Source organism: Arachis ipaensis, chromosome B7, assembly GCF_059453495.1.
Source record: "Arachis ipaensis isolate K30076 ecotype BB chromosome B7, ASM5945349v1, whole genome shotgun sequence".
Lineage (NCBI taxonomy): Eukaryota > Viridiplantae > Streptophyta > Magnoliopsida > Fabales > Fabaceae > Arachis > Arachis ipaensis.
The window spans coordinates 13,590,122-13,662,210 of NC_142442.1; the positions used below are offsets into that span (position 1 = coordinate 13,590,122).

Below are 72,089 nucleotides of genomic sequence, written 5' to 3' on the forward strand. Positions count from 1 at the left end.
TGACTCCGCAAGACTTTTTGAAAATTATATATTAAGGAAGACCTTTTAGCCTCAATCAATGATAAAATTAATTAAGCAGCACAAACTTTTACCGTACAGTACACCTTTAATTAGGATCCTTTTTTGCTTCTAGAAAATTTCGAATTTTTCTTAATAACTGGTTTGAAGGAAGATAGCTTGTTCTAATTCAAATATCTTAATTTCTGTTGCTCCATCTGTTTCATATTATTTGTTATTTACGAGATTAGTATATCTGTAAATTAATATACATAATTTAGATACATTAATTAATAAATGTATCTAAATAATACAATTATATATAAATGCATCAAATTTTACAATGAAATATTATTTTGATATCAAACATTTAAAAAGTGATATATATTATATAAAAAAAATCTGACAATCTTATTGAGAAAACCCATAGAAACTGCCTTTAAAAAAAAAAAAAAAAAGAGTTTTGCTATCACAAACACATGAAATTTTTTTAGAATTTCAAAATTTCTATTTAAAACTTACATATTTCTTTAAGAAAATACTAATAACAAGTGTTTTTCTAATACTCATACATAAAGATACATCAACAGATGCAAAATAAATCTTTTACTTTAACTTAATACCAACTAAAAACTCCGTAGAAAATTGCATCCCCTCCTTAAAAAATCTGGATTACTAACCGTTTTTTAGCTAACATATAGCTAATAATCTTATGTTGACTCTTCTTCATTCCATCACAAAATAAAAAAATGAAAATATATTTGGTTAGTTGATTTTTTTTCTTTATTTATTAAGTTAACTATATATAAATTAGGTCTTGGTAATGTGCATGACTCTTATATATATTATGACTTCTTGAAAAGGACTAGTTAACAACATATATAGAAAGCTTCTATAAAGATTATAATAATGATTCCGTTATCATAATCTTTTAGTGGTATAGTAGTTCATTTTGTTCCAAAACATATATTTTAAGCATACGTAATTAATATGTTAGGTATACACACTACAACAATATAGATTATTTTTGAGGGTTATAATGTGTAAAAGAAAATTAAAATTTGTCAAAAAAATAAATTTTGACACTATTTTAACTATAAAAATATGTTAATAAAAGTTTTGTCAAAAATAGTATTTTTAACATATAAGTGATTGTGAAAAAAATTTAAATCTTATTTTAATAAATATTGACTGTCAAAAATAATTTGTTAGGAAAATTTTGAGAACATATTTTCTGTGATACTTATTAATTGTCAAAAATACTATTTATTTTGACACTTATTGACTATAAAATATTCTCAACAAAAAATTTTAACAGAGAATGAGATGAGATCTTGAAACTAAAGAATAACTTGAGATTTTGAAGATAAAGAATAAGTAGTATAATCCTAAACTGAGAGCATTGTGATGTCAAAATTAACAGAGCCAGAGAAGAAAAAAAATAATGGAGTAAATTGAAAACAAATGAGTGTCAAAATTGATGAGTAATTTTCTACGGTCAAATTATTCATCAAGAAAACATAAAAAATTTAACATTTATGATATTTGTCAAAAATATATATTAATTTTGACATTTAATTATAGTGTTAAAAAATAAAATGTTAAAATAACTCTATTTTCTTGTAGTGACACTAAAATCAGTTATTAATATAAAATATATATTAAAATATAAATATATATTAAAAATAAATTAAATTACATATATATTTATACTAACATATCTAGATATCGCTTATGGCAAAATCTTGTACTTATAACTTCTTTGGTTATCTCTCGTGCAATAAAAGATGCAATGACTTAGAAATCAAACTTCCATTTTTCCATCCACATTTTTTAACACATGGTACAATAATGCAGGATATGTCCCCATGCATAGAGCAAATTAAATAAGCTACTTGCAATCAATTAGATCGAATAATTTTCATTTTATTTTTTAAAAAAATTAAGTTTTTATAGTGCAAACGGCAATATCCAAATCTTAAGGAATAATGATTTTGTTATCTCTTTGTCATGAGAACAGTAAAGAATGCTTTTTGAGACATTCTAATATTCTATACTTTGAGATCATATCCGGTATATTTTTTGTCGGTGTCAAACTGAATTACCTACCTAACCATCGTATGATAGATTGTCATAAGTATATAATAATGTCTCGCTTGGCGCGTATATATATGAGCAATGCTAAGGGGCCAGCAATTTTGATATTTTGTAACCATCAATTGGCTATCAAATAGTATTTTTAATAGTGTGAGATTATATCCAATAGTAAAAAATCACTCATTTTTTTTTAATGGTTAAGTGCTGGCCAAAAAACACAAAAATTGCTGTCCTATATATATATATATATATATTCCACGCACTCCATATTAACTTAAACCAGTTTAGTTTATTCCTCAATGTGTATTTGAATACTTAATTAATTAATAAAACAACTGATGAACTCTTAAAGCTCTTATCCATGATATAGACCGGTCCAAAAACCTACCCTGAACCCGATTAGTTTGAGTTAAATTTGGCTTAGTTTTAATATAATTCAAGTTAGATCCGAAATCTAAAAAATTGGTCTAGTTAAATTATTCAATCGGATTAGAACCAAGGTTTAATTTGAATCATTCAACCTGGTCTAGTTGAACAATGTTCATTCACTAGCCTATAATTTAGCTAGATCTAAAATGAATAAAGCCTAACCTACATATATCATTTCAATTTATCCGTATCCGACCTCATTATAGAGGTCGGACACAGCAACATGAATTCAGTCTCACTTATCTAAATATATAACTGACTCTTAAAATATCTCTTATTTATCTAGAAGAAAGATCTCAATAAACTATACAAAAGTAAAATTACTCCAAAAGGTGATTATCTATTCTACCATAAATACATTGACAACTGTTAGGTATATTTAGATTCTAATCTACTAAAAACTTGTTTAAAGTCCTTGCTAACTCAAGTATCGGAGTCCCCACCTCCACACGAGAAACTCGGACAGCAGCACCTCGACACAAGAACAAGTCAGACGTTGCCTCATCAGGAGTATGGACCTCGCGTTCAAACCCAAATCACCGTTTCAGATAACCCTTAAAATAAACTCAAAATTAAAAATATATATTATGATGTCTTTATTTTTTTATTAATCAATTCATATAATAATCTTTCATATATGAAAAAAAGGACTATTTTTTATATGTTTTGCAAATGGAACTAACATGTCAACACTACAAAAAGTAAGTTCACAACCTTGACACCAAGCCATAAATCAATTGATGAATGATAGCTACACTTCTATGAGATTTAGCATTAATTGTAGCTATTTGTGACTTTAATATTTTGTTATTATTAGTTAGTCCGAGACTCGAACTTATTAATAAGTTAATGTTATGTTGGCTATTAGTTTTGTTTTAATAGTCTTTTAAATTATTAGTATGTAATTGACTTATTCTAAAATTAGTGGTGATTATATTTTAATCATATCTTTTGATTATTACTGACTTAATATTTTCTATATAAATACTGTCATTTTGGTACAAGTTTCATCTAGATTCGTATTTTATTCGATGTTATTATTGTATCCCAAAAATAATGAAGTTTTATTGAGTTTGTAGATCTAAAACAAAACAAATATGATTTTATCCGATCCATATATATACACTTCTACTTGATAGATATGCAAATCAATAATATATATAATAAAGTTTAGCTAACATGTGTCCTACATATTATAAGATTATCACTAGTAAAAAGTTTTAAATATTTTTATGTAATAAATATAAAATAAATACATTAAAAACTTAAATTTTTTATATTTTTAATAAAAAAATTTTATTTTACAATTTTAATATATATGCTCTTAAGACACATGATAGATAAACCCACTATATATAAAAACAAGGCATTGTATTAATTATTCTCCTCATGTGTCTTGACGTGTTCACAAATTAAGAGAATATCGGTTAGAATGGTGATGTTTAAGAGATTATATCATCTATCATTCATTGTGAATTTGTTGAAAAAGATAAGGATTATTGTTAGAGAATATTAATATCAAGAAGAAGAAAGAGCTCAAGAAAGTATGTAATTTTTAATATAATATCGGAGTCTATATCAGGTTAAAATTAAACAACCATACTATGTAGTTCTAATGCATAGGCTCTCAAATAAACCAAACGCCTTAATTAATTAGAGACTTAGTGCACTTCTTATTAATATTTAAAAAAAAAAACATGGACTTGGTCCCAAACGAGACCTAATAATTACATGTGTTTCCGTAAAAAATAAGTTCACTATTTCACCCCCAGCTAACTCCACACGTTTTGCAGGGATCCTCGACTATGAAGAAATGAAAAAAAAAATCAAATAAAAAAGTACATAATACATTGATAATATACGGCATATAAGTAGTATCTTGTTTAAAATAATAAATTAATTAAAATTCAACATCATCAAGTAAAATTTAAAACGAAAAAAGAACATCATATTTCTAACACAAGTTGAAAAGCAAATTTTGAATAAAATATTTAAAATATTTATTTAAAAAAATCCCAAGTACACAAGGTTAACATCCCAAGTTGGGAAGTCAGTCAATGTGATGGAGATGCATTATGTTATCATTATGACAAACTACTTTCATTATTTATTATTTATTGACAAACATTATTTTGGTATTTTGGTATGAAATAGACCAGTATCAAGCTAAGCATGCATTTATTTAACTTGTTCTTTTCTTTTTCTTCGTTTTCCACGTCCATAACTTGAGGCAAGAAACATGGCTCTACTATCCCATCATAAGAAAAAAATATATAGATTAAGTTGTGCTAAGTAATACTATAATGTTTATTATTATTTAATTTTGAAATACAAAACCTTATCAATTGAACCAATCAAGTGTATATATTGATAAATTATTATTAGAAGGTCTTGTACTCTTAAGAAAATGAAAAGCTACTAAGAATTTAGATTAGAAGTCAAATATTAGATGCTGTTTGGAGTGCTTGCACGCACGTTATTATTAATATTATTAGTATATATATTTAATTTGGCGTATAGTCTTAAGTCTTTCATTTTATCGGATAAAAGGAAAGTCGAGTCACTTGAGAATATAATGGTTGGTGGTGTGTATGAATGTAAATTTAGATGTTGGAACTATACGGCTTAATTATATATATTGACTACGTGGAAGATATCGTTGATTTGTTTGATAATATTATGATTGGACAATTTAACAAAATAATGTTGCAAACTCTAAAAAAGACGGTGGCTCAGGAGTCGGTAGTTACAAGTGGGAGATCCATTTCAACAATAATATTTTTATATACAAAACTTTAATTTAAATATATTAAAATTTTATTGATAAAATGTTGATCAAATTTAAATATGAATGAATAATAATTTAATTAAAAAAGATCAGACGAAAAAAATATTTTTATAGTCAAATTTAATTAATGTTTTTCTTTTTTTATATTTCTTTTCTTTTTTCTTTTTTTTTCATTAAAATTTTTTATTATTAATTTTTAAATTATTAGATTAATTTAATTATCAAAATAATTTGTTCACGTAGTATTATAGAATTTAGTTAATATATATTTCTTGTTGGTTGGTTTGAATCTTCGCTTAATAATAATTAATAATAACTTCAGAACATGTTTTAAGACATTGCATTGTATACACCAACAAATAGGTTTGTTTATTCTAAGCTTTTGACTTTATTTTATTTACTATAATATTGAATAAAACCATACGGCACTGCCTTCTTCTTTAGGTTTGTAACGTCCAAAATATTTAATTTCAGCGTTTAAAAAGAAAAACAACTTAGATCAATGGAGTAATTAATTTATTTGTTGGTTTAAACAAGTGCCAAAATTCAATGTATATAATAATTTATTAGGTAACAGTTAATTAGTCTTTGTTTTATTAGCAGAGGTAGAGTTACATACAGAAAAAAAAAGGACAATGACCTCTCCTAATCTTAATTTTTTACATATAAATTATACGTAAATTTCAGTTTAACTTATTTTAAAATTTTATTTTTGTCTTATTATATTATATAAATATTTTTGGCCCTTTTAATATTTCATTTAGCTCCACCCTGTTTATTAGACTAATATATATCATAATAAAGAACTAATTAAAATATAAAACCTCATTATGACTCCTAACAATTTTTCTAAGCCCCTACGTGCCCTCTAATGAAAGCATAATGCCATTGCGAGTTTGCGACTCCTATCTATTGCTTTCATTAAACATTCTGACCCTTTTATTAAATTCTTCGACAATAGAAAACGAAGACAATCCTACATGCTCGTAAACAAATTTTTTGAGATAGATAACTTCCTACACAACCTTGACGTTTTGTTTGATTCTAGAACGCTGCGTTTCATTATTATCGCATCATTTTATGAGCAAAAATTTTTCATTCATCTCTCTTATTCACACCAACAATTATAGAAGAATCCTAATGACATCCCATTTGGTGCCAGAAATTCGCTAGAAATCCTCTTCTCTAACTTCATTGCTTGCATTTCTATGAGAGTGAGTTGTTTTCTGTTTAGGACAATGATGATTTTCTGATTCGGGGCTTAAAAATTAAGAAATTAAAATAATTTGGAAGTTTTGATTACTCTTAAAAATAAATTGATAGGAGTTTAAGAGTTTCTTCTTCAAATCTTTAGGAGTTTAGTTGTCTACTTAATAAGTCGATAAGAGTTAATAATGTCTTTTCTCCATGCAAACAATTTTAAAATTAAAAGTGTCTCCCACTATCAATGCTCCAGGACCAAATGGTGCTAATCCACATGTGGTAAATAGTGCAACAACTACAAGTGAAGCAATTGATCCTGTTGTAAGGGCTACATCTATATAATTCTGTATTTACACCATGATAAATATGTTTGGCCTAAACTTTAGCTTTAGTTGTGCATAGAAACTAAAGCTAAAAAAATAGAAAAAGAAACAACCAAAAAAAAAAAATTCTAATGTCACCACATCAAAGACAAAATGAGATTCTGCTTTTTCTATTTAGGGAAAGTATGAGGAGTTAACGGAATATTTGTACAATATGTACAATGGAGGTTTAGGGAGTATTAGAGATATAACTATTAGTGTTACATTTTCTCATCAGCGTAAACTTATTAAAGCTCTAGATTCGAAAGGTCCAGAGTTCGATCTTTGGTGAACCCCAAAATCAGCTTAAACTTTTAGGATGAGTGATTTTATGACATGAGATGTTTATTATCCCTAGTACCCGAATAGTTATTCTGAATATTATGAGTGATGTTCATTTTGTAACTCATATAGCCCATTATACACATTGTACAAATAAACCATTAGCTCTCTAGCAGGACTCTTTAATCTACAGCACAACATTCTAATACAGAGGCAAGGTCATGGAGAGCAAAATAGTCCATTGTAAGACCATATGTGCCCAATTTCAATAATTCCCTTGTGACATTAGTTGCTAATTCAAATATAACTCTAAAAACATCCAACCCAACACCTCCTAAACCAAGTAACATCGTTGGAGCTTTTGCAAAGACATTGGCAACCAGAAGCTGCTTTACAACAAGACTTTTTCAGTTTATTGCCGAAGACTTTTACATAAGAGCCAGAACGTTCGCCGGTGACTAGGGATAGCAATGAGTATCAATGGGGCGAGGATCCTCCCTCCATCTCTCGTTACGGATTCTTATTTAATTTTTTCTGCAAGAGAGGCGGTTACCTAAGAATATCTGTGGATATTAAATTTTAAAAGATAAAAAAAATATAATGATGATAAAATTTTATATAATTCAATTAAAATGTATTAAATTAAACACAATTCAAACACATTCAATAAAATAACATAAACATTAAATTAACAAACAAATTAAAATAAAACGAAATAGAAAAAAAATTCTAACTTAATAACATAACAAATGTTGGTCAATAATCATAGTCTAATGATAGTATTCCTTTTCACACACATATACGCACGCACATATAAAGGATATTCAAATAATTTTACTCTAATAGATTAACATGAAAGAGATATCTAAATTTCTGTCATACACACAGAGAAACGCATATATAAAATACATTTAAATAATTTTATTTTAATAGCTTTATATAAGACAGATATCTTCTCAGTCTCCATCTCTGTCCCTATTTATTCATTCATGAGAACGGATCCTTATATTTATAGAGATTTTGCGAGCTTTTATTGACACACGTATAAAAAATATTCAAATAATTTTACCCTAGCAAATTTACATGGAATAAATATCTGTCTCCGTGTCTATCCTTATTTATTTATGGAACAGGTCCTCATGTATGTCCATAAGGACTTTGCATGTCTCTATTTTGTTTCCATTGCAAATAATCTTTATAGATATTTGCGGGTTTGGGTTTATTGTCATTCTGACCAGAGACAACAAATAAGAATTGCAATGGCATTATGTTTTTATTAGGGTCGGGGTGAATAGAGATTTTGTGAAATTGTCAAGAGTCGGAATAAGATTTTATCAACGAAAAAAAAAAATTCATAGGTGAGACTGACGTTAGAAGGAAGCAAGAAAGGTACGGCGAATGCACGGCGTAATACGTGGAGCGATAAATGCGCCATGTCTTCCCATTCCTTCCACGTGGGTCCCATTCCCTCTCATTCCTTCTTTTCCCTTTTTCTATTTTGACGGTTAACACACATATACATGCATATGAGTTATGACTTTCCACACTAAATAAAAATATGTAAATAATTATAAATCTTATATGCTCCACATTTTTTATTTACTTTTGCATCAACAAAAGTTTAGGTCAATTGAAAATTATTGTATTCATTTCATTCCGTTAATTGATCTATAAACATATTTCTAAACAACGTAAGACATACATTAAGCTTATCAATAACTGGAAATGATAATAGATCATTAAGAGATCTTACTAATCGAAGGCTCCAAGCTAAGCTAAAATGATCTATACCTATATGATCAACCAAGACATTATTCAACTCTATTATGAGTATATATTGATTGTGTTTAATAATTTTATAATTTTACGATAATATATTCCTATGTAGAGTTATGTATCTTCCGTTACAAAAATGTAATATATATTATTCAATTATCTACCGCTAATCTATCTATCTATTATATAAAAGAAATATGAAAGTAGTTTTATGTTTAAATAATAAAATGTCATTCATTATGTATAATTTACAAAATAAAATATTTTGTTGTTTATCATCTAACTAATTTCAAATTTATTATTATTCTATTTATATATTAAAAAAGGTGGATTAATAGACACCAAATGTATCTATTGATACACCAATGCAATTATTATAAAAGCTAGTAAATTTGATCACAAATGATAGATTTTAGGGCATTTTTTTGTCTAATAATAAAAAAAGACTAAAGTATTATATGTATATATACAACATTTTTTACAATAACATTTTATAAATGATAATGACTTTCTCAATATGTTTAGGAGCACGACATTTATATAGCTCTCTTATAATTCTATTTTCGCGGTTTAGACTGTTCTCATTTTTTCGTTCGCTTTTATTATAAGAATATGATTATTGGTTTCTTTTTCTTTGGCTAGTAAGACATTTTCATTGGCCCCTAGACTGTCTTATGTAATAACAAGTCAAAATATGACATGTATGGTATCATCCAATTTTAGGTTGTACTTTGAAAAATCAATCAAAGATTCCAAAAATAGAAATGGTTGAAATGGGATTGGTTGATAGCACAACTTGCAAGTGAAGCAAAGGTTAATTTAATGAACATTGTATGGTGGCCCTGCACTGATGCTCCCTTAAACAGTTAAACCCTTTTGTCTCCTACACTACTCATCCCACTACTACTTCTCATACTACCCTTCTTCTTATTCTTCAAATGTGAAGTATGTATGATTAAGTTGGGTAGAAATTTTCCTTACAATATGTATGCATACAGTAGCGATGGAGGGTAGTGTAGTACTTGAAAGCTAAGGGGTCATCTCCCTAAAATTTATGAGTATTTTTATTTTTGTATCTATATTTTCTAAATTATTTTGATTATAATTAAGGTTTAATTAATTATACTGGTTCTCATACTTTCATCAAGTTTTCAGTTAGATCTTTATAATTTAAAAGTTTGTTATTGATCAATCTCTATAATTATATTAGATAAAAAAATTTAATTAAGTCATTTCTAATTTTTTCTTTAAAAATTTACATTTTTCTAAAAAAATTATTTTTATATTTGATAGAATGAATTATGAAATATTTTCAAAGCAAATATTTTATGATTAATGTGTTTATTTTTTTAAATAACAACTTATAAGGATGTAATTACAATTTTTTTTATCTAATATAAATTGAGACCCAATTTTAAGTTTTTAAACTATAAAGATCTAATTAAAAAAATTTTAAAAATTAATAAAGTAATAATTAAACCTATAATTAGTATGTATATTAAATTATTAATTTGAGGTATAACTTTAACTTTATTTTATCATATTTAATTTTGACAATTAAGAGAATAATGTGTGTGCTCATAATAATTTTTTGTGTATATTTAACATTAGTCATTATTTTACGTGATTAGTTTAAAAATGTATATTTAGGAAAACTTTCCTTTCTGTATAACAAATAATATATCGTACATAATCCATATATTTTTAAAATTTATATTTATTTAGTTTTATACATTATATGTTATATTTTAATCTGGTCACACTTCAACCAAAATATTGATAAATTATTTGTTCAGAATAAGATGCTTAATAAACTATATATAGTATTTTAATATTAAACTTCGTTATTGTTAATAGGTACTGCTTAAAAAAATAGTATATGCTAATTATTAATTTATTAGTAAATTAATATTTTATGAATTAACATATCAATATATACACTAATTATTGAAACACTATGATATCAGTTTACAATTAAACTATTAATAATTTATAACTAAAAACAATATTTTTTTTCTCTTAAAATTGATTCAAATGTTGGCCCTTAAGTATTTTTTCTGGTTCCACCCGTGTGTATAATGTTAGCTTTTTGTTACATGATAAAATATTTTGAAAATTAAGACTGCTTTAAGAATGTTATTTAAAATGGTACGTGTAAATTTAAAATAATGATTTATTTACTTACTAAAAATTAAACTACGCATAAGAATATATAATTAATCAACGACCACCAATTTAGTGTAGCTTTTAGACAATGTGGTACATTACATTTTTTAACGTAAATGGAGTTGCATATTTCGGAAAGAGAAAGTTTAAGGAGCCAACACTTTTATTAAATTTTGGCTAGCATTTAGTCAACAAAAGAAAAATGAGTAGTTCTTTATCATTAAATGAAATCTCACACCATTAAAAATACTATTGATGATTAATTGATGACTATAAATTATAAAATCTGCTGATCTCTTAGTATTCCTCTTTTGCAAAAAGAAAAATATTGGTAACGTTCAACTCGTAAATGAGAAATAAAATTAAAGAAAAAACGAGTTGTTATATATACAATATAAATATAGTATAAAAATATTCTTTCTTTTCAATGGCGTAAATTTTCATGTTATTTCTACAATTTTTTTAGCTAAATTAGAATGATAGAACTAAAAATATTTTAGCAAACTGATAGATTTTATTATCTTGATTCTTGCACTGAATACAAGATTCTTACATTATATTATTATTTAATAATCACTCATTTGTTTGTTTTATTAGAATAATACTATACATGCAAATAATTTTGTTAACTATTTCCAATTAAATTGGTCTAACATCAACAAAAATCAGTTATAGATAACATTATTCTAAGTTTTGTTATATGTTGTTTTTTTTTTCTTTCTTTTATCTATTTTATTGTGATAAATTAAGAAGAATTATATTTCTTTTTTTCTTTCTTTTATAAATCTTATATGCTCCACAATTTTTACTTACTTTTGCATCAACAAAAGTTTAGGTCAATTGAAAATTATTGTATTCATTCCATTCCGTTAGTTGATCTATATAAACATGTTTCTAAACAACGTAAGACATACATTAAGCTTATCAATTACTGGAAATGATAATAGATCATTAAGAGATCTTACTAATCGAAGGCTCCAAACTGAGCTAAATGATCTATGCCTATATATATATGATCAACGAAGACATTATTCAACTCTATTATGAGTATGTATTGATTATGTTTAATCATTTTATAATTTTAGAATAATATATTCCCTGTGATAGAGTTATGTATGTTCCATTACAAAAATGTATATATACTATTCAATTAGGCTAATCTATCTATTATATAAAAGAAATATGAAATATGAAAGTAGTTTGATGTCCAAATAATAAATGTCATTCATTATATATAATTTACAAAATAAAACATTTTGTTGTTTATAAAAACTAGTGAATTTGATCACAAATGATGGATTCAAGGGTATTTTTTGTCTAATAATAAAAAAGACTAAAATGTTATATGTATATATACAATATTTTTCACAATAACATTTTATGAATGACAGTAATTTTTTTAATATGTCTAGCGTCTAGCAGCACGATACTTGTATAGTTCTCTCATAATTTTATTTTCACTATTTAGACTACTCTCATTTTGCTCGCTTCGCTACTATTACGAGAATTACTTTTGTCTTTTTTTTTTTGGGTTTTAGAAGACTTTCAAGTTTCAACAGGCTAGTACTCTTAAATAATAAGTAAGTCAAAATATAATATGTATGGTATCATCTAATTTTAGATTCTACCTTGAAAAATCAATCAAAGATTCCAAAATGAGAAATGGTTGGAATGGGATTGGTTGATAGCACAACTTGCAAGTGAAGCAAAGGTTAATTTATATGAGCATTGTATTGTGGCCCTGATGATCCCTTAAACCCTTTTGTCTCCTACACTACTCATCCCCACTACTGCTTAGCTTCTCACACACCCCCCCCCCTCTCTTCCCCTTTCTTATTCTTCAACTGCGAAGTATGTATGATTAATTTGGGTGAAATTCATTCGCATGGAGAGTAGAAATTAAAGTGAATTCCTTACAATATGTGTGCATACAGTAGTGGTGAAGGGTAGTGTAGTACTTCAAAGGGGGAGATGATCTCCCTAAAATTTATGAGTATTTTTATTGATAAATTATTTGTTCAAAATAAAATGCTTAATAAATTAACTATAATATTTTAATATTCAACTTCATTATTGCTAATAAGTATTGCTTAAAAAATATAGTATACTAATTAATTTATTAGTAAATTAATATTTTATGAATTAACTTATCAATACACTAATATTGAAACGCTACGATATCAGTTTACAATTAAACTATTAATATTTTATAACTTAAAACAATATATTTTTTTTTTCCTTAAAATTGACTCAAATGTTGGCTCCTAAGTTTTTTCCTGGCTCCACTCGTGTGTGTATAATGTTAGCTTTTTGTTACATGATAAAATATTTTGGAGATTAAGATTGCTTTAAGAATATTATTTAAAATGGTATACGTGTAAATTTAAAATAATGATTTATTTATTTACTAAAAACTACGCATAAGAATATATAATTAATCAACGACCACCAATTTAGTGTAGCTTTTAGACAATGTGATACATCACATTTTTAACGTAAATGGAGTTGCATATTTTGCAAAAGAAAAATATTGGTAATGTTCAACTCGTAAATGAGAAATCAAATTAAAGAAAAAAAAAAAAGAGTTGTTAACTTGTTATGAAATATAAATATAAGTATATAAACATATTTTTTTCTTTTCAATGACGTAACTTTTCATATTATTTCTATAATTTTTATACTAAGAAGTGTAAATCTAGATAAACTAGAATGATAGAACTAAAAAATGTTGTAGTAAACTGAGATTTTATTATCTTGAGTCTTGCATTGAATACAAGATTCTTACATTATATTATTATTTAATAATCACTTATTTGTTTGTTTTATTATATCTTTTTTTTCTTTCGTTTACCTATTTTATTGTGATAAATTAAGAAGAATTAGATTTCGTGTATCAAAGAATGATCCTAATAATAAAACATTTCAATAAAAAATATATATGAAAGTTGAAGTTGAAATCTCATTATTGTTAATATAATCAACAAGAGAATTATCGGTGCTAACTGCTAAGAATTAAATAATTTAATTCCTAATGCAAACAAATAAAGCAAGTAAAAATTAATGAATAATAGCCACTCAGATGAAGATATATAATCATATCAAAATAATAGTTAAAAATTATTAAATAATTTAATATATTTTACTAATTTATTTAACATTTTTATATAAGTAATTACCTTAAAATTACCAAAATTTGAGGATTTGATTTTTTGAAAAATAATTTTTATATGGAGAAAAAGATCTCCTGGAAAGTAAAATTTGAACAATTGGAAGAGAGAAGTACAATGGTATCAAACGATTTTATGGGGATCAAACCAGACCAAATAATTTATGTGATATAAAATTTATTGAATCAATTTAAGTATATATAATCAAATAATTTGTGTGATATAAAATTTGTTGAGAATCAATTTAAGTATATATATATTGGAAAAATATTTTTTTAAAATAAAAATATTAGTAAAATAGTAAATTAAGATTTAATCAATTTTAAATTTGTAACATTTATTGGTTGCTTATGACATCTTTAATTTTTCCAGCTCGACGCGACTAATTCTACTTAAGGTTTGTCGTTGCCTAATTAATTATTGTATACAAAAGTTAAGATTCAAATATCTAATTTAAAAATAATTAAAATATTTTATTATTGAGATTCTCAAAAAAGCTTGATTCATATATTTATTGACTAATTTTATGGTATCTATTATTTAGTATTTAATTTTTTTCTAATTTACTTTTTATATTAAATTTTAAATATTTAAAAATGATTTATTTTTATATTTTTAAATTAAAAATTAATTTTTAATTATTTTTAACAAGTTAAACACCACTTTTCGGTTTTCAGTTTTCACTTTTGATGCCCTAAAGTCCTAAACCTCAACAATGACCCATTTCTCTCTCTTGCTCTCCCTCCATATATACCAACACTCTCCACGCTCTTCCCTCCTCACACAAACACAACCCTTTGGCCTTCTCTTTCTCTGTCTCCAAAACACTAAAACTCGCATACAGAGAGAAGAAACCATGGCCACCAAAATCATCAGCATTGCAACACTACTCTTACTAGCTCTCTTCACAACAACACAAGCCAGAATCCCCGGTGTCTACACTGGCTCCGCATGGGAGACTGCTCACGCCACATTCTACGGTGGCAGCGACGCCTCCGGAACAATGGGTATCCACCATCACTTCAAAGTTTCTTCCTTTCTAACCCTTCAACTCAAAAACCTTCACTTTTCTTATATTTTACTATGTTTCCTCTGTTTTCCTCTGTTTTCAACTAAACCCATCTATCACCAAACCTTCAAAGTCCAAACCCACACATATAATGTTCTCTCATTTTCCACCTTCAAAAAATTTTAGCTTCCAAAATGGAAAATCGATTTTTTTTAATTAATAATTAGCGGCAAATGTTAATAATGTTCCATAGAAGAGAAGAGAAAGGAAAGCTGAAAATTAACTTGCTATTATGATTACTACGCAGGAGGGGCATGTGGTTATGGAAACTTGTACAGCCAAGGGTACGGTGTGAACACGGCGGCGTTGAGCACTGCACTGTTCAACAATGGCTTCAGCTGCGGAGCGTGTTTCGAGATCAAATGCGCCAACGACCCCAACTGGTGCCATGCGGGTTCGCCATCGATATTCGTGACGGCAACTAACTTCTGCCCTCCCAACTACGCTCTCCCAAGTGACAATGGGGGTTGGTGCAACCCTCCAAGGCCACACTTCGATCTCGCCATGCCCGTGTTCCTCAAGATCGCTCAGTACCGCGCTGGTATTGTTCCCGTCTCTTACCGCAGGTAACTAACTCTTCTTTGACTTTTTGAGATTGTGTCTTTTCAACTTATCAAAGAAAAAAAAAAGAGAGAAAACGGTGTCGTTTGGGGAGACAAAGTGAGCTAAGATTCTGCTACGGTGGAGACAAGACAGTAATAGTGGGAATGGTATGCAATATTTGACGATGTAGTCTCAACTCCCAACTATGAATACAAATGAGAGGAGGGTACCATTTTCTACGTGGACCCCAGTAGCCGAAAACGGACAATCTGGACCGTTCATCTCAACGGGATTCGGGATTCTGAAACATTTGGCCGCGTAACTGCACGATTCCCCAAACATAGAATCTTCTTTTTTCATCTTTCCACTCCATGCATCATGATTCCCTCCCACACTGTTTAACTATACAGAAAAGGAAAATTAAAAAAGATATTAAAAATTTGAAGTACTCTCAATTTTGCAGTGAATATTATGAGACTAATTTACTTTTTTTCACAAAACTAAAATATTGTTAAAGCTATATTTGTCTAAAGGTTACAAAAACTAACTCATAATTGGTGGATTTTTTTTTCTCTTAAAAAATGATAAAACCCTGTAACAATGTTTTATTACGATTGTGCCCCTGTTGTGTAGGGTTCCATGCCGCAAGCAAGGTGGGATGAGATTCACGATCAACGGTTTCCGTTACTTCAACTTGGTTTTGATCACGAACGTGGCAGGTGCAGGGGATATCATGAGGGCGAGTGTGAAGGGTTCCAATACAGGGTGGATGACCATGAGCCGTAACTGGGGTCAAAACTGGCAATCAAACTCTGTTTTGGTTGGTCAGTCACTCTCCTTCAGGGTCACAGCCAGTGACCGTCGCACTTCCACTTCTTGGAACATTGCACCCTCTAATTGGCAATTTGGCCAAACCTTCACCGGCAAAAACTTTAGGGTCTAGAAATATACATACAACATGTTATTATCGTATATATTTTATTTGTGAAATATTTGTATCCATTTGCGTATTATTCATCATTAAACGAGGTATAGACTCAATTTAATTGGAGTTTATATTTTATCTAATGATAAATAATATTTGAATTGGTACAATATTTCACATCTTATATATATGTTCAATGAACATCATTAAAATAGAAAATTAAAAAGCGGTGGTATGTATTAGTGATACTTTTTGACATTTTCTTTGTCTTGTTTTGAGGTAGTGGGGAATCAATCAAATATATGTCTTCGGTATATGGGTTTAGGTTTTTCTTCAAGTTTTTTATATAGATATCTCCATTTTGAGTAAAAGATGGTGGAGAATATGACGATGTAATGAACTTTTTGAAAGGAGCTGAAGTGGCTTGCAAGTTTATATGCCCGCAGCTATGCTTACTATATATATTATCATATTATATATTTTAATATAACATGATCATCAAGTCTGGTTAAATATTTTCTTTGTTAATTATAATTATAGTTTCTCATTGATATTGCTGAGATGAGTTTGATGTGAGTTTATGCTTTGCTATCTCGAGCCTTGGATATGGTTCATTTTATTAGTACTAATGATAAGCTACTACTAATTGAAATTCGAAAAGTGTGGTTAGTTGATGCATGCATCTTTCATAATTAAGCATGCTTTATTTACCAGCGCCGAAAAGTTAAAGGAGAAAAAAAATATTCAAATCAACGTTGATTAATAAGAGTATTTGTCTCTTCTTTGATATATTGGTATTAAAAGTAGATTCTATGCCTTCCGTGATGGTTTTCCTAACTTCTCTGATGCTATCTTATGTATTAATTATGTTAGTAATGTCGAGGTTATCTTTAATTTATTTGTGAAATTGCAAAAAGGTCTGATTTAGGCATAATGCAAGTCGAATTATATTAAAAGAAAGTAGGTTTATATATATATATATATTAGGATTTTCTAAGAAGTGTGCCTTAGAACATCTTCGACAGAAGAATTTATTTTTGTTCTTATTTTTGCTTCATCTATTCTTAAAGTTAAAGAGCAAGATAGTCGCATCGCAATCCACAATTACATCATACAAAGTAACAAAACTACACCAGTCCTTCTTTACTCGTCACTTTAAGAAAAGAAGTGGCATAATTATAATATATTTTATTATGTGTCATTATCACATATCAATTAAAAAAATTTATTTAGTTTTAAATTTTATCACACGATTACAATTCTAAGAATAATATTGACACAAACAATGAAACATAATGTAACAACAGAATAAATTAATCAGATGATAAAAACTAAGTGAAGACATTTCTACAAGCATATTTGATAATTAAAGCACATTGCTATAGTGAAGGACAAAATGATTTGAAACATTAATATAAAATTTCCCATGCAATAAATCTAGAAGTATTTTGAGAGAAAAGATGTAAATTTAAGCACTTAGTCCTTGTCTAAATAATTTTCTTTCTAGCTATTCACATCCAAGCATTTACATAATTTCCCTCTAACGTTTATGAAGTTTCCATTGCTCCAATAGAAAATTTACCCCTTCTTGCAAAGTGGCTTTTCTTCCATCTTTGTAGTTCCATAATTCCGAGGTTATGTACCGTCCACTTGGATTGTATTCATTTATCTCTCTTAAAGCTTCCACCACAGCGTTGTACACTTCTTCCCCCATCTCGTTTTTTAGTCCTTTCAACTTTTCATCGTTATCATCTACCATTTCCTGAAATGAAACAAATGAGCAAAGCCAGATAAGAAAAACATAATATCATAAAAATAATGCAACAAAGTTTTAGACATGAATAGAAGTTGTAAATGACTAAATGCAGTATTCCTGTTTGGAATAACAACAAATAGACCAAAACAATGGTCCACAACATTCCTATGTTCAACTGATATCCATATTTAGTTATTTACTTTCCATTGAAAGCAAATATGTTTAATCAAAAGTGTAATGCCAATGAGCCGTGGCTCAGACGGCATATGTCCCCCCTCCTCGCTAAGAGGTCTCGGGTTCGAGCCTCATCTAATATAAATTGACCCAAAAAAAAAAGTGTAATTAATCTTAAGGCGTCTTCCTCAATAATATTGGACACAAAAATAAAGGGGCAAAAGACATTACACCTTATGTAAAATAAGCTGATCGGTGTCACATAAAGACTAAAGACAAACCACACAACTTAGTTTGTCATAAAATTATTCAACTTAAAACATATACATTCAATGTTACCTTCCATTTTTTTTCCTCCAGTGATCTAAAGTCTTTTTCTAGATTTCATTTTATGGCAGATAGGGCCTATGAAATCCCAATTCTCAGTAAACATAAACCCTGAAGTTTCAGGACCAATATGTTCTAGAGGTCACACAGTTATAAACCTAGAGGTTGGCTGGCTATGGGGAAGGAAGGGTTTTGAAGGGTGTAAAATTTACACTACAAGCTTTCCCGTCCCCTCCCTTCTCTTCCAAACGCAATTCACAAACAAGCCTTATGGTACATGGATCAAAGCTTCTTCTTCATCTCCTGTTTCAAGTAAAGCAGCTATCATGGATATTTATTATCTTCATCCATCAATAAAACAATGGGATAAATGGAATGCTAATAAACGAAGGGTATTGGGTTATATAGAGTAGAAATCTTTAAAAAAATTTCTTCAATAAATACACTATAGAAGCATTGGAAACTACAAAGTTTTAGTTTTTTTAATAAATTATTTCTACATTAAACACCTTAACGAATGCCCTTTAGAAAAACTGTAAAAGAAAGATACAAATTCTATTAAGACTGAAGAGCAATATCAAGAAAAAAAATATTTCAATAGATCTATAAGATTAGCAAAGGCACACCTGATGTTTCCCATCAATTGTGCTGATTTTAAAGGGATGCCAGTCTGGGTCCTTAAGATACTCTTCCCACAATGAACACAGTTCTAAAGCTCTCTCTTCTGCTTCCTCATCATTATATCTTTTCCTCATAAATTCAACAAACGGTCTAATATCAAGTTCCCCCATTCTCCTCACACCAATATTGCCACGAGTACACATGTCTTTAACTCCCTGAAACATTTAAAATATAAGAAAGCATGGAGAAAGGAAAGGAAGTTTCAATGTTCAGAGCATAAAAATCCATGAGCCACAAGTCAGGTAACAGACGAGAACTGAATATCCACACAATATGACTGTTGCACCATTACAAGTCAGCAGTGCTGGTCTCTTCTACAAGTACAGTTTTAGAGACCTATGAATTAGAAATAATCAATTGGGCGACATGTTAATTAGATATCAAATAAATAAGTTTTGACTTTAGTGGAGTTACTTGGTTACCTTGATGTCTAACTGAATAAATTAAATTTGGCAAATAAAAAAAAGAAAAAGAATGCACTATAAAAGAAACCTTAATTTAAAACAAAGTATATTTCATCTCCAACGAAATTTTTATTTCTTTCATTGTGGTTCATACAGGACAGTTTCATCAATCAGTTAATATCTTATCTGATTCATATAAGAATTTATTGAGCTGACAACAAGCAAAACCTGTGTCTATAAAATGACCGGGTCATATTCCAATGACAGCCAAGAAATCAGATATCAAAGTATTAAAAAAAACAGGACCTGATTGAGCAGATGCGCTTACAGTGTAGTTCAAAAAAATATGCACTTTGGAATACTTTTCAATATGCGGTTATCAGGGAAAAAGGGAAAACAAAAAACTTACACTAATCAACACTTTTCGAGCATCCTGCAGCTCATCGTTGCTCTTACGCTCTTTAACAATTAGTGCTTGGTTCAATGTCCCTATCTCTCGAAGTGACTGTTCCTTATCTCTTAATTCGTTATATAAAATATCCATCACATTCAAAACTTCAGAATCTCCATCATCTTCCATGTGCTTCATGACATTTAATTTTCCTTTTAGTTGGTGAATCTCCAACTCCAATTTCTGTTTCATATCCAATTGTTTTTCAAGCCGGATAATTTTAGCATGGAGTTCTTCTTTTTGTCGCTGGATAAACAAATAGTCAATAGCATTAACAATTACACCTTTTTGCAATATAAAGTATAAATAAAGCCTCAAAACAGGTTATGCAAACCTCCTGATCTGCAGCCAGTCTCAAAAGATTTTTATTAGCCTTCTCTTGTTCATGAACAGCAATCTGAAGAGAGCTGTTTTTCATTGCATTCTGAAAAGACAATAAAATGAGGATTATCAAATAAACCTATCTTACATGCATCTTAATCACGCCAATATTATTAAAGGGGATCGACCACTCGTCTAAATAAAAAAAATATGATGCCAAAGTGTTGGTTACAGATTCTTCGGAATAAATAAAAAAAATAAATCTCATTTGGAGGATACAGGTGAAGTGGTAAAACTAGAAAAGCCACTGTAAAATTCTAATGCATACACCTCTAGACTGATGGTTTACTTTCTCCCTCTTTTCCAAAAATTTCATCCCATAAATTGCCTGCTTAGTGTATGACAACTCAATGGTATTCATTATTGTTCAATTGTAATTGTTCAACCCACGACACATATTGAAGATTGTGTCTGGTGATATCTACTAGAATGGAGTAAAGATCACACATAGTATAAGCTGGTTTAAGATCAAATTTTGCATGATGTAAACAATGATTATTGAATGCAATATAAAATTAAAACATTTACTGAGACTAGGTAACCATGTAATGCAGTGTATTTATCAATTAAGAATAAAATACACAACCCTCCGTCTTAACAACTAAGCACCCTTGAAAAGTATTTTCTCCTTCAATCTTCATTTTGAAGCATCTTAGAAAAGGAGTAACAAAATAACAAAAGCACCGCACCTCCTCAATCTCTTCTTTCAACTTTTTTCTTTCACTTTCATTATGTGCTTCCCGCTTTTCCAATTCTATTCTTCGCAACTCAAGCTCGGTTTTCTGAGATTCTAATTGTAACTTAAGCCTTTCATGGCCACTAAAAATATTCTGAAAATATTGCCTTGCACTTGACTGTATTTTCTTCATCTCTGAATACAAGCAATAAAGACATAAAACGATATCATTACCATCGTCCAGGATCATTCTAAAATAATCAGTTGCAAATCTATTGTCGTGTTCTAACAGGACGTTCTGAACATTTTTTAATTTATTTTTAAATAGTAGATTCTATCGTGAAAACATGATGCTATTGCAACCAAAGTTTTTGGACTTTAATTCTGCAATAAGTTATTAAAATTGGAGTTAGTCCAGCGATCCAGAAATTGTCATGCTGGAAGTTGTACTAGGCAAACAAATTATTGGTTGCATCACAGCATTGGGTACTTAAAAAATGGACAATAAACCGTAAACATGAAATAGTAACAATTGCATACATAACCAATGAATCATAATCCAAACTGAAGAAAAAGCGACTTAGGCAAAATATTAACATATACCTTCGTCATGAGATTTAGTGAGCTTATCTATTTCCCCCATTACAACATCAATTTTAATTGTAGCTTCACTGTACTGTACTTCCATCTCCTTTAAAAGCTTGTTCTTTACCTGAATAGTGTTAGTTAAATTGAGCACGAGTTTATCCTGCTTTCTAGCTTCTTCTTCCATAAGTTGATTTATAGTTCTGACATCCCTCATCTTCCGCAGTTGTTCCCCAATAATATTGTTCAACTTATAATCACTGACTCGTGCAAGCCAAGCATAAATACCATACTTCAGCTCAGTATTAGCAAGCCAGTCCTTTTTACCATGGTGATCTAGTTCATATGCTCTTTCAAAACGCAATGCATCATCCAAGCCTAGCCAATTATTATTGAATTCGACAAGAGCAGTTCCAGAGTGAACTTGTGAACTCCAAAGTGCACAAACTCTACGTGGATTAAAACCCCTGCTTTTGTATTCATCCCTCAACATGGCACCGCTTTGCCCAACACAACGTCCATCTTCTGTCTGTATAGTGGGAATATTAACTACAATCCCAGTCCAAGGCCACACAAACTGCTCATCAGAATTAACAAGATGGGTTTTGTCATCTGCAGGTTTCGATGGACCATCAATATTAATAACATCCTTTTTCAAATATTTTAGTAAAGCCAGATGATCTGCTTTCTCTGTGGCACTTCTCTTCTGTGAACTGCTCTGACCCACCCCAGAAGCATGTTCAAGTAGTTCTCTGTACACATAATCTCGTTTTCTCTTTTTTGGGCAGTATGGACACGTGAAAGTCTCATCTGAGGTTTTCACATTGTGATTTCCCATTTTAAGTTGTTCATAAGAATTATCTACATGCCACCTGCTTATTTGAGGTGCACTTGTATTAGTATCCCTTCTTGAGCGTTGTTCCATTACGCTTTTTCTCGGGCTTAGTACTTTGGTTCCTGAAAGACCAAAACTAGTGTTAGCACAAATTATTAATATCTTGTGTTATAGATTACTTCCATTAAATATTGTAAGAGGACAACTTCTGTTTTTGCATACTCTGTCACTGGAGTAATAATCACAACTTGAACAAAAACATTTGTAACGTATAATTGCTTTGCTAACTAAAAGTTTACCTTCATTCACAGATTTTAAGCGACCATTCGCATTAACCAGATCCGTTTTCAAATATTTCACTAAAGCTAGATGATTAGCCTTCTCTGTGCCACTTCTCTTTTGTGAGGAACTCTTACTTACCCCATAAGCATGTTCAAGAATTTCCCTGAGCACATAATACCGACTTAACTTTCTAGGGCAATAAGGACAAATGAAACCCTCGTCTGAGACTTTCACTATGTGCTTTCCCTTTTTGAGTTCCTCATAAGCTTTAATGAAATACCGCCGACTTATTCGAGATGCAGTTGTACCAGGATTTTTGTTAGAGCATTGACCCATCACAGTGTTGTGCGAACTCGCTGTTGGGGAACCTGAAAGACAAAAAGTACTGTCACTACCGACATTATTCATGTTGCTCTACAGATAGTCCCTTCAAATATCACTCAGAAATGACCCATTTCTGCATACTGGGAAAAATTTATGTTGAACAGAAATTTTGTTTTTGTTGCTTCATTAAGAGGTGATCACCTTTATCTGCAGGTTCTGATGGGCAATTTGCATCCTTAATTATAACATCCTTTTTCAAATATTTCATTAAAGCTAGATGAGTAGCTTTTTCTTTCATGCTTCTCTTCTGTGAACTACTCTGACCCACCCCAGAAGCATGTGCAAGGATTTCCCTGTACGCATAATTCTGTTTTCTGTTTTTAGGGCAGAATGGGCAAGCAAACGTATCATCTGAGGTTTTCGCATTTTGACTTGCCGTTTTGAGTTTGTTATAAAATTTATTTACATAGAACCCACTTATTTGAGTAGCACTTATATTAGTATCCTTGTCAGAGGAGTGATGCTGTACTGTATCTCCCATGCTTAATACATTGGTACCTGGAAACAACAGATTAATGTTAGAACTGATTTTTTTCTGTTGCCATATATATATTTATTATGCCATTAAACATGTTCATGAATTGGACAATTTCTGCAGAAAAACTTAGTAAAGAATAAATAACTTCAGCATAACAAGATTGAACACCTTTATCTACAGGTTTTGACGGGCCATCGAAACTCGCAAGATCTTTTCCCAAATATTTTGCTAAAGCCATATGATTAGCCTTCTCTCTTGCACTTCTTTTTAGTGCACTACTATGACAAACCTCAGAAGCATGTTGAAGGAGTTCCCTATACAGATATCCCTGTTTTCTCTTAGGGCAATATGGACAAGTGAAGGTCTCATCTGAGATTCTCACAAGGTGAATTCCCTTCTTGAGCTCTTCATAAGATTCATCTACATACCATGAACTTATTTGAGGTGCACTTGCGCTAGTATCCGTGTTGGAGGTGGAGCAATGAGCCATTACAGTTTCTCCCAGCCAAGGTATTACAATAACTGAAACACAGATATTAACATTAGAACTGAGTACAGATGGTTGCAGTGTTGGTTTACCTATCGCTTCCATGAAAAAATAAATAAAAAATAAACAAACATTGTGGAGTAGCAAATTTCTTCCAAAAATTCTCCATTACTTTAAATTTTATTAATTGTATAAAACTATAAATTGTTAGAATTTTTCCTATGAGTAAATTTATGGTTGAACCATGATCAAACCAGGGAAACAGTTCCAACCAGAAACATGACCAGTTTGATGCCTGCCCCATTTGATTTTAAAACAGTGATCTTACCACCATTGTCCCCCTTTTTTGTCTAGAGTTCATTTGGTTCCAGCTAACCTAACTCAAGTTATATAAGCTTATAATAAGAAGAAAAATTTACATAAAACAGAAAGACAATGCAATGCAGTGCACGAAAGCATGCATGGCAATTCGGCAATTCAAAGTTGAATAATAAATCAATCAATTTCATAGGATGAATTCTGAGTCACCAATGCACAAAGAATTAGGAAATTAAAAAAAAACAATAAGCATATATATATTTTGCAATTGGGTAAAATGTAGGGTAGAGAGAGAAGAAAGGAAGAGAGGTTATTCACCTGAGAACTAAGAAATTGGAAGACGTTTGAGGCGTAGTTTTGGAATTGGGGTATTGGGAGAAAGAAAGTAGTGCGATTGGAACAAAGAACGTTGCGAGTGAAGGGAATGAAACTATGGGAGCGATTTAGAGTAAGGAGTAACTCGGTACTGCCACTGCCATTTCCGTTTCAGTGTTTCACGTTTCCTTGTCAGCCGCAGAAATCACCCAAATAACAAAATCACTAATAATCGGACGGTTTAATTAATCTGTTGGTCTATATAATTTGCGAAATTTTTAATTAAATTTTTATATTTTTTTTAATTGAGTTTTTACACCAACTTTTTTTAATTAAATCCTTACATTTTTTTATTTGAGTTTTTGCATTAATTTTTTTTAGTTGAATCTCTGTACAATTAAACCAATTACTACTAAGAGGAACCTGATTGGAAAAAAAAATAGTACAGAGACCCAATTAAAAGAAAAAAAAAATATAGGGATCTAATTAAAAATTTCGTGAAACTATAAGGACTAATAGAATAATTAAACCTAATTTAACATTTTTAATAAGAAAAACTAACATTTGTACCCATGAATTTTACGAATGTTGACAAAAGTACTAATATAAAAAGAAAATTGACTGTACCCATAAAAGACTAGGTCCATCTGTCAAAAATACTCAAACATTATTAACTCGTTTGCTCCGTTAACTTAAAGGCCAACTCACGTTAAGTGCTTACCTGGCTATGAAACAGTAAATTGATGTATCCAAACATGTTGTTATCATTATAATATGAGAAAGTATGGAGAACTGTTCCGAGGGTTACCTGAAACTGTAGGTCGATCTCGAATGAGATCTTCTGTGCTGGTCGGAGCTGACGTGTCCGACTGGTGGATGGTGGCCGGAGCGGCCGTGTCCGACTTGTTGGACTGGCTATGCTGCTGATCCTTTGTCACCGGAGGGTGGTGGTACCTGCAAGGGACTCTGATACTTAAGTTAGCAAGGGTATTAAGCAGGTTTTTAGTAGAATCAGAATATGAGTTATACTTGGGTGCTCCATTGTATTTATAGTAGTGTGGAGTGACCTTCTTAGATAAGATAAGTTAGTTATCTTATCTTATCTTATCTTTGAGTGATGTCATCTTATCTTCAAGGGAACCGCCCTTATCTCTATAGGCTTGAACTGCCTTAGGATTTGGGTCGTGTTCCTCTGTTGGGCCCTTATTGGGCTTTTCCTGGCGATTTTGGCCGAACTCTTTGAAAAGAGGTCGGACGGTTTGACCTGAAGAGGTCGGTCGTCTTGTCGCTAAACATCCCGGGTCGGACAGCTCGACCCAGGGTATGAACAGTGCCCCTGCTCGAGCTCAGTCTTTCTTTTGAGGTCGAGTCTTTAGTTTTTAGGACTTCGATCTTTCTCTGGTGAAGCCGAACTCGAGCATTTGTCGACTTCTTCTTTGTAGAGTCTCCCTTTGAATGCGGAACGTTTTCTTTCTTTTTAATTTTTTGAAACAGGCGTTCCTTTTCTTTGAAACGCGCGTCTCTCTGCCTTGGGAACGTGCGAGGGTTTTAATAGCCCATTAATTCTTCCCTTTGCGGTTTTCCCCCTTTCTTCACTTTGAATTTTACCTTTCTCCCAGATTTTGGCTTCCGTTTCTTCTTCTCTCTTGCTCACTGTGTCTCCATTTTTCGCCTTTATTTTCTGGTTTGCCTGGGATTCTTTGTCTTTTACGCTTTCGCGCTTCTTCTTGTGGCACCGTTAGCGACTGTTTTGTTCTTTCGGAGGGTGGTCTTCAGCCTCGCTATTGCTTCGTCTTCTCAGTGCTCATTGTCTCTTCCCCTTTTCCGGTACGTTTCTGTTCTTTCTGTTCTTCTTCCTGCTTGCATTGTTTTTATGGAAAAGTTTTGATCTTGCTCAACTTTATGTTAGAAAGCTTGAACCTTTTTTGCGTCGTCATGCTTGATTGTTGCTGTGACGCATGCTTTTGGAGTTACTTTCGTCTTATGTACATCTTTTGGCTTTTTTCCTGATAGTTGATGCTTTTTCGAAAGCTTGTTATTGCCTTAGTTTGCGTCCTGAAACTGTTTGATTCTTTGAAAAAGGATTGTGCCTTTTGGTGATTTTGATCTGTTTGATGCTGATAGCTTCCTTGGTAGTTTTGTTGAATGATAGCTTCTTTTGATGGCTTTTTGAATTTTGTGGCTTTCTTCTCGGAGTGTCGCTTTTGTTAAAGTAAAAGGGGTTATTTTCTTGTTAGGAGGTGTAGAGATGTAGACTTGTAGATTTTCCTGAGTCCTTGTTCCATGATTGCCTCCAAAGGATGCCCCTGGATCTTTGGTGTGGGTCCTGGGGTATCCTTTTTTCTTGTTTGTGTTGCTTTTAGTCATATCTGTCCGAGCTAATTATGGCCGAGTTGTTGATTTAGTAATTCCTCTCTTTTTTTTTGTTGTAGGATTAGTTGACCATGTCTTCCTCTCGCAAAAATATTGTTGAGATCTCCTCCAAAGTCCCCGAGGGAATGTCCGATTGGCTGGACTCCCTTGTTCTGATGTGTGTTTCGCTTGTCGATTCCGAGTATCTTGTGGAACTTAGGAAACGTCATCGTATCTGTAATCGTAGAGACCAGGAAAAAGATTATGAGTTGATCGCGCCGGACTCCGAGGAGAGGGTTTGCTTTCCTTCTCTGACCCAAGGGGAGCATCCCTTCTTTTATGCATATGACTATTTTTTTCAGTCAGCTGAAAATTATCTTTCCTTTTACATCTTTTGAGACCGACTTGTTATGGTCATGCAATGTGTCCCCATCACAATTTCATCCGAATTCGTGGGGTTTTGTCAAAATTTTCCAGTTGTTATGTCAGGAGCTAGATATTAAGCCTTCACAAACTCTCTTCCTTTATCTTTTTGTTTTGACTAAACCCGGAATTTCTACCAAAAAGAAAGCCTCCTGGGTTTCCTTTCGATCCGCTCAGAGAAAGAAAGTATTTTCGATGTATGATGAGTCTTTTAGAGACTTCAAAAATTATTTCTTTAAAGTTCGAGCTGTTGAAGGAGCTCGCCCTTTTTTCCTAGATGAAAATGATGAGCCTACTTTTCCTTTAGAGTGGCAAAAGAATGTCGTGGTATCGAGGTATTCGTGGGATATGTTGAGTGAGGTCGAACATGCCTTTGTGAACTTGTTGGAGGAGAATTGGGGGCAGCCTCCTTACCTTGATACTAAAAAGTTTTTAGGGGATCCCTTGCTTCTCCGAGATGAGTTGGGTAGTGCCCGACTTCCCTCTTGTTATTTTTGTTTTTGTTGGTTTCTTTATCATTTTGGAACTTGGTTGTTGCTGTCTTTTTTCAGAGATGGTTAAAAATAATGACTCTTTGAGGGCCTTTAAAAAGGCGAGGAAAGCTACCGCGGTCCAGAACATCTCGGCCGGGGAGGGGTCCTCTCAGGTTCAGTCGAAGCCATCCATACCGAGCTCTCCTGGACCGAGGAGGATGATCCCTACTCCTCGGGTTCGTTTGGTTGATCCTCCACAGGCTTCTGTTGCTACCTCTGGCGCTCCTCCTCCGAAAAAGCAAAAGGCAGCTGAGCCCTTTAACTTTGATGCCCCTGACTTCGATGCTGTCGAGTTTGTCGACCAGCAAATCGGTCCTTCTGGTACCATCCCTACTGACGATGTTTCTCTTCTTCACCATCTGGATTTTATTACTCGAAGCAGCATCAAGATGGCACACATGAGGGCGGCTTTATATCGGACTGCCCAAGATCTTCCCATTCACGCTACAAAGGCCTTTATGGAGGAGGCCAAGTTGGAATTCGATCGGATGAAGGGTTTGAAGGAGGAGCTTGAAGTGAAGGTGACCAAGTTGGAGAAAGAGTTGGAGGGTGAAAAGACTAGTTCTATTGCCTTGGCGGCTTCTGCGAAGTTGGCTGAAGACAGGGCGTTGAAGCACAAGGAGAGCTATGTCACGACCTATAGGAAAATGATGCGTCTTAGAGATGATTTGGAGTCTGCCCGAGCTGATTATGCCGAGCTCCAGGGTCACCTTGTAGGCAGCATAAATGCTGCTTATGAGAACCTGAAGGAGCAGGTTCGGGTTCTTGCACCCGAGCTCGACCTTACTCTCTTCAGTTTGGACAACGTTGTGAAGGACGGAAAAATTGTCCCTGATGACCCTGATGATGATGATGTCGAATCTCGTTCTGTGCCCGCCGCCAAAGCTTCTGTTGTGCCGACTTCTTCACCCCCTGCAGCTATTTGTCCCGAGTCGGATCCTGATTGTCAAATCTTGAACCGGGATGATGGGACGGTGGATGCGGTGCCTCTTCAGACTCGTCCTCCTTCAACCCGTGCTGATGCAGCTGGGAAATCTTCAGATCCTCAATGATTATTTTGGATATTTGTGTATATAGCCCAGCTTGTGGGCTTTGAACTTTCATATTTTGTAATTGGTGGTTCTGACTTCTTGATACTCTTTTAGTTTCTTTTTTAGCAACTTTATTTTGAAAAACAAAGTAGTTTCTCAAGCTCTTGGGGCTGACTTTTGGTAGCCTCTTGGGTTTGTTATTATTATAACTTGTGTTTTTCATAACATGTTTGTCTGCATCTGTCTGGTACTTTTTTAGGTTTTTGGGAGTGTTGGAGCCTTGTTGTCTGACCTCTTTTGATTGCCTTTATATTTTCATACTTGTGGCTTGATTATTTTGAGGTTGTGGATGTTTGGGTCCAACTTGTATGTCAACTTCCTCACTTATGTCTGAAGTTATTTCTAGTAATCCGTTTTGTTTGGACCTTTGTTAGGTCTCTGTTAGGAATTACTTGTTAAGGTTTTTGGGCCGACTTCTTTACGTCGGTCCCTTCTAAGTTATTTCTAGTAGTCCTCTTTTTGGACCTTTGTCAGGTCTCTTTTAGGGATTACTTTTTATAACTTGTTTGTGGGAGGCCGACTTCCTCATGTCGGTCTCTTCTAAGTTATTTCTAGTAATCCTCTTTTTGGACCTTTGTCAGGTCTCTTTTAGGGATTACTTTTTATAACTTGTTTGTGGGAGGCTGACTTCATCATGTCGGTCTCTTCTAAGTTATTTCTAGTAATCCTCTTTTTGGACCTTTGTCAGGTCTCTTTTAGGGATTACTTTTTATAACTTGCTTGTGGGAGGCCGACTTCATCATGTCAGTCTCTTCTAAGTTATTTCTAGTAATCCTCTTTTTGGACATTTGTCAGCTCTCTTTTAGGGATTACTTTTTATAACTTGTTTGTGGGAGGCCGACTTCATCATGTCGGTCTCTTCTAAGTTATTTCTAGTAATCCTCTTTTTAGACCTTTGTCAGGTCTCTTTTAGGGATTACTTTTTATAACTTGTTTGTGGGAGGCCGACTTCATCATGTCGGTCTCTTCTAAGTTATTTCTCGTAATCCTCTTTTTTAAGGCTGGCCAGGCCTCTTTCCAGGGATTGACTTTTTATAACTTTAGTTATTGTGGTCGACTATTCCGACTTCTTTATGTCGGCCTGTCTTTTAAGTTATTTTTAGCAACCCATTTTGTTAAGACCTCGTCAGGTCCTTTCTATGGATCACTTTCGATAACTTCTTGCATTATTCTGTTTTTGTCGCTTTTTCATCTTTGCCGATTTTGTCGAAGTTAGGTTTGATCCTTGTTTGGTCGACCTTTTGATGAATTTGGTTTTCATCTTCTTTGGTCTTTATTGTGGTCGGACGATGAATTTGATCTTCACTTTCTACCGATCTTATAGCTTTATAATCAGGCGATGAATTTTTTAGCGTTTCAGACTAATGCATCTTTAGAATTTGTAGAAAATCTAAAAAACTTTATTCAGAAGAAAATGCAGATATATACATGTGGGAGTTTTATCCCTCTAAGTCGGGCAATTTGTAGATCTTGGCTTGGCACCTCATTAAAAAACCTTTTCAGGAAAAAGAGTGCACCTTATCCTAAGATCTTTATTACTTTCAACTATAGTACCTTCTTAGGTTGCAGGCGTGCCATAACCTAGGAAGCTCTCGCCCTTCGAGTTCGGACAGTCTGTAGTAGCCCTTTCCAAGTACTTCTATGACTCGGTTGGGTACTTTCCAGTTTGCTGCCAGCTTTCCTTCTCCAGGTCGAGTTGTTCCGATATCATTTCGGATTAGGATGAGGTCGTTCTCAGCAAAACCTTGCGGCACTACCTTTTGATTGTATCTTGAAGTTATTGGACGTTTTAATATCTCTTCCCTGATCCGAGCTCTTTCTCGAATTTCCGGAAGTAGGTAGAGTTCTTTCCTTTGAAGTTGGGAGTTGACTTCTTCATTATAGTGGATCACTCTGGGCGACCCTTCTTCGACCTCCACTGGGATCATTGCCTCCGTTCTATAGGCTAGTCGAAAAGGTGATTCATTTGTGGTGGAATGTGGCGTTGTTCGATATGCCTATAGGACTTGTGGGAGCTCTTCGGCCCAGGCTCCCTTTGCATCCTGTAATCTTCGTTTTAACCCGGCCAATATGACTTTGTTAGCAGCTTCCGCTTGTCCGTTGGCCTGGGGGTGTTCTACGGATATAAATTGGTGTTTTATGTTCAGATCGGCCACCAATTTTCTGAAGCCTGTATCTGTAAATTGAGTGTCATTGTCCGTGGTGATGGAGTGTGGAACCCCAAACCTTGTGACAATGTTTCTATATAGGAATTTTCGACTTCTTTGAGCAGTGGCGTTAGCTAGGGGTTCTGCCTCGATCTATTTTGTGAAATAGTCTACCCCTACTATGAGGAATTTGACTTGTCCCGATCCCTAAGGGAAAGGTCCGAGAAGGTCGAGTCCCCATTTTGTGAATAGCCAAGGTGAGGTTACGCTGATGAGTTTCTCTGGCGGGGCGATGTGAAAATTGGCGTGTTTCTGACATGGTGGACATGTCTTTACGAACTCTGTGGCTTGATTTTATAGAGTTGGCCAATAAAATCCTGCCCGGAGTACTTTTTTGGTAAGTGCCTGTGCTCCGAGATGATTGCCACAGATACCACTGTGTACTTCTTCTAAAACTTCCTTTGTGTTGGAAGTCGGCACACATTTTAACAATGGTATTGAAATTCCTCTTTTGTATAGAGTATTGTTTATGAAAGTGTAGTATTGTGCCTCCTGTTTTAACCTCTTTGCCTCCTTTTCATTTGTAGGGAGTGTTTCTATTTTGAGGTAGTTAATTATGGGAGTCATCCATCCTTGATCTAGATCTATTATGGCTAGGACTTTTTCTTCTTTCGAGATTGACGGGTTCTACAATATTTCCTGGATGAGGCTTCTATTGTTGCCCCTTGGTTTGGTGTTGGCTAGTTTTGAGAGTGCATCAGCTCGGGCATTCTGTTCTCGGGGTATGTGGCGGACCTCATATTCCCCGAGTTGTCCGAGCTGTTCCCTGGTTTTGTCCAAGTACTTTTTCATGGTGGGATCTTTGGTTTGGTAGCTCCCTGCTATTTGTGAAGTGACTACTTGTGAGTCGCTGAAGATGATAAGCTTTTGAGCTCCAACCTCCCTAGCCAGCTTCAAACCAGCTAGTAGCGCCTCATATTCAGCTTGGTTGTTTGAGGCAGGGAACCCGAATTTGAGGAAAAGTTCGATTTGGGTTCCCTGGTTGGTTTCAATTATCACACCCGCGCTGTTTCGAGGGTTACCTGAAACTGTAGGTCGATCTCGGACGAGATCTTCTGTGCTGGTCGGAGCTGACGTGTCCGGCTAGTGGATGGTGGCTGGAGCGACTGTGTCCGACTTGTTGGACTGGCTATGCTGCTGATCCTTTGTCACCGGAGAGTGGTGGTACCTGCAAGGAACTCCGATGCTTAAGTTAGCAAGGGTATTAAGTAGGTTTTTAGTAGAATCAGAGTATGGGTTATACCTGGGTGCTCCAGTGTATTTATAATGGTGTGGAGTGACCTTCTTAGATAAGATAAGTTAGTTATCTTATCTTATCTTTGAGTGAGGTCATCTTATCTTCAAGGGAACCGCCCTTATTTCTATAGGCTTGGGCTGCCTTTAGATTTGGGTCGTGTTCCTTTATCCGGGCCCTTTATTGGGCTTTTCTGGCGATTTGGCCGAGCTCTATGAGAAGAGGTCGGTTACCTTGTTGCTAAACATCCCGGGTCAGACAGTTTGACTCAGGGTATGAACAGTGCCCCTGCTTGAGCTTGATCTTTCTTCTGAGGTCGATTCCTAGTTTTTAAGACTTCGATCCTTCTATGGTGAAGCCGAACTCGAGCATTTTGTCGACTTCGCTGAAGCTTTTGAATGTGAAGCGTTTCTCCTTCGTTTCCTTCTAAAAGCGCGCGCTTTGCATTTAGCATTCTTGTCTTGGAAATGTGCGAGGGTTTAATTCCCTCTTTAATTTGATTTTAATGCCCCATTTCTCTTGCCTCTTTCATTTTGAACTTTACACATGAAAAACGGTTTTCTTCTTCTCTGTAACTTCCCCCCTTTTTTCTCTCTATCTTTCTACTTTACCTGAGACTTGCATTTTCGTGTTTTCCTCTGCGACGCTTGTTTGGTGCTTGTTGGTGCTTTGCTTGAGAGGCGATTCCAGATTTTGTCGCTTCGGCTTTCAACTTTTTCAAAGCTTTCCCCCTTTCTCTTCAGGTTGGCTCTCGTTACTTTTACTTCTTTCGTAAAGTCAAAATTTTTGCTTGAGTGCATTGTTGAAAAGCTTGAACCTTTTCGTGTTTTTGCGCCTGCCTGTCATTGTGATGTATCTTTCTGGCTTTCTTTCGACCTTAGGTATACTTTGGTATTTCTTCTGATGATTAGGGCTTATCTTAGGGCTTTGTATGTTTGTTGCGTTACTGTTTGATTTTGTTGCTTCTGTGGGATAATGATTTGTTCATTTCTGGAAAAGGTTGCATCTTTGATGATTCTCCTTGGTATATTTTGTTGCATGGTAGTTCTTGTAGACTGAGACTGTAGTTACAAGGTGGCTTTAACAATCCTTTTTCCTTTTCGAAGTGTTGAATGGGAGAAAGCTTTTCTCTGTTGTGATAGCTTTGTAGAGAATGATGGTCTTCTTGGTGATCTTGCTCTGATTTGCATTTTTTTGGCCTAGAGTCTTTTGCTAGGTTGTTTTAGTTTCTGTAGGTTTTCCTTAGTCTTTTGCTCTGTGTCACTGCCTCCAAAGGATGCCCCTGGACCTTGGTGTGTGTCTTGGGGCTTTCCTTTTACTGTTTGTATTGCCTGGATCATGTTTGTCCGAGTTGTTTTTTGGTTAGTAATCCATTTTCCTTTCTTGCTTGTAGGATTAGTTGGCCATGTCTACCGGCAAAAACATTGTAGAGACATCTTCTAAGGTTCCTGAGGGGATGTCCAACTGGTTGGACTCCCTTATGTTAATGTGTGTTTCTATGGTGAATGCTGAGTTTTGTGTGGAGCTTTGGAAACATCACCGTCTCTGTAAGAGTAGAGATCAGAAAAAGAATTATGAATTGGTAGCACCTGATTCCGAGGAGAGGGTTTGCTTTCCTGCTCTGACCCGGGGGGAGCGCCCCTTCTTTTATGCTTATGACTATTTTTTTCAGCCAGTTGAATATTACTTTTCCTTTCACTTCCTTTGAGACCGATTTGCTGTGGTCGTGTAACGTAGCTCCATCCCAGCTTCATCAAAACTCCTGGGGTTTTATCAAGATCTTTCAACTACTCTGCCAAGAGTTGGACGTTACTCTTTCTCAGACTCTATTCCTTTATCTTTTTGTTTTAATTAAGCCCGGGATTTCTTCTAAAAAGAAAGCCTCTTGGATTTCCTTTAGAGCTGCCCAGGGACATAAAGTTTTTGCCATGTATGATGAGTCCTTTAGGGACTTTAAGAATTATTTCTTTAAGGTCCGAGCGGTTGAGGGAGCTCGACCATTTTTTCTAGAAGCGAACGATGAACTGGCCTTCCCCTTGTGTTGGCAATAAAATGTAGTGGTATCTCGATACACGTGGGAGATGCTTGATGAAATCGAGTAGGTCTTTGTAAATGTTTTGGAGGATATTTGGGGGGAACCTCCTCATCTTGACACTAAGAAATTTTTGGGGGATCCATCCCTTGTCCGAACTGCATTGGGTATTTAATTAATATGCTTTGCTTTGTCTTGATTTTGCTTCCTTCTTTTTCCAATGTGTAATATGCTTTTATGGCTGATTTTATTTTTCAGAGATGGCCAAGAACAATGACTCCATGAAAGCCTTCAAAAAGGCGAGAAAGGCTACGGCGGCTCAGAACATCTCGGCCAAGGTGACTGGGGAGGGGTCCTCTCAGGTTCTGTCGAAGCCATTCGTACCGAGTTCTCCTAGACCGAGGAGAATGATCCCTACTCCCCGGGTTCGTTTGGTTGATCCTCCACAGGCTGCTGCTACCTCTTCTCCTACCGGCGCTCCTCCTCTGAAAAAGCAAAAAACAGCTGAGCCTTTTAACCTTGATGCCCCTGATTTCGATGCTGTCGAGTTTGTGGACCAGCAAATTGGTCCTTATGGTACCATCCCTACTGACGATATTTCTCTTCTTCGCCATTTGGACTTTATTACTTGGAGCAGCGTCAAGATGGCACACATGGGGGCGACTTTATATCGGACCGCCCAGGATCTTCCCATTCATGCCACAAAGGCCTTTATGGAGGAGGCTAAGTTGGAGTTCGACCGTATGAAGGGTTTGAAGGAGGAGCTTGAGGTGAAGGTGGCCAAGTTGGAGAAAGAGTTGGAGGGTGAAAAAGCTAGTTCTATTGCCTTGGCGGCTTCTGCCAAGTTGGCTGAAGACACGGCGTTGAAGCACAAGGAGAGCTATGTCACGACCTATAGGGAAGTGATGCATCTCAGGGAGGAATTGGAGTCTGCCTGAGTTGATTATGCCGAGCTCCAGGGTCACCTTGTAGGCAGCGTAAATGCTGCTTATGAGAACCTGAAGGAGCAGGTTCGGGTTCTTACACCCGAGCTCAGCCTTACTCTCTTTAGCTTTGACAACATTGTGAAGGACGACAAAATTGTCCCTGATGCTCTGATGATGATGATGTTGAACCTTCTTCTGTGCCCACCGCCAAAGCTTCTGTTGCGCCAACTTCTTCAACTGCTTCAGTTATCCGTCCCGAGTCGGATCTGATTGTCAAATCTTGAACCGGGATGATGGGACGGTGGATGCGGTGCCTCTTCAGACTCGCCCTCCTTCACCCCGTGCCGATGTAGCTGAGAAGTCTTCAGATCCTTAATGATTATTCTGGATGTTTGTGTATATAACCCGGCTTGTGGGCTTTGAACTTTTTATATTTTGTAATCGGTAGTTCTGACTTCTTGATACTCTTTTAGTTGCTTTTTTAGCAACTTTATTTTGAAAAACAAAGTAGTTTCTCAAGTTCTTGGGGCTGACTTTTGGTAGCCTCTTGGGTTTATAACTTGTGCTTTTCATAATATGTTTGTCTGCATCTGCCTAGTACCTTTTTAGGTTTTTGGGAGTGTTGGAGCCTTGTTGCCTTTGTATTTTCATACTTGTGGCTTGATTCTTTTGAGGTTGTGGATGTTTTGGGTCCAACTTTGTATGTCGACTTCCTCACTTCTGTCTGAAGTTATTTCTAGTAATTCGTTTTGTTCGGACCTTTGTTAGGTCTCTGTTAGGAATTACTTTTATAACGTTAAAGTTTTTGGGCCGACTTCTTTACGTTGGTCCCTCCTAAGTTATTTCTAGTAGTCCTCTTTTTAGACCTTTGTTAGGTCTCTTTTAGGGATTACTTTTTATAACTTGTTTGTGGGAGGCCGACTTCGTCGGTCTCTTCTAAGTTATTTCTAGTAATCCTCTTTTTGGACCTTTGTCAGGTCTCGTTTAGGGATTACTTTTTATAACTTATTTGTGGGAGGCCGACTTCATCATGTCGGTCTCTTCTAAGTTATTTCTAGTAATCCTCTTTTTTGGACCTTGTTCAGGTCTCTTTCAGGGGTTACTTTTATAACTTTATATTTTGGGCCGACTTCATCATGTCGGGCCTTTCTAAGTTATTTTAGTAATCCTCTTTTTTGGACCTTGTTCAAGTCTCTTTCAGGGGTTACTTTTATAACTTTATATTCTGGGCCGACTTCATCATATCGGGCCCTTCTAAGTTATTTTAGTAATCCTCTTTTATAGGGCTGGCCAGACCTCTTTCTAGGGATTTACTTTTTATAACTTTGGTTATTGTGGTCGACTGGTCTGACTTCTTTACGTCGGCCGGTCTTTAAGTTATTTTTAGCAATCCATTTTATTAAGACCTCGTTAGGTCCTTTCTATGGATCACTTTCGATAACTTCTTGCATTATTCTGTTTTCATCTTTGCCGATTTTGTAGGAATCAGGTTTAATCCCGTTTGGTCGACCTTTTGATGAATTTGGTTTTCATCTTTATTGGTCTTTATCGTGGTCGTGCAGTGAATTTGATTTTCACTTTCTGCCGATCTGTAGTTTTATAATCGGGCGATGAATTTTTAGCATTTCAGATTAATGCGTCTTGAGAATTTGTAGAAGATCTAAACAATTTTTATTCAAAAGAAAATGCAGATATATACATGTGGGAGTTTTATCCCTTTAAGTCGGGCAATTTGTAGGTATTGGCTTGGCACCTCGTTAAAAAACCTTTTCAGAAAAAAGAGTGCACCTTATCCTTAGATCCTTTATCACCCCTAACTATAGTACCTTCTTAGGTTGCAGGTGTGCCATGACCTAGGAAGCTCTCGCCCTTCGAGCTCGGACAGTCTGTAGTAGCCCTTTCCAAGTACTTCTATGACTCGGTAGGGTCCTTTCCAATTTGCTGCCAGCTTTCCTTCTCCAGGTCGAGTTGTTCCGATATCATTTCGGATTAGGATGAGGTCGTTCTCAGCAAAACCTCGCGGCACTACCTTTTGATTGTATCTCGAAGTCATTCGACGTTTTAATGCCTCTTTCTTGATCCGAGCTCTTTCTCGGACTTCTGGAAGTAGGTCAAGTTCTTCCCTTTGAAGTTGGGAGTTGGCTTCTTCATTATAGTGGATCACTCTGGGCTTCGATCTCCACTGGGATCATTGCCTCCATTCCGTAAGCTAATTGGAAGGGTGATTCCTTTGTGGTGGAATGTGGCGTTGTTCGGTATGCCCATAGGACTTATGGGAGCTCTTCAGCCCAGGCTCCCTTTGCGTCCTGTAATCTCCGTTTTACCCCAGTCAATATGACTTTGTTGGCAGCTTCGGCTTGTCTATTGGCCTGGGGATGTTCTACGGAAGTGAATTGGTGTTTTATATTCAAGTCGGCCACTAACTTTCTGAAGCTTGCATCTGTGAATTGGGTGCCATTGTCTGTGGTGATGGAGTATGGAACCCCAAACCTTGTGACAATGTTTCTATGTAGAAATTTTTGACTTCTTTGAGCAGTGGCGTTAGCTAGAGGTTCTGCCTCGATCCATTTTGTGAAGTAGTCTACCCCTACTATGAGGAATTTGACTTGTCCTGATCCCTGAGGGAAAGGTCCGAGAAGGTCGAGTCCCTATTTTGCAAACGGCCAGGGTGAGGTTACGCTGATGAGCTCCTCTGGCGAGGCGATGTGAAAGTTGGCATGTTTCTGACACGGTGGACACGTCTTTACGAACTCTGTGGCTTCTTTTTGTAGAGTTGGCCAATAAAATCCGGCCTGGAGTACTTTTTTGGTAAGTGCCTGCGCTCCGAGATGATTGCCACAGATGCCACTGTGTACTTCTTCTAAAACTTTCTTTGTGTTGGAAGTCGGTACACATTTTAACAATGGTATTGAAATCCCTCTTTTGTATAGAGTATTGTTTATGATAGTGTAGTATTGTGCCTCCCTTTTTAACCTCTTTGCCTCCTTCTTATCTGTGGGGAGTGTTTCTGTTTTGAGGTAGTTAATTATGGGAGTCATCCAACCTTGATCCAGACCTGTTATGGCTAGGACTTTCTCTTCTTCCGAGATTGACGGGTTCTGCAGCATTTCCTGGATGAGGTTCTATTGTTGCCCCCTGGTTTAGTGCTGGCTAGTTTTGAGAGTGCATCAACTCGAGCATTCTGTTCTCGGGGTATATAGCAGATCTCATATTTCCCGAGCTGTCCGAGCTGTTCCTTGGTTTCGTCCAAGTACTTTTTCATGGTGGGATCCTTGGCTTGGTAACTCCCTGCTATTTGTGAAGTGACTACCTGTGAATCGCTGAAGATGATAAGCTTTTGAGATCCAACCTCCTTAGCCAGCTTCAAACCAGCTAGTAATGCCTCATACTCAGCTTGGTTGTTTGAGGCAGGGAACCCGAATTTGAGGGAAAGTTTGATTTGGGTTCTCTGGTCACTTTCAATTATCACACCCGCGCCGCTTCCAATTTTGTTTGAGGAACCGTCTACATAGAGATTCCATTTTGTAGGAATTTCCGGGGTGTCTGTAAATTCTGCAATGAAGTCGGCCAAATATTGCGATTCGATGGCTGTCCGAGCTTCATACTGAAGGTCGAATTCAGACAACTCGACTGCCCATTGTAAGATTCTTCCTGCTAAATCTGTTTTCTGCAGAATGCCTTTTATTGGCTGGTTGGTCCGAACCTTGATGATGTGGCCTTAGAAATACGGACGAAGTCGTCGAGATGTTAATATGAGAGTGTAGGCGAATTTTTCTATTTTTTGGTAGTTCAGCTCGGATCCTTGTAGTGCCTTACTAATGAAGTATACTGGTTGTTGCCCACTGTTGTCTTCTCAGACCAATGCTGAGGCTACTGCCTGACTTCCTACTGCGAGGTATAATACAAGGGGTTCTCCTTCCCGTGGCCGAGTTAGGATAGGAGGTTATCCTAGGAACTTTTTGAAATCTTGGAAGGCCTGCTCGCACTCCGTTGTCCATTCGAACCTCTTTTCCTTCCTTAGAGTAGCATAGAAGGGGAGAGATCTTATTGCTGATCCCACTAGAAATCTGGACAAGGCTGCCAATCTTCCATTGAGCTGTTGTACCTCTTTGATGCAAGTCAGGCTTTTCATATTGAGTATGGCCTGACATTTATCCAGATTTGTCTCGATTCCTCTTTGTGTGAGCATAAAACCCAAGAATTTGCCAGCTTCTACTGCGAAGGTGTATTTTGCCGGGTTAAGTCGCATGTCATGCCTTCTTATAGTGTCGAATACTTGGGCGAGGTCGGACAGTAACCTCTCTTCATTTTGTGTTTTTATTAACATGTCGTCCACGTAGACTTCCATGATTTTTCCGATGTGGTCTGCAAAGACCTTATTCATTAATCTTTGATAAGTAGCTCCTGCATTTTTGAGTCCGAAAGGCATGACGACGTAGCAATAGTTTGCTTTTGGGGTTAAGAACAAAGTTTTTTCTTGATCAGGTGGGTACATCGGGATTTGATTGTATCCTGAGTAGGCATCCATAAACGAGAGGTATTTGTATCTGGAGGAGGCGTCCACCAGAGCGTTGATACTAGGGAGTGGATATGGATCCTTTGGGCAGGCTTTGTTGAGATCAGTGTAGTCAGTGCACATCTGCCACTTCCCATTTGATTTTTTCACCAAGACGACGTTAGCTAGCCATAGTGGGTACTTGACTTCTCTTATGAATCCTGCCTCTAGTAGGTCTTGTACCTGCTCTTCCACAGCTTGGGATCATTCTGGTCCGAGCTTTCTATGCCTCTGCTGTACTGGCCGAGATCCTGGGTAAACTGCCAGCTTGTGGCTCATTAACTTAGGGTCTATGCCTGGCATGTCTGCAGCCTTCCATGCAAAGAGGTCGACATTATCTCGTAAGAATTGTACGAGTGAATCTTTTATATCTCCTGTTAAGATTGTGCCAATATTGGTTGTCTTGTCTGGGACATCTTCGATCTAGACTTTTTCTATTTCACCTTCGGGTTGCGGACGAAGTTCTTCCCTCCCTCGAACTCCACCAAGTTCGATGGTGTGGAATTCTTCTCCTCTGCCTCTGAGGTTTAGGCTTTCGTTATAACAGCGGCGCGCCGTCTTCTGATCTGCTTTTATTGTAGCTATTCCTTCTGTAGTTGGAAATTTCATACACAGGTGTGGGGTCGAGACTACTGCGCCGAGCTAATTTAACGTTGTCTGACCTATTAAGGCATTGTAGGCTGAACTCACGTCGACCACGATGTAGTCTATCTTGAGCGTTTTTGATTGATTTTCTTTTCCAAAGGTCGTGTGTAGTGAGATGTACCCGAGTGGTTGGATTGGAGTGTCTCCCAGTCCGAATAGGCTGTTCGGATATGCTCTGAGTTCTTTTTCTTCCAGACCGAGTTTGTCGAAGGCAGTTTTGAACAAGATGTCAGCGGAGCTTCCCTGGTCGACCAGTGTGCGATGGAGATTTGCGTTAGCCAATATGATGGTGATGACCATGGGATCGTCATGTCCTGAGATGATTCCAGTTGCGTCCTCTTTAGTAAAAGTAATTGTGGGGATGTCGGGTGTTTCCTCTTTTCCCTCGACATGATATACTTCTTTAAGATATCTTTTGCGAGATGATTTGGAGATTCCTCCTCCCGCAAATCCTCCGTGTATCATGTGGACATGTCTCTCTGCTGTACGAGGTGATCGCTTAGTTTGTCCGACATCTTCGTCCCTTCTTCTTTTTCTTTGCTCGTCAACTCGGCTGGCTAGGTACCGATCTAATTTCCCTTCTCTTACCAGTTTTTCTATGACATTTTTTAAGTAAAAGCATTCGTTGGTGGAATGACCACGGATTCGATGGTATTCACAATATTCAGTCCGATTTTCTCCTCCTTTTTTGCTTTTGAGTGGTCGAGCTGGGGGTATTTTTTCAGTATGACAGACTTCTCTGTAGATATCCACAAGGGACACCCGAAGAGGGGTGTAATTGTGGTATTTTTTGATTTTTCCCCATGTTAATCTTCTTTCTTTTTGGACTCTTTATCCTTATCTCGGGATGAGTAGGAGAATCCGAATTTTGAGATCTCTCCTAGTCGAGAGTTTTCCTCCATGATGATGTACTTCTCTGCTCGTTCTTGCACTTCGTTCAGAGATGTGGGATGTTTTTTCGATATAGATTGGCTAAAAGGTCCCTCTCACAAGCCATTGATGAGACCCATAATGGCTGCCTCTGTTGGTAGGCTTTGTATGTCCAGACATGCTTTGTTGAATCTTTCCATGTAGCTGCGGAGACTTTCCTGATCTCCTTGCTTGATTCCTAATAGAATTAGGGCGTGCTTATCTTTGTCCTTTTGGATGGAGAATCTGGCCAGAAACTTCTTGGCTAAGTCATCGAAGCTTGAGATGGACTTAGGGGGTAGATTGTCGAACCATCTAATTGCTGTCTTTGTTAAAGTAGTCGGGAAGGCTTTGCAGCGAACTGCATCTGAGGCGTCGGTGAGGTACATTCTACTTCTGAAATTGCTGAGGTGATGGCCGGGATCTGCTGTGCCATCGTATAAAGTCATGTCGGGAAGTGTGAAGTCCTTTGGGATTGTGGTCCCCATGATCTCTTTGGTGAATGGGTCTTGGTCCTTACGGGAGTCGTCTTCGTGCTTGGATCGAGTATTTTTGGCCTTGAGATCTGCTTCGAGTTTTAGGAATTTGTCCTCTAACTCGCGGCGTCGCCTAACTTCCCTTTGTAGGTCTCTTTCAGCTTCTCGTTGATGCTCCACCTCTTTTTTGAGTTGTTTTAGGCGGTTTTGAAGTGCCTCCATGGCTTTCGCATTTGGCGAATTTTTGTCTTTGTTAGGTTGAGGAGTATCTTTTGGTGTAGTATCCGTGTTTTTGTGTGGCGCCCTGTCTTCTAGATCAGAGTCGTGATCGTTGTCAATGTTGTCCGCCATGGTGAGGGGATGACTTCCAGGATCCCCGACAACGGTGCCAATGTTCCGAGGGTTATCTAAAATTATAGGTCGATCTCGGACGAGATCTTCTGTGCTGGTCGGAGCTTACGTGTCAGGCTAGTGGATGGTGGCAGGAGCGACCGTGTTTGACTTGTTGGACTGGCTATGCTGCTGATCCTTTGTCACCGGAGGGTGGTGGTACCTGCAAGGGACTCCGATGCTTAAGTTAGCAAGGGTATTAAGCAGGTTTTTAGTAGAATCAGAGTATGAGTTATACCTGGGTGCTCCAGTGTATTTATAATGGTGTGGAGTGACCTTCTTAGATAAGATAAGTTAGTTATCTTATCTTATCTTTTAGTGAGGTCATCTTATCTTCAAGGGAACCGCCCTTATCTCTATAGGCTTGGGCTGCTTTTGGATTTGGGTCGTGTTCCTTTATCCGGGCCCTTTATTGGGCTTTCTTGGCGATTTGGCCGAGCTCTATAAGAAGAGGTCTGGTAGTCTGACCTGAAGAGGTCGGTTACCTTGTTGCTAAACATCCCGGGTCGGACAGTTCGACCCAGGATATGAACACGTTCCGCTTCTAGTTTTATTTGAGGAACCATCTATATAGAGATTCCATTCTGTAGGGATTTCCGGGGTGTCTGTAAATTCTGTAATAAAGTCGGACAGATATTGCGATTTGATGGCTGTCCGACCTTCGTATTGAAGGTCAAATTTGGACAATTCATCTGCCCATTGCAAGATTCTACCTGCTAAGTCTATTTTCTGTAAGATCTCTTTTATGGGTTGGTTGGTCCGAACCCTAATGGTGTGGGCTTGGAAAAATGGGCGAAGTCGTCGAGATGTTAGTATGAGAGCATAGGCGAATTTTTCTATTTTTTGGTAGTTCAGCTCGGACCCTTGTAGTGCTTTGTTGATGAAGTATATGGGCTGTTGTCCACTGTCATCTTCTCGGACCAGTGCTGAGGCTACTGCCCAATTTCCTACTGTGAGGTACAATATAAGTGGTTCTCCTTCCCGTGGCTGAGTTAGAATAGGTGGTTGTCCCAAGAATCTTTTGAAATCTTGGAAAGCTTGCTCGCACTCTGTTGTCCATTGAAACCTCTTTCCCTTTCTTAGAGTGGCGTAGAAGGGGAGAGATCTTATTGCCGATCCAGCTAGGAATCTGGACAAGGCTGCTAACCTTCCATTGAGTTGTTGTACCTCTTTGACACAAGTCGGGTTCTTCATGTCGAGTATGGCCCGACATTTATCTGGATTTGCCTCGATTCCTCTTTGTGTGAGCATAAAACCCAAGAATTTGCCAGCTTCTACTGTGAAGGTGCATTTTTCAGGATTAAGTCGCATGCCATGCCTTCTTATAGTGTCGAATACTTGGGTTAGGTCGGACAGTAACGTCTCTTCACTTTGTGTCTTTATTAACATATCGTCCACATAGACTTCCATGATTTTCCCGATGTGGTCTGTAAAGACCTTATTCATTAATCTCTGATAAGTAGCTCCCGCATTTTTGAGTGCAAAAGGCATGACGATGTAGCAGTAGTTTGCTTTTGGGGTTAAAAATGAAATTTTTTCTTGATCGGGTGGGTACATCGGGATTTGATTGTATCCTGAGTAAGCGTCCATAAACGAGAGGTATTTGTATCCAGAGGAGGTATCCACCAGAGCGTTGATACTTGGGAGTGGATATGGATCCTTTGGGCAGGCTTTGTTGAGATCAGTGTAGTCGGTGCACATCCGCCACTTCCCATTTGATTTTTTTCACCAAGACGACGTTAGCTAACCATAGTGGGTACTTGACTTCTCTTATGAATCCTGCCTCCAATAGGGCTTGTACCTGCTCTTCCACAGCTTGGGATCATTCTGGTTCGAGCTTTCTATGCCTCTGCTGTACTGGCCGAGATCTTGGGTAGACTGCCAGCTTGTGGCACATTAACTTAGGGTCTATGCCCGGCATGTCTGCGGCCTTCCATGCAAAGAGGTCGACGTTATCTCGTAAGAACTGCACGAGTGATTCTTTTATATCTCCTTGATAAACCATTATTTTATGATTTATATTGTGTTTAATTGTGTGGTTTTATCAATTCTTTACCCACTTATTCATATGATAAGCATGTATTTACAATTATTTCCCAAAATCACTCCATGGTTGAAAACTTGCTTCCTAGAGACTTTTAATTATGTATTTTAATTCTCCTTTATACCATTCGATGCCGTGATCCGTGTGTTAAGTGTTTCAGGCTTCATAGGACACGAATGACTTGGAAAGTAGAGAGGAGGCTTGCAAAAATGGAAGGAACACAAGAAACTAGGAGATGACCAGCGAGCAATGACGCGAGCGCATGGCCCACGCAAACGCGCGAAATGGAGAATTTGCAACGACGTGGACGCATGCCTGACGTAAACGCGTGGATTGGAGTCTGCACGAATGACGCGAACGCGTGAACCACGCGAACGCGTGGCAAGGAAAAACGCTGAATGACCCGAACGCTGAATGACGCGAACGCGTGACCTGCACGATCTGCAGAAATAACAGAATTCGCTGGGGGCGATTTCAGGCCGCATTTTGACCTAGTTTTCGGCCCAGAAACACAGACTAAACCTAGGAAACATGCAGAAACTCAAGGACACATCCACACACATTCAGATTCATCACATTAGGATTACTCTTAGTTTTATATCTGAATTTAGATTAGTGTTACATCGATAGTTTATGCTTTTGCTTTTGATTGTGGATGTTGAAGAGCCATTACCTCCGTTGAAGATATTATTTTAGTTTGTTTCTTTACTCCCTTATTTTTAATTAATTACTCATTGACTCTGTTCAGATAATTATATTGCATTTTGAATCTATTAATATATGAAGTTATTTTTATTTAATTAATTTTAATTCTCTATTTTATTTTATTTAATTATGCCTTCTCATATTTTTATGATTATTAATTTCATGTCAATGGAGTAGAATTTCTACTTGACATGGGGGTTGGTTAAGAGGAGATACTTGAGTTGAAATGCTCAAGTGCTTGGTTGAATTGGACGTTGTTAGCTAATTCTATACCTACTAACACTAGACCTCCCTAAGGGAGAGGACTAGGAATTGAGGGTGCGAGTTAGTTTAATCACCATACTTTTCCTTATTTAGTAAGGGGTAACCGAGTGATAGATTCCAACAAGGATAGAAATTCCATTTAATTATTCCCCCAGTCAAGGCCTTTTATTCAGCGTATTAATAAATATTCTTAGTTTATTTTTATTGCTTTAATTTTTAATCATTTCAATTACTCGTTATCAAAACTCAATTTTTCTGAAAATCCCTAGTCGATAAAATATCACTCTTTCCTGCAACTCGTTGGGAGACGACCTGGGACTCATACTCCCAGTATCTTTATTTCTAAAATTTGTGACAACCCTTTTTAAATTGGTGAGACAGATCTTAGCCGGTTAAGAGCTATACGTGCAACGCTGTTCTCTTAATTGAAATCTATTAATTGGTTAACTTCTGCCACGCATCACTCCTTTTAGGATTGTTCCAATGTTGGTTGTTTTGTCTGGGACATCTCCGATTTAGACTTTTCTACTTTGCCTTCAGGTTGTAGACGGAGTTCTTCCCTTCCTTGAATTCCACCAAGTTCGATGGTGTGAAATTCTTCTCCTCTGCCCCTGAGGTTTAGACTTTCATTATAACAGCGGCGTGCCATCTTCTGATCTGCTTTTATTGTAGCTATTCCTTCTGTGGTTGGAAATTTCATGCACAGGTGTGGAGTTGAGACTACTGCGCCGAGCTGATTTAACGTTGTCCGACCTATTAGGGCATTGTAGGCTGAACTCACGTCGACCACGATGTAGTCTATATTGAGTGTCCTTGACCGATATCCTTTTCCAATGGTCGTGTATAATGAGATGTACCCAAGTGGTTGGATTGGAGTATCTCCCAGCCCGAACAGGCTGTTTGGATATGCTCTGATCTCTTTTTCTTCCAGGCCGAGTTTGTCGAATGCAATTTTGAACAAGATGTTGGCCGAGCTTCCTTGGTCTACCAGTGTGCGGTGGAGATTTGCGTTGGCCAATATGATAGTGATGACCATGGGATCGTCATCTCCCGAGATAATGCCGACTGCATCCTCTTTGGTAAAAGTGATTGTGGGGATGTCGGGTGCTTCCTCTTTTCCCTCGACATGAAATACATCTTTTAGATGTCTTTTGCGAGATGATTTGGAGATACCTCCTCCCGCGAATCCTCCGTGTATCATGTGAACATGTTTCTCGGGAGAACGAGGTGGTCGTTCAGCCCGTCCGACATCTTCGTCCCTTCTTCTTTTTCTTGGATCGTCTGCTCGGCTGGCTAAATACCGATCTAACTTTCCTTCTCTTACCAGTTTTTTATGATATTTTTTAGGTCGAAATATTCGTTGGTGGAATGTCTATAGATTCGATGATATTCACAATATTCAGCCCGGTTTCCTCCTCCTTTTTTGCTTTTGAGTGGTCGAGCTGGAGGTATCTTTTCAGTATGGCATACTTCTCTGTAGACATCCACAAGAGACACCCAAAGAGGGGGTATAATTGTGGTATTTTTTGATCTTTTCCCCATGTTGATTCTTTTTTTTCTTGAATTCTTTGTCCTTATTTCGGGAGGAGTTGGAGAATTCGGATTTTGAGATCTCTCCTAGTCGAGAGTTTTCCTCCATGTTGATGTACTTCTCCGCTCGTTCTTGAACTTCGTTCAGAGATGTGGGATGTTTTTTCGATATAGAGTGGCTAAAAGGTCCCTCTCGCAAGCCATTGATGAGACCCATAATGGCGGCCTCTGATGGTAGACTTTGTATGTCCAGACATGTTTTGTTGAATCTTTCCATGTAGCTGCGGAGACTCTCCTGATCTCCTTGTTTGATCCCTAGTAGGCTTGGGGCGTGTTTGGTTTTGTCTTTCTGGATAGAGAATCTGGCTAGAAACTTCTTGGCTAGGTCGTCGAAGCTTGAGATGGACCTAGGGAGTAGATTGTCGAACCACTTAATCGCCGTTTTTGTTAAGGTAGTCGGGAAGGCTTTACAGCGGACTGCGTCTGAGGCATCGGTAAGGTACATTCAACTCTTGAAATTACTGAGGTGATGGCTGGGATCTGCCGTGCCATCGTATAAAGTCATATCTGGGAGTTTAAAGTCTTTTGGAATTTTGGTCTTCATGATCTCCTTGGTGAATAGATCTTGGTCCTTGCGGGAGCTATCCTCATGAGTGGATCGAGTAGCTTTGGCCTTAAGATCGGCTTCGAGTTTTAGAAGTTTGTCCTCCAATTCCCGGCGTCGCCTTATTTCCCTTTGTAGGTCTTTCCCAGCTTTTCGTTGATGTTGGGCTTCTTTTTCAAGTTGTTTTAAACGGTCTTGAAGCCCCTCCAGGGCTCCCGGGTTTGGTGAACTCTTATCTCTGTTAGGTTGCGGGATATCTTTGGGTATAGTGTCCGCATTTTTGTGCGGCATTCTATCTTCTAGATCTGGGTCGTGGTCGTTGTCATGGTCGTCTACCATGGTGGTGGGATGACTTCCAGGATCCCCGGCAACAACGCCAATGTTCTGAGGGTTACCTGAAACTGTAGATCAATCTCGGATGAGATCTTCTGTGCTGGTCGGAGCTGACGTGTCCGGCTGGTGGATGGTGGCCGGAGCGGCCGTGTCCGACTTGTTGGACTGGCTATGCTGCTGATCCTTTGTCATCGGAGGGTGGTGGTACCTGCAAGGGACTTCGATGCTTAAGTTAGCAAGGGTATTAAGCAGGTTTTTAGTAGAATCAGAGTATGAGTTATACCTGGGTGATCCAGTGTATTTATAGTAGTGTGGAGTGACCTTCTTAGATAAGATAAGTTAGTTATCTTATCTTATCTTATCTTTGAATGAGGTTATCTTATCTTCAAGGAAATCGCCCTTATCTCTATAGGCTTGAACTGCCTTAGGATTTGGGTCGTGTTCCTTTGTTGGGCCTTTATTGGGCTTTTCCTGGCGATTTTGGCCGAACTCTTTGAAAAGATGTCAGACGGTTTGACCTGAAGAGGTCGATCGTCTTGTCGCTAAACATCCCGGGTTGGACAGCTCGACCCAGGGTATGAACAAAAACCAATGAATATAGTGTACAATGTGTACAATAGAGCTAAAATTAAAATTAATATCAAATGATAATTAAGTTAAATAATTATTAATAATTTTCAATTTGAAATTCAAAGCAAATAAGGATTTGCAATTACGTACACCGCAAAAATGGCCTCCCTCTTTCCCATGTGTTGTGAATTCCTTCTCATCCACTCTCTTCCCTTCTCACCGATGAAAGCTCCGACAGCAACGTCAGCCGCCACCGCCGCCAGAGCATCGGACCACGCCGTCGCCAGAATGCCGCCCTCTGACCCACCAACGTACGAACAGCACCGTCGCGCACTTTGCGTCACTCACTAGAAGCATCTCAACGCGTTGGTTGTACGGCCCCTCCGGCAGCCGGTGTGTTTCACTGTCACTCCGTTTTCATCCGCCACAAACAAGGGATAGAAGCGGCTGACTGGTGCGGTATTTACAACCACACTTACTAACCGGCAAGTGCACCGGGTCATACCAAGTAATACCTTACGTGAGTAAGGGTCGATCCCACGAGGATTGATGGATTAAGCAACAATAGCGTTTGATAGGATTAGTTAGACAAATAGAAAATAGTGTTGAGAGTTCAAAGACATTAAATAATAGCAAAAATATTTAAGATAGACAGATAAATAAGTTGGGAATAAAATATGGAGAAAACAGTTAAGGCTTCAGAGTTATCTATTTTCTGGATTGACTTTTCTTTTTAACTAATTTTAATCATGTAAGATTTAATTCATGGCAAACTATTTGTGACTAGACCCTAATTCCTTAGACCTTCCTAGTCTCCTCTAAAATGCATCAACTGCCAATTCCTTGGTCAATTAATTCCAATTAGAGGGTGATGATCAAATTCTAGTTTATATGCCACAAGAATCCTAATTATCCAAAAATAAAGGGATTATATGTCACGTATCCCGTTGTTCCGAGGGTTACCTGAAACTGTAGGTCGATCTCGGATGAGATCCTCAGTGATGGTCGGAACCGATGTGTCCAGCTGGTGAATGGAGGCCGGAGCTGGTACGTCTGACTTGTTTGGACTTGGACGTGCTGCTGATCCTCTGTCACCGAAGGGTGGGGGGTACCTGCAAGAGACTCCGATGCTTAAGTTAGCATGGGTATTAAACAGGTGTTATGTAGAATCAGAATATGAGTTATACCTGGGTGCTCCAGTGTATTTATAGTAGTGTAGGCTGACCTTTCTGATAAGATAAGTTAGTTATCTTATCTTATCTTATCTTTATCTTGAGTGAAGTCAGCTTATCTTTAAGGGAACCGCCTTTATCTCTGTAGGCTTGAACTGCCTTTGGATTTGGGTCGTGTTCCTCCATTTGGGCCATTTACTGGCTCTCCTGTCGATTTGGCCGATCTCTTTAAGAAGAGGTTGGATAGTCGGACCTGAAGAGGTCAGTCGTTTTGCCAACAATCATCCTGGGTTGGACAGTTCGACCCAGGGTATGAACAGTGCCCCTGCTTTGAGCTCGGTCTTCTTTTTGAGGTCGAGTTCTTGACTTCGGTCCTTCTCTAATGAAGCCGAACTCAAGCATTTTGTCGATTCCTTTGTAGAAGCTTTTAAATGTAGAACGTTTTTCCTCTAAAAGCGCGCGCTTTTTATCGGCGCTGTTTTGGGAATGCAAGCGGTTTTAATATCCGCATTTAATTGGCATTTAATTGCCCCGTTTCCCCTAACTTCTCTATTTTTTGAATTTCGCACTCAAGAAAACGGTTTCTCTCCTTCGCCCTTTTCGTAACTTCTTCACATTTCTTCTTTCACTCTCTCGCTTTCTGTTTTGCGCTTTTGCTTTCGTCGCTTGGCGTTTTTTCTGGGCAGCCTTTGTCTCTGCGCTTCCACTCTTCCTCGCAGCTTCTTCCGTCTTCAGGTTAGTCCCATTTCGTATTTTCCTCGTTTGTTTTTGTCTTTGCGATGGGGTTTTCCTTTTGATCTTCTTTTTGGAGAAAGTTTGGGTCTTTCCATTTTTTATCATGCTTGACTTGTTGCATGCTCTGGAATTTCTTTGTTTTTTGGTGCGAATCTTTTTCTTGTTGCTTGAATCTTTTTCTTTTGCATGTTGCCACCGTTTCTGTTTGTGCCTTGGCTGATGATTTTTTGCTTGATTTCAAAAGAAAGTTTGCGCCTTTACTACTTGTTTTTTTTGACATTTCTGATATACTGTAGAAGTAGTGCTTTTTGCTGGTAAACTGTAGAAGTGTGGTTCCTTTGCGTTTTTGCTTCCTTTGTTTTCTTTCTGGATTTTGTTTTGACGAGTGCTGGGATGTAAGCCGTAGAAATAACTTGAAAACCTTGCTTGTTTACTGCCTCCAAGGGATGCCCCAAGACCTTTGTCTTGAGTCTTGGGGTTTTCCCTTTTTGTTTATCCGCCCGTCGAGATGTTTTGCCCTCTGTCCGAGATGTTTTTGTGTAATCTATTCTTCCTTTCTTTTTGTAGGATTTAGTTGACCTCATGTCTTCCCGAAATAACGTAACAGAAATGCCTTCCCAGGTTCCCGCGGGTATGGCTGATTGGGTGGACTCCATGGTTCTTATGTGTGTCTCGCTGGTTGATTCCGAATTTTGTACTCAGCTTAGGCAGTTTCACAGTGTCTGTAGTAATTCTGGTGATGAGAAGAATTATGAACTTGTCCCTCCCTCTTCTGACGAGAGAGTCTGTTTTTCGACTCGAGTTATTGACAATCGCCCCTTCTTTTATGCTTACGATTTTTTCTTTGGTCAACTGGGTATTACTCTTCCTTTTACTCCATTTGAAACCGACTTGTTATGGTCTTGTAATGTTGCCCCTTCTCAACTTCACCCCAACTCCTGGGGTTTTATAAAAATTTTCCAGTTGCTGTGCGACGGTTTTGGTATTCCTGCTTCCCAATCTCTCTTTTTCTATTTGTTTGTTTTGACTAAGCCCGGTGTGGTAAAAAAGAAGTCAGCTTGGGTCTCCTTTCGTTCTACCCAAGTAAAGAAAGTTTTTTCCATGTTTGACGAGTCGTTCCGTGACTTTAAGAACTACTTTTTCAAGGTCCGAGCTGTTGAAAGAGCTCGGCCCTTTTTTCTGGATGAAAATGACGAACCTGCCTTTCCCTTGGAATGGCAAAAAGACGTGAGGGTCTCCCGGTATTCGTGGGAGATGTTGGATGAGGCTGAGCGGGCCTTTGTGACTATCTTGGAAGAACGCTGGGGTCAACCTCCCCATCTTGACACAAAGAAATTCCTAACCAATCCTTCTCTTTTTCAATCTGAACTGGGTATCTTGTGTTTCTTTTATGATTTTGTTTATGTTGCTTGTAGCTGTCTTTTCTGACTTGTCCGACTTATAGCTGAGTTTTCTGTTTTGTTTGCAGAGGCAATGAAGAATAATGAATCCATGAAAGCTTATAAGAGGGCGCAGAGGGCGACTGCTGCTGCCCAAGCGGCTGGGGAGGGATCTTCCCAAGTGCGCGGGAAGCCATCGGTGCAGAGTTCTGCCGGGGTGAAGAAGGTGATCCCTACTCCCCGAGTTCGTTTGGCAGATCCTCACGTCACCTCTGATGCCCCTTCTGTTGCTCCTCCCAATAAAAAACAAAAGACTGCTGAGCCTTTTGACCTCGATGCTCCTGATTTTAATGCTATTGAATTCGTGGATCAACAAATCGGCCCTTACGGTGCTCTTTCCATGGACGATGTGTCCATCCTTCATCACTTAGATTTTATGGCTCGAAATCATGTTAAGATGGCGTACATGTCGGCTGCCATATATCGGACTGCTCAGAATCTCCCTCTCCATGCTACTAAGGCATTTATGGAAGAGGCGAAACAAGAATTCGACCGGATGAAGGGACTGAAGGAGGATCTTGAGGTGAAAGTGGCTAAGCTGGAAAAAGACTTGGAGAACGAGAAGGCAAGTTCTGAAGCGCTGGCTGCTTCTTTGAGGTTGGCTGAAGACGCAGCCTTGATGCATAAGGATAGCTATGTTACATCCTATAGGGAGGGGAGGCGCCTGAGAGAGGAGCTTGACAATGCCCAGGAAGACTATGCTGAGCTCCAAGGTCATCTCGTTGGCAGCGTGACTGCTGCTTATGAGAACTTAAGAGAACAAGTTTGAATCATTGCTCCCGAGGCCGATCTTATCCTCTTTAGCTTGGATAATGTTGTCAGGGATGGCAAGATTGTCCCTGATGATGAGGGTGATGACGATGAGGTGGTTCCTCCCCCTGTGTTTTCTACCAAGGTGCCGACTTCTTCCGCTCCTCCAGTTGGGCCCGAGTTGGATTGCCAGATCCTGAACCGGGAGGATGGTACTGTAGATGCGGTGCCGATTCAGACTCGCCTCCCCTCTCCTTGTTCTGATGCTGTCAAGAAGGCTCCTGATGCTGCCGAGAAGGTTTCTGATGCTTGTTGATCTTTTTCTTTAAAGTAGTTGGCCCGGCTTGTGGGCGTTTGGAAACTTTTTATTTGATTGATGACATTTCTTAGTTGCTTTTCTAGCAACTTTTTATTTTTGAAAAACAAACAATTAGCTTGCCGTCTTTTGGATAGTAAGTGTTGGTGGCCTTTCGAGGCCTTATGACTCTGTAAAGAACAGGTTTTTTTGGCTAGGCTTCCTTCTGCCAATGCTGACATCTTACAGCCCGACCTCCTTTTTTGTTTTGTAGCTTGAATCTCCGTAGTTGTAGGGGTGGGTCCGACTTGTTTGGTTTTCTTGCTTTGTGTGTGTTCTTTAGCGCTCTGTAACCGATTTTTTTGCGTTGGTCCCCTGCTAAACTCTTGGACCTTTGTCAGGTCTCTTTCGGGGATTATTTTTTACGATCTTCTCGTTTGTAGGAGATCGACTTCGTTAGGTCGACCTTTTCCAGGTTATTTTCGTAATCCTCTTTCTTGGACTTTTGTTAGGTCTCTTTCAGTAGTAGGAGTCTGACTTGGTTGTATCGGTCTCCTTTAAGTTATTTTTTGTAATCCTCTTTCTTGGATCTTTGTCAGATCTCTTTCAGGGATTACTTTTATAACTTTTTAGTAGTAGGAGTCCGACTTCATTATATCGGTCTCCTTTAAGTTATTTTTGTAATCCTCTTTCTTGGATCTTTGTCAGATCTCTTTCAGGGATTACTTTTATAACTTTTTAGTAGTAGGAGTCCGAATTCATTATATCGGTCTCCTTTAAGTTATTTTTGTAATCCTCTTTCTTGGATCTTTGTCAGATCTCTTTCAGGGATTACTTTTATAACTTTTTAGTAGTAGGAGTCCGACTTCATTATATCGGTCTCCTTTAAGTTATTTTTGTAATCCTCTTTCTTGGATCTTTGTCAGATCTCTTTCAGGGATTACTTTTATAAATTTTTAGTAGTAGGAGTCCGACTTCATTATATCGGTCTCCTTTAAGTTATTTGTAGTCCTCTTTCTTGGATCCTTGTCAGATCTCTTTCAGGGACTACTTTGATAACTTTCCATTTTGGGCTGACTTTGTCATGTCGAGCCCTTCTAAGTTAAAGTAATCCTCTTTAATAGGGTTGGCCAGACCTCTTTCCAGGGTTTACTTATAACTTGGGTTGACTTGGTCCGACTTCTCAACGTCGGCCAGTCTTTAAGTTATTATTTTAGCAATCCGTAAGACCTCGTCAGGTTCTTTTTTAGATCACTTTCGATAACTTCTTACATTATTCTGTGTTCATCTTTGCCGATTTGTAGAAAGTGGTTGTCATCTCTAGATCGTCCTTTGGGTGAATCGCGTTTTCACCTTTATCGGACGGTTGTCTTTATCGTGATCGTGCAGTGAAATTGTTTTTCACTTTCTGCCGATCTGTTGCTTTATAATCGGACGATGAATGCTTCAGATTAATGCATCTTGAAATCTTTGTAGAGTATCTAAAATATATTTTATTTAAAGGAAAAGTGCAAATATATACATATGGGATTGTCTGAGTCTCAACTTGGTGCCTCGTTAAAAAACCTTTTCAGGAAAAAGAGTGCCTCCAATGATGAGATCTTTTATCTTTTCTAACTGTAGTACCTTCTGAGGTTGCGGGCATGCCATGACCTGGGAAGCTCTCGTCCATCGAGTTCAGACAGTCTGTAGTAGCCCTTTCCAAGTACTTCTACAACTCGGTAGGGTCCTTTCCAGTTTGCTGCCAGGTTTTCCTCTCCTGGTCGAGTTGTTCCGATATCATTTCGGATTAGGATGAAACTTCTCGGCACTACCTTTTGATTATATCTAGAAGCCATTCGGCATTTTAGAGCTTCTTCCCTGATCCGAGCTTTTTCTTGGATTTCGGGTAACAAGTCGAGCTCTTCTCTCTGAAGTTGGAAGTTTGCTTCCTCATTGTAGTGAACTATTCTGGGCGACCCTTCCTCAATCTCTATTGGAATCATCGCCTCTGTTCCGTATGCTAATCAGAAGGGGGATTCCTTCGTGGTGGAATGTGGCGTTGTTCGATATGCCCACAGGACCTGTGGGAGCTCTTCTGTCCAGGCTCCCTTTGCATCTTGTAATCTCCATTTTAATCCGGCCAATATGACTTTGTTAGCAGCTTTGGCCTGCCCATTGGCTTGTGGATGTTCGACGGAGGTGTACTGGTGCTTTATATTCAAGTCGGCTACTAGTTTTCTGAAGCCTGCATCTGTGAATTGGGTGCCATTGTCTGTGGTTATTGAATATGGAACCCCGAATCTTGTGACAATGTTTCGATATAAGAATTTCTGGCTTCTTTGAGCGGTGGCATTGGCTAGGGGCTCTGCCTCGATCCACTTTGTAAAGTAATCTACTCCCACTATGAGAAATTTAACTTGTCCTGATCCCTGTGGGAAGGGGCCGAGAAGATCGAGTCCCCATTTTGCAAACGGCCAAGGCGAAGTCACGCTGATGAGCTCTTCTGGCGGGGCGATGTGGAAGTTGGCATGTTTTTGACATGGTGGACATATCTTTACAAATTCTGTGGCTTCTTTGTGTAGAGTTGGCCAATAAAATCCTGCCCGGAGTACTTTTTTAGCGAGAGCTCGTGCTCCGAGATGATTGCCACAAATGCCGCCGTGTATTTCTTCTAGTACTTCCCTTGTGTTGGAGGTCGGCACGCATTTTAGTAAAGATATTGAGATTCTTCTTTTGTATAGGATGTTGTTTATGATGGTGTAGTACTGTGCCTCCCTTTTTAACTTCTTTGCCTCCTTTTCTTCTGTGGGGAGTGTTCCTTCTTTGAGGTAGTTGATTATGGGGGTCATCCATCCTTGGTTCTGACTTGTTATGGCCAGGACTTTTTCCTCTTCCGAGATTGACGGGTTTTGCAACATTTCCTGGATGAGGCTTCTATTGTTGCCCCCTGGTTTGGTGCTGGCTAGTTTTGAGAGTGCATCAGCTCGGGCATTTTGTTCGCGGGGTATGTGGCAGATCTTATATTCCCCGACTTGTCCGAGTAATTCTTTGGTTTTATCCAAATATTTTTTCATGGTGGGGTCTTTGGCTTGGTAGCTCCCTGTTATTTGTGATGTGACCACTTGTGAATCGCTGTAAATATTGAGTTTTTGAGCTCCGACCTCTTTAGCCAGCTTCAAACCAGCTAATAATGCTTCATATTCCGCTTGGTTATTGGAGGCCGGGAACCCGAACTTGAGGGAGAGCTCAACTTGGGTTCCTTGGTTGCTTTCTATTATCACGCATGCGCCGCTTCCAGTTTTATTTGAGGAACCGTCCACGTAGAGATTCCATTCTGTGGGAGTTTCCAGGGTATCTGTGAATTCTGCGATGAAGTCGGCCAGATACTATGATTTGATGGCCGTCCGAGCTTCATATTGGAGGTCGAATTCTGACAACTCGACTGCCCATTGTAGAATTCTGCTTGCTAAATCTGTTTTCTGCAATATTCCTTTTATGGGCTGGTTAGTTCTAACCTTAATGGTGTGAGCCTGGAAGTACGGGCGGAGTCGTCGAGATGTTAGGATGAGGGTATAGGCAAATTTTTCTATTTTCTAGTAGTTCAGCTCGGATCCCTGTAGTGCTTTGCTAATGAAGTAGACGGGTTGTTGCCCGTTTTCGTCTTCTCTGACTAGTGCTGAGGCTATCGTCCGGCTTCCTACTGCGAGATATAATTTTAGTGGTTCTCCTTCTCGTGGTCAAGATAGGATAGGTGGCCGTCCTAAGAACTCCTTGAAGTCTCGGAAAGCTTGTTCAAATTCTGTCGTCCATTCGAACTGTTTTCCCTTTCTTAAAGTAGCATAGAAGGGGAGAGATCTTATCGCAGCTCCTGCTAAGAATCGGGATAGGGCGGCCAATCTCCCGTTGAGTTGTTGTACTTCTTTGACACAGGTTGGGCTCTTCATGTTGAGTATAGCTTGACATTTGTCTGGATTTGCTTCAATTCCCCTTTGTGTGAGCATGAAACCCAAGAATTTTCCTGCTTCAACTGCGAAGGTGCATTTTGCGGGGTTGAGTCGCATGTTATGCTTCCTTATAGTGTCAAACTCTTGAGCTAGGTCGGACAATAATGTATCTTCGCTTTGTGTTTTTATCAACATGTCGTCCACATAGACTTCCATGATTTTTCCGATATGATCGGAGAAGACTTTATTCATTAGCCTTTGATAAGTAGCTCCCGCGTTCTTGAGACCGAAAGGCATCACGATGTAGCAGTAGTTCGCCTTTGGTGTTAAGAACGAGGTCTTTTCTTGATCTGGTGGATACATGGGGATTTGGTTGTATCCCGAATAGGCGTCCATAAACGAGAGGTATCTATATCCGGAGGAAGCATCTACCAGAGCGTCAATACTTGGGAGTGGGTATGGATCTTTTCGGCAGGCTTTGTTGAGATCGGTGTAATCGGTACACATGCGCCACTTCCCGTTTGATTTTTTCACCAAGACGACGTTGGCTATCCATAGTGGGTACTTGACTTCTCTTATGAATCCTACCTCCAGTAACGTTTGTACTTGTTCTTCCACAGCTTGGGATCGTTCTGGTCCGAGTTTTCTTCGCTTCTGCTGCACCGGCCGAGATCCTGGATAGACCGCCAACTTGTGGCACATTAGCTTGGGGTCTATGCCTGGCATGTCTGCGGCTTTCCATGCGAAGAGGTCGACATTATCTCGTAAGAATTGTATCAGTAAATCTTTTGAGTCTCCTTTTAGGACCGTGCCGATATTAGTTGTTTTGTCCGAGGTGTCTCCAATCTGAACCTTCTCTACCTCACCTTCTGGGTGCGGACGGAGTTCTTCTCGACGCTGAGCTCCGCCAAGCTCAATTGTATGAAATTCTTCTCCTCTGCCTTTGAGGTTTAAGCTCTCGTTATAACAGCGACGTGCCATCTTTTGATCTGCTTTTATCGTGGCTATCCCCTCTGCAGTTGGGAATTTCATGCATAGATGCGGAGTTGAGACTATTGCGCCGAGTTGATTGAGTGTTGTCCGACCTATGAGAGCATTGTAGGCTGAACTTACGTCGACCACAATGTAGTCTATTTTGAGGGTCCTAGATTGGTTCCCTTTTCCAAAAGTAGTATGTAGCGATACGTATCCCAGCGGTTGTATCGGAGTGTCTCCTAGTCCAAAAAGATTGTTCAGGTATGCTCTAAGTTCCTTTTCGTCTAAACCAAGCTTGTCGAAGGCTGTTTTGAATAAGATGTCGGCAGAACTCCCTTGGTCTACTAGTGTGCGGTGTAGATTGGCGTTTGCCAGTATAATAGTGATGACCATGGGATCGTCGTGTCCCGAGATGATACCGGATGCGTCCTCTTTAGTAAATGTTATCGCCGGGATGTCGGGTGCTTCCTCCTTTCCCTCAACATGATATACTTTTTTGAGATATCTCTTTCGGGATGATTTGGAGATCCCACCTCCTGCGAATCCACCGTGGATCATGTGGACGTGTCTTTCTGGTGTCCGAGGTGACCGTTCAGCTCGTCCATCATCTTCGTCTCTCCGTCTTTTTCTTTGGTCATCATCCCGGGTGGCCAGAAATCGATCTAATTTTCCTTCTCTTACCAATTTTTCTATGATATTTTTCAAGTCGAAGCACTCGTTGGTAGAATGCCCTCGAATTTGATGGTATTCACAATATTCCTTCCGGTTTCCTCCTCCCCTTTTGCCTTTGAGTGGCCGCGTTGGTGGGATTTTTTCTATATGGCAGACTTCTTTGTACACGTCGACCAGGGATGCTTTGAGAGGAGTGTAGTTGTGGTATTTTTTGATTTTCTCACCCTGTCGATCTTCTTTCCTTTTGGAGTCCTTGTCTTTGTCTCGGTAGGAGGCCCCAGATTTTGAGATTTCTCCCAGCCGAGCGTTCTCTTCCATGTTGATGTATTTTTCTGCTCACTCCTGGACTTCGTCTAAGGAGGTAGGATACTTTTTTGATATAGATTAGCTGAAAGGTCCCTCTTGTAAGCCATTGATAAGCCCCATGATGGTGGCCTCTGTTGGTAAACTTTGTATGTCCATGCATGTTTTGTTGAATCTTTCCATGTAGTTGCGGAGGCTCTCCCGATCTCCTTGCTTGATCCCTAGTAAGCTGGGTGCGTGCTTGGCCTTATCTTTCTGGATGGAGAATCTGGCCAGGAACTTTTTGGCCAGGTCGTCGAAGTTTGAGATGGACTTTGGAGGTAAGTTGTCGAACCATCTGATCGCCGTTTTCGTGAAAGTTGTTGGAAAAGCTTTGCAGCGAACGGCATGGTTTTGGGATGACTTTCAGGTTCCCCGGAAACGGCGCCAATGTTCTGAGGGTTACCTGAAACTGTAGGTCGATCTCGGACGAGATCCTCAGTGATGGTCGGAAACGATGTGTCCGGCTGGTGAATGGAGGCCGGAACTGGTACGTCCGACTTGTTTGGACTTGGACGTGCTGCTGATCTTCTGTCACCGAAGGGTGGGGGGTACCTGCAAGAGACTCTGATGCTTAAGTTAGCATCGGTATTAAACAGGTGTTATGTAGAATCAGAATATGAGTTATACCTGGGTGCTCCAGTGTATTTATAGTAGTGTGGGCTGACCTTTCTGATAAGATAAGTTAGTTATCTATCTTATCTTATCTTTATCTTGAGTGAAGTCAGCTTATCTTTAAGGGAACCGCCTTTATCTCTGTAGGCTTGAACTGCCTTTGGATTTGGGTCGTGTTCCTCCATTTGGTCCCTTTACTGGACTCTCCTGTCGATTTGGCCGATCTCTTTAAGAAGAGGTTGGATAGTCGGACCTGAAGAGGTCAGTCGTTTTTCCACCAATCATCCCGGGTTGGACAGTTCGACCCAGGGTATGAACACCCGTTAAATACAAACAATTAGAAATTCAGGATAATATATTTTCAAGCTATTGTTCAAGTAAAAAGCTTTTCCAAGTTATACAAGAACTCAAATAGAACATGGGTCATACTTCCGTTCCACCCAAATTCATAAAATAAAGAATGAAAATAATTATTGAAATATAAATCAAAACATGAATTAAAATAGAAAAATAATATTATCAATCCATATAATAGACAGAGCTCCTAACTTTAACAATGGAGGATTAGTTGCTCATGGAATATGGAATGTAAATTTTTATGGAATAATGTTGTGGAATGTTCTCCTGGAACCACCCTATTGGGATCCCTTTTATAACTAATCCTAATAATTTAAAAATTAAATTTCTAAAATTAAAATTAAAATAATATCTTTTCCTAAAATAAGATTTGAATTTAAATTCGAATTAATTAACAAGTCTTCAGCTGATGGGTGGGGACCACTTGATTTGTCCCTTCTGCAGCTTCTAATCTGTGATTTTTGGGCTAAGAACTGGGTCAAAACAGCCCAGAAATCGCCCCCAGCGTTTTTCTGCGTTTTCTGCACGTGGCGCATGTCACGCGTATGCGTCGGTCACGCGTTCGCGTCATTTGTGCAGATTCCACTCCACGCGTTCGCGTCAGGCACGCAATCGCATCATTGCGATTTCCTCCATTCCGCGCGGTCGCGTGAGCCATGCGTCCGCGTCGGTATTCGCTGGTCATACAATAGACAGAGCTCCTAACCTTAACAATGGAGGATTAGTTGCTCGTGGAATATGGAATGTAAATTTTTATGGAATAATATTGTGGAATGTTTTTCTGGAACCACCCTATTGGGATCCCTTTTATAACTAATCCTAATAATTTAAAAATCAAATTTATAAAATTAAAATTAAAATAATATCTTTTCCTAAAATAAGATTTGAATTTAAATTCGAATTAATTAACAAGTCTTCAGCTGATGGGTGGGGACCACTTGATTTGTCCCTTCTGCAGCTTCTAATCTGTGATTTCTGGGCTAAGAACTAGGTCAAAATAGCCCAGAAATCGCCCCCAGCGTTTTTCTGCGTTTTCTGCACATGGCGCATGTCACGCGTACGCGTCGGTCACGCGTTCGCGTCATTTGTGCAGATTCCAGTCCACGCGTTCGCGTCAGGCACGCGATCGCGTCATTGCGATTTCCTCCATTCCGCGCGGTCGTGTGAGCCATGCGTCCCCGTCGGTATTCGCTGGTCATCTCCTTGGTTTCTTCTCTTTCTGTGCAAAAACTTCATCAAATCCATCCGAATGCTACCTAAAATAAATAAAATTGCACAAAACTCAAAATAGCATCCATAGTGGGTAAAATATAATTAATTCTTAATTAAACTCAACAAGTTAGATGCAAATTCACTAGGAAAAGATAGGAAAGATGCTCACGCATCACAACACCAAACTTAAACTGTTGCTTGTCCTCAAGCAACCAAAAACTAATATAAGCTTAGGATGTGAATTTGCATGAGAATGAGAGTTCGATTAAGCTCATGTCTCTTCTTATAGTGGGGTTTACAACTGCAATCCTGAATAGTTTTGGCATCTCACTTTATCCTTTGAAGTTCAGAATGATTGGCATCCATAGGAACTCAGAATCCAGATAGTGTTATTGATTCTCCTAGTTCAGTATATTGATTCTTGAACACAGCTACTTTATGAGTCTTGGCCATGACTCTAAGCATTTTGTTTTTCAGTATTACCACCGGATACATAAATGCCACAGACACATAACTGGGTGAACCTTTTCAGATTGTGACTCAGCTTTGTTGGAGTCCCCAGTTAGAGGTGCCTAGAGTTCTTAAGCACACTCTTTTTGCTTTGGATCACGACTTTAACCGCTCAGTCTCAAGCTTTTCACTTGACACCTTCACGCCACAAGCACATGGTTAGGAACAGCTTGATTTAGCTGCTTAGGCCAGGATTTTATTCCTTTGGGCCCTCCTATCCATTAATGCTCAAAGCCTTGGATCCTTTTTACCCTTGCCTTTTAGTTAAAAGGGTTATTGGCTTTTTCTGCTTGCTTTTTTTTTTCTTTTTTTCGCCATTTTTTTTCGCAAGCTTTATGTTTTTCACTGCTTTTTCTTGCTTCAAGAATCAATTTTATGATTTTTCAGATTATCAATAACATTTCTCTTTTTCATCATTCTTTCAAGAGCCAACAATTTTAACATTCATAAACTTTACTATAAAAAATATGCACTGTTCAAGCATTCATTCAGAATCACAGAAAATACCACCACATCTAAGTAAATGAGACTACTCTAAAAATTAAACTCAAATTCTCATGCAATATATCACTCCTGTATTTTTTTTTAATTTGGATTTAAGCTCAGTGAGTAATACATGAGACATCTTTTCAGAATTAAAGCAATAGGAAAAACTAAACTAGTCCTAGGATTCTAACTAATAAAGGATCATGCAGCAGACAAAGCAAAATAGTAGAAAATCAGAACATAACATAGTAAAAGTGAGAAGGAATATAGAATGAAAGGAACTCAACCACCTTAGTTATCTTAGCAGTCGTTTTGTTCTTCTGGTTGTGCTCCTCTGTGAAGATGATTCGCCTCCCTTTTGGTGCCATAGGAATAAACAGAAAACTTCTAAGCGAAGCGTCAACACCAAACTTAAAGGTTTACTTTTCCTCAAGCAAAGAAGAACTGAAAATAGAAAGAGATAAATTATTATGAAGAAAGAAAAAGAAGAGGATAAAAGAATAAGAGAGAATAGAGATTGGGAGAGAGAGAGAGAAAGAAAACTGGGCAGTGAAAACGACGCGTTCGCGTACGGCACGCGATCGCGTACGTCGCGCATTCTTCATAATGACGCGTTAGCGTCAGGCACGCGTCCGCGTGCCTTGGATTTTGTGCGATTCGCGCGAAGCCAGCCGCGCGCCCGCGTGACTTTCTGTTCGCATGGCTTAGGAGCCAAATTTTCATATGACGCGTTCGCGTCGTGCACGCGCTTGCGTGGATGGCCATATGTGCAACTGACGCGAACGCGTCAGTCACGCGTCCGCGTGACCAAATTTGTGCTTTTAGCACACTTTTTGCCCCAAGCCGGCACAACTCTCTGCCCAAACGCTCTTTTACGTCGAATTTGCAGGTCACGCGTTCGCGTCGGTGACGCGCCCACGTAAATGGCAAAAATCACAAACGACGCAAACGGGTGGGGTACGCGTTCGCGTGGGATAGTTTGTGCGAAAGGCATGAGTCCAGCGCCACTCCCGCGCAACTCTCTGTCAATTTTTATTTTTTACGCACACATGATTGACGCGTTCGCGTCAATGACGCTTGCGCGTTGTGTGCCCCCTTTTTTTTTTGAAATATAGCTTGAGGTGTTCGGTTCCTGGAAGAACATAGCTGCATGATCAGAAAATTAGTAAGAACTCAATAAAAATAAAATAAAATAAAATAACTAAGAAAACTACTACTACGAAAAATAGCTAAGGATACGAAATTATCGGGTTGCCTCCCGACAAGCGCTTCTTTATCGTCACTAGCTTGACGGTCAGCTCCTCTAAGGAGGAGGATCATAGGGACTCAGCTCTTCACCCCTTACTTTGAACTTCTTTCCTGTGTCTCCATAACGTAGCTCAATATGCTCCAGAGAAAGGATTCTGATTACTGTATAAACCCATGCTGGATTGCTGGTCAACACCACCTTCATTCCTGGGGAGAAACCTTCAGTAGGGATCTTTTTGTTTCTCCATCCCCTGGGTATTTTCTTCTTTTTGGGAACCTCCTCCTTGGTGGATGATGCATTTTCAACACCAAACTTAGGTTTGATGTCAGGAGAAATTTTATTGATTGTCACCAAAGGAGGTTTGAGTTGCAGACTCTGCTGTGCATCATCAGGGGGTTCTTAAAGGTTTGGATCAACAAGCTCAGCCTGCATGCACCTCTCTTCTTCACCTGTTGAATGTATATCTTTGAAGACATGAAAGACCAGTTGCTCATTATGCACTCTAAGCACTAATTCACCCACTTCTACATCAATTAGAGCTCTTCCAGTGGCTAGGAATGGTCTTCCTAGAATTATAGAGGCATTCTCATCCTCCCCTGTATCAAGAATTACAAAATCTGCTGGGAGGAAGAACTTACCTACTTTGACCAAGATATTCTCCACTAATCCGTATGCAGGCTTCATAGATTTGTCCGCCATCTGTAATGCTATCTTTGTGAGTTGTGCCTCTTGGATCTGCAGCTTCTTCATCACAGACAAGGGCATTAAATTGATGCTTGCTCCCAGATCACATAACGCTTTCTCAAAGGTTGTGCTCCCAATGGTGCATGGAATTTGAAAGCTCCCTGGATCTGGCATCTTCTTTGGTAAGTTATTCTGAATGATGGCACTGCATTCTTTAGTCAGGACCACTGTCTCATTTCCCTTTAAAGGCTTCTTCTTTGACAACAACTCCTTCATGAACTTGGCATAGAGAGGCATTTATTCCAAAACCTCAGCAAAAGGAATATTGATTTGCAACTTTCTGAAGACTTCCAAAAACTTTGAAAACTGCTTGTCCTTGGTCTCCTTTTGAAGTCTCTGAGGATATGGCATTTTTGGTTTGTACTCAGGAGCCTTTGGCAATGTAGGATAAGTTTCAAGAGAGTCTGGGAATGGGTTGTCCGCACGCTTTGGAGGGGCGTGTTCTACTTCTTCCTTCTTCTCCTCTGGAGCTTCTTTTTCTACTAACTCTTCATTGGCCTTGGTCTCAGAGTCAGCTACTTTACCACTTCTCAATTGAATAGCCTTGCAATCTTCTCCTGGGTTCACCACTGTATCCTCTTGAAATGTACTTGTAGACCTCTCAAGTATTTGCTTGCTCAGTTGGCCCACTAGCACCTCTAAGTTTCTAATAGAGGCTCTGGTTTTCTGTATAACTTGTGCTTCCGTACTTGCCACTTGTTCACTTATTACGGTGATAGCCTTACATTCCTCTCTTGGATTTGGAATTGTGTTACTAGGAAGGCTATTAGTGGTCCTCTGATTAATTTCATTAACCTTTGTGGCTAATTGACCCATTTGCATCTCCAGGTTCTTGATGGATGCTCTGGTTTCCTGTCTAAAGCCTGTCAATATTGCTTCCAAATCATTGTTCTGCTGGAAACTGCCCTGAGAACTATTGTTGAAGTTCTGAAGTCTATGAGGTTGGTCCCTCCACCCAAAGTTTGGGTGATTTCTCCATCCCTGGTTGTATGTCTTAGAATATGGATCATTGTTGGGATTCCTAGGGCCACTCCCCATGTAATTCACCTGTTCATAAGAAGGTTGAGCATAATCATGATTATCATTTTGAACAAAATTACCTGCCATGTCATAGGAGATTTCCTGTGGTGGATTTTGGGTGTTGATAGCTGAGGCTTGCATGCCACCCATCTGTTGAGTAAGTAGATTTATTTGCTGAGACATAAGCTTGTTCTGAGAAAGAAGAGCATTCACAGCTTCTACTTCCAAGACGCCTCTCTTCTGAGAGGTCTCAGAGTTCACAGGATTCCTGTTAGATGAGTATAAATATTGGTTGCTTGCAACCAATTCAATCAGCTCAATGGTCTCCTCTGGTGTCTTCTTCTTGTGCAATGAACCGCCTGCAGAAGTGTCTAGGCTCATCTTGGACATCTCACCCAAGCCTTCATAAAAGATATCCAGTTGGGTCCATTTGGAGAACATGTCTGGAGGGCATTGCCTAGTCAGTAGCTTGTATCTCTCCCAAGCTTCATAAAGAGTTTCACTCTCCTTCTGTCTAAAAGTCTGAACCTCTAACCTAAGCTTAGTCAGCTTCTTTGGTGGGAAAAATTTAGTGAGAAATTCAGTAACGACCTTTTCCTAAGTATTCAGACTCTCCTTTGGTTGGGAATCTAGCCATAGCTTTGCTTTATCCCTCAGAGCAAACGGGAAGAGCATCAGTTTGTACACCTCTGGGTTCACTCCATTTGTCTTCACAGTATCACATATCTGTAGAAAATCAGAAATAAACTGATTTGGATCTTCATGAGGAAGTCCGTGATACTGGCAGTTTTGTTGCACTAGGGTGACCAATTGTGGCTTCAACTCAAAGTTGTTTGCAACTATAGGAGGTACCACAATGCTTTTTCCATAGAGATCCGTAGTAGGGGCAGAATAAGAGCCAAGAACTCTCCTCTGTTGATCATCCCCATTCGGATTTACCACATTGGCATTAACATTATTATTTGCCATAGTGGATTCTGCAGCCTTGCAAAGTCTTGCTTGTTGTAAACGTCGCCTGAAATTTCTTTCAGGTTCAGGATCAAAGTCTAAGAGATGTTCTTTGTCTCTATTCCTACGCATACACAAGCAGAAAACAAGAAAAAATGGGACTCTCTACGTCAGAGTGCAAAGAAGTCCCTGTGAGGTAACTTGTGTAAAATAATAAAATAAAAATACTAAATAAATAAATAAAAAATTTTGAAAATAATAACTAAAATTAAATAAAAAAATTTCGAAAATTAAAAAGAAAAAATAAACAGAAAAATTAAAATAAAATCAACTGGGTAACACCAAACTTAATTTTAGAAATTAAAAAAAATTATTAGTATTAAATTATTAAAAAAAATTTAATTTTTAATTTTTTTTAATTAGAGACAAAAATAAAATAAAAATAATTAAAAAAAATTTAATGGCAGGAAAAAAACGAAAATAAAAAATAAAATGAAAATAAAATAAAAATGGGATAAAATAAAATAAAAAATAAAAACGGACTAAAAAATGGAACGAAACAGTAGGGGGGGAACCGAAAAAAAAAAGGAAAACAGGGAGGGGGGAAAGTAAACGAAAAGGAAGAAAAAAAATAACGAAAAGGAAAAAAAATAACGAAAAAAATGTAAAACAAAAATTAATAATAATAAAATATATATATATATATATATATATATATAATTATCTAATCTAAGCAATCAAACAACGAATAGTTGTTAATCACTATCAATTCCCGGCAACGGCGCCAAAAACTTGGTGCGGTATTTATAACCACACTTACTAACTTACTGGCAAGTGCACCGGGTAATACCTTACGTGAGTAAGGGTCGATCCCACGGGGATTGATGGATTAAGCAACAATAGCGTTTGATAGGATTAGTTAGACAAATAGAAAATAGTGTTGAGAGTTCAAAGACATTAAATAATAGCAAAAATATTTAAGATAGACAGATAAATAAGTTGGGAATAAAATATGGAAAAAACAGTTAAGGCTTCAGAGTTATCTATTTTCTGGATTGACTTTTCTTATTAACTAATTTTAATCATGTAAGATTTAATTCATGGCAAACTATTTGTGACTAGACCCTAATTCCTTAAACCTTCCTAGTCTCCTCTAAAATTCATCACCTGCCAATTCCTTGGTCAATTAATCCCAATTAGAGGGTGATGATCAAATTCTAGTTTATATGCCACAAGAATCCTAATTATCCAAAAATAAAGGGATTATATGTCACGTATCCCGTTAAATACAAACAATTAGAAATTCAGGATAATATGTTTTCAAGCTATTGTTCAAGTAAAGAGCTTTTCCAAGTTATATAAGAACTCAAATAGAACATGGGTCATACTTCCGTTCCACCCAAATTCATAAAATAAAAAACGAAAACAATTATTGAAATATAAATCAAAACATGAATTAAAATAGAAAAATAATATTATCAATCCATATAATAGACAGAGCTCCTAACCTTAACAATGGAGGATTAGTTGCTCATGGAATATGGAATGTAAATTTTTATGGAATAATGTTGTGGAATGTTCTCCTGGAACCACCCTATTGGGATCCCTTTTATAACTAATCCTAATAATTTAAAAATCAAATTTCTAAAATTAAAATTAAAATAATATCTTTTCCTAAAATAAGATTTGAATTTAAATTCGAATTAATTAACAAGTCTTCAGCTGATGGGTGGGGACCACTTGATTTGTCCCTTCTGCAGCTTATAATCTGTGATTTCTGGGCTAAGAACTGGGTCAAAACAGCCCAGAAATCGCCCCCAGCATTTTTCTGCGTTTTCTGCACGTGGCGCATGTCACGCGTATGCGTCGGTCACGCGTTCGCGTTATTTGTGCAGATTCCAGTCCACGCGTTCGCGTCAGGCACGCGATTGCATCATTGCGATTTCCTCCATTCCGTGCAGTAGCGTTAGCGTGAGCCATGCGTTCGCGTCGGTATTCGCTGGTCATCTTCTTGGTTTCTTCTCTTTCTCTGCAGAAACTTCATCAAATCCATCCGAATGCTACCTAAAATGAATAAAATTGCACAAAACTCAAAATAGCATCCATAGTGGGTAAAATATAATTAATTCTTAATTAAACTCAACAAGTTAGATGCAAATTTACTAGGAAAAGATAGAAAAGATGCTCACGCATCACTGGCCGTATTATACGTGGATCACTCCTCACAGCCACGTTAATGGAGAACGGTAATAATTAGGATTAGTAATTAAACATTTCACTTTCTTTGCATAAAAGCTTCTACATTATAGAACAAAATTCAAAAAATTTGATCGAGTGGATACATTATTTATAAATCACTATTAGAATTTCCATAACTTTAAATTTTCTCTAGACTCCAAAGAAGCTTAATCTTTTCTATAATTTTTAATAATTAAAATAACCATCCGACTACTTAATGAAATGAACATCCAACATTTTTAATTATATATACTTAAACTAACTTTCCTTGTAAGAATTACAATACTCATCTGCCAGCCTATTGAATTGAACATCCATCAATGAACACGTGAGGGGAAAGCATGGGTGGGGAAGGCATGTGTGTGGTTATGGGGCTGCAGGGTGTCACATTGTTAAAATTTGAAATTTAAAATTGGGGGATTTAAAATTTGAAATTTGAAATTTGATAGTTATTTTGTCATATATTTTCGGAGATTTAGTAGTGGGTAGGAAATAGTTAAAATTTGAAAATGGGAGTAAAAGTTTTTTATTATTAAAGTTTAGGAGGTGTTTTTTATTTTTTAATCCACCGTGAGCCAATAAATCAACCCATTGTATATATTGTCAAGATTCTTCATTATCTCCCTAGCGGCGTTCTTATAATATTACTCATTTTTCTAATTTATCCTCAATTGTTTCCTAAATTTAAAATTGAAACCCTAGAATGTCTGGGAGAAGCAAAGGTAACCATTGTTCTTCGAATGAAAACTTCAGCGAAAAAGGGACTTCGTCGTTCAAGAGGGGTGAAGAAAAAATTTTGTCTGGGAGATGCTTCTGCAGACAGGATGTGATATTGCTACAATCTGAAACCTTAACAAATCCTGAGAGATGGTTCGTTAGGTGTCCTCTATAGAAAGTAAGTCTTTTTGTTTTTGTACTTCTGTTTATGTTAACTTATAATGAATGATTCCTTATTCTGATGTTTCATGCTGCAGATGATGGATTGCAAGTATTTTGTATGGCTGAATGACAATAATGGAGGTTGGGAGGGATTGACAAGAGCCCATATTAGAAAAAATCAAGATAGCTAATGTGCTACCCATGAGGTCAATGTCACTGGGCAAAGAAAAGAGATTGGAGAGAATAGTTTGAAGATCTTGTTAAAAATGGAAAAGTTCCATGGCGAAATTAGAGCTATTAGGTCATGGATTATAACAATTTTCTTTGGTTTGTTGATTTGTGTAAGCTTGAATCTGTTCCAATTAATGAATATGTAATTGTGCGTATGGTGTATGTTGTTCTGGGGCCTTTTGTGGTTATTTGGTTTCAATGACGATGAACTTTAAAATTCTGTTAATATCATTTGTTGTGAAAAAGTCAAGTTGTGTTATGACATTAATGTCCATAATTGTTGATATATTTGATATCTGTGACATTAGATGTAATACATATTTGACAAAACAAGATATATAAATGTTGTAAACTGACAAATCTAGTCGGAAATCTGGTATTGTGCACTAAATAACGAAAATGTGACCTGGAAATAAAACCAAATAAAAGACGTTCATTCCATACGCTATAATAAACTTGAAAATAATTCTAACCTAAGTATTTATCAACAAAAGTCTCAAAATAAGTCTATGAGTTTGATGTCAAAGTAGCAAATCCAAATTACCTAAAAGTACCAATACAAACCATGAACATGAAAGCATCAGGTAGTGCAAGCTCCAGCCTCACTTCCTTAACAGGTGCATCGGCATTGCTATGTGGAAATGATCTCCCTTGGTCATGCTTATCACTTGCAATGTTGTGGAGGTCCTCTGACTCATAACAATGAACACCAGGTTCATCATCTGAGTATTCTCCTCCATCTACCAGAATGAATATTGATGGAGATTGATTCGGATCTGCATTAGAGATAAATATTTGTCCAGTCGAAGGGTTCTCTTAGTATATCTCCTTATCTGTTTCCTCCTACTGCCTCCAGTAGCCTCCTCTGTGTTGTTATTCTGTATTTCTGGAGCATTGACTGGTAGATGGATTGGTAGAAGGGGTGTTGGTTGGGGGGTTGACTGTGGTTCAGGCATGGTTTAGGAGAGGAGCTGATTTTGTGGTAAAGGGACCTATTGGGTGAGCAATTCGTCTTGTGGATTGTCAGAGTTAGAAGGTGGATCTGTGTATGTTGATGACTTTGGTTGGACATTGTTGTCAATGTCAAACTGTACAGATATGTCCCCCAAGTTGCCATGGTCAGAAGGAATAGATGTTGCTGAAAGTGTGTTTGGTGTAGCAGATTCTTCAGATACAGATTGTGTAGGAGGCTACACATTTGGTTCAGGGAGTTGAGAAGGTGTTTCTAGACGTTAGGAGGTGATATTTGGTGGTGGTTGTCTATTCATAAGGTCGTCAAAATTTTGCTTGTTAGTTTCAGATATGATAGCTAAGACTGATGGATTTGGGCTGGCATTTGATTGGGCCTTATTTGTAATATGGGTCTCCTCTACACTTTGCACCTCAGTTTGTACTCCTCTCATTTGAAGAGTTCTCCTAGGACCTTTTACATTTTTTGGAGTTGGAGTTTTTCTAACACAAGTTTTCACCCTCTTCTTTGATGGAGTAACATTAACCTCACGAGCTGCTCCTACACCACCTTCATTCATATATATAACATCTACTTGCTGATGGGGTACTCTGTGTATAATTCAATCTTATGCTCATTTTCCACAGCAGCTTCATATATCTTAACAATATCCATGTGAAATCGTAGAAGTTTCAAACCACCATCAATTTCTATTCCAGGCCATCGCCAGTAAAAGTTGGAGAAAATTGGATACCCAATGTCTTTGGGTAGGTCACTAATGAAGAAGTCATTCAGGGTATACATGTTAACTCTCTCCACCTCAGTAGTTTTACCTTGTACATAACACAACTTGCCATCTGATTCCCTTTCAAGTCTACCTCTATAGTGTATCACTAACATGATATGCGTGGTGGCCATTTTTGTGAATAACAAAAAAAAAATACATAATCATATCTTCTAACATTACCCAATGCCCAAATAAATAAATCATCAAAAAATAAATAAACCATCAATAAAATAATCAGTTTATAACATTACCCAACACCCGATTTTTTTCAAAATTAAGAAGACATGAATAAACCATCAAAAAATAACAAACCATACAAATACACCTACTATTTTTTCCAAATTTTTTAAACTGAAACACAACCCTCACAGTGACAAATTCTATGCGATCAGTGAAA

At 37.6% G+C, this 72,089-nt stretch overlaps 2 protein-coding genes, 1 non-coding gene and 1 pseudogene across 4 annotated transcripts; 2 read left to right on the top strand and 2 right to left on the bottom strand.

The window, feature by feature from the left end:
• Nucleotides 1–15,031: 15,031 nt before the first annotated feature.
• Nucleotides 15,032–17,294, top strand: LOC107609543 (expansin-A4). Its single transcript, XM_016311545.3, has 3 exons — nucleotides 15,032–15,274; nucleotides 15,584–15,902; nucleotides 16,513–17,294. The coding sequence occupies exons 1-3, from the start codon at nucleotides 15,124–15,126 to the stop codon at nucleotides 16,820–16,822; spliced, it is 780 nt and encodes a 259-aa protein (XP_016167031.1). The 5' UTR covers nucleotides 15,032–15,123; the 3' UTR covers nucleotides 16,823–17,294.
• Nucleotides 17,295–18,148: 854 nt separating this feature from the next.
• LOC107609118 (protein INVOLVED IN DE NOVO 2) lies at nucleotides 18,149–25,557 on the bottom strand. 2 transcript variants are annotated; one of them, XR_015892072.1, is made up of 11 exons: nucleotides 25,342–25,556; nucleotides 24,387–24,740; nucleotides 23,882–24,238; nucleotides 23,374–23,724; nucleotides 22,258–23,196; nucleotides 21,668–21,849; nucleotides 20,932–21,021; nucleotides 20,556–20,843; nucleotides 19,688–19,897; nucleotides 19,074–19,364; nucleotides 18,534–18,566 (listed from the first exon to the last, which is right to left on the bottom strand). XR_015892072.1 is itself a non-coding variant. In XM_016310955.3 (10 exons), the coding sequence occupies exons 2-10, from the start codon at nucleotides 24,706–24,708 to the stop codon at nucleotides 18,345–18,347; spliced, it is 2,961 nt and encodes a 986-aa protein (XP_016166441.1). In that variant the 5' UTR covers nucleotides 24,709–24,740; nucleotides 25,342–25,557; the 3' UTR covers nucleotides 18,149–18,344. The 2 variants fall into 2 exon arrangements, 1 of the variants encoding a protein (XP_016166441.1); XM_016310955.3 differs by lacking the exon at nucleotides 19,074–19,364 and having other exon boundaries at nucleotides 18,149–18,566; nucleotides 25,342–25,557.
• Nucleotides 25,558–63,950: 38,393 nt separating this feature from the next.
• LOC148550377 (uncharacterized) lies at nucleotides 63,951–65,456 on the bottom strand (annotated as a pseudogene).
• Nucleotides 65,457–66,096: 640 nt separating this feature from the next.
• LOC148550378 (small nucleolar RNA R71) lies at nucleotides 66,097–66,202 on the top strand. Its single transcript, XR_015893837.1, has one exon. It is a non-coding gene; the product is annotated as a small nucleolar RNA R71 (small nucleolar RNA).
• Nucleotides 66,203–72,089: the final 5,887 nt, after the last annotated feature.

What these genes read in the sequence shown, in the direction of transcription:
- LOC107609543 (XM_016311545.3), top strand. Translation starts at nt 15,124, where the DNA reads ATGGCCACCAAAATCATCAGCATTGCAACACTACTCTTACTAGCTCTC. An exon ending in CGACGCCTCCGGAACAATGG is followed by an intron (nt 15,275 to 15,583) that starts GTATCCACCATC and finishes ATTACTACGCAG; the next exon opens with GAGGGGCATGTGGTTATGGA. An exon ending in GTTCCCGTCTCTTACCGCAG is followed by an intron (nt 15,903 to 16,512) that starts GTAACTAACTCT and finishes CCTGTTGTGTAG; the next exon opens with GGTTCCATGCCGCAAGCAAG.
- LOC107609118 (XM_016310955.3), bottom strand. Translation starts at nt 24,708, where the DNA reads ATGGCTCATTGCTCCACCTCCAACACGGATACTAGCGCAAGTGCACCT. An exon ending in ATCAGAACCTGCAGATAAAG is followed by an intron (nt 23,725 to 23,881) that starts GTGATCACCTCT and finishes TTTGTCTTTCAG; the next exon opens with GTTCCCCAACAGCGAGTTCG. An exon ending in TGAAAGAAGAGATTGAGGAG is followed by an intron (nt 21,022 to 21,667) that starts GTGCGGTGCTTT and finishes TTGTCTTTTCAG; the next exon opens with AATGCAATGAAAAACAGCTC.